The sequence below is a fragment of the Pongo pygmaeus genome, chromosome 16 (assembly GCF_028885625.2).
Source record: "Pongo pygmaeus isolate AG05252 chromosome 16, NHGRI_mPonPyg2-v2.0_pri, whole genome shotgun sequence".
NCBI classification, from domain to species: Eukaryota; Metazoa; Chordata; class Mammalia; order Primates; family Hominidae; genus Pongo; species Pongo pygmaeus.
Window position 1 is genome coordinate 1,313,918 of NC_072389.2, and position 72,089 is coordinate 1,386,006.

Sequence of the window (72,089 nt, forward strand, 5' to 3'; positions counted from 1 at the left end):
AGGCTAAGTCTTCCTCTTTCTTAAATTATTACCTCATTTGCTGCATCGCATAATCAAGTAACAGCATGAGGGTTACTTCTCCTAAGAGTACATAAACAGTACATAGGAAGTACATTTTCTGAATCCCAGTATTTTTCCATTTAGGTAATTTAAAGTTTGCATAACTGTTTCTGGGTCTAAGTTGACAATCATTTTATTTCAGAATTTTAAACAAAAATATGAATTGATGGGCAGAATAATGGGTGCATATTGCTGAAGGTGCAAATTAGTGAGCTGAAAGATTAGGCAAGGGATTATTCCAGAGAGTAATGCAAGAAGATGGCACATTAGGATATATGATGGGTATATGATGGATATAAGGAGACATGAAAGAAGGAAAAAACATATGGATAATAAGAGTATCACAAAGGTAGGCAATATACAATAATGGGGAGGAAAACCTCAAAAGAAAAAATAAAATAAAATATCCCAGAGCTGGAGGAGAGATTTGAGATTCTTATTGAAATTTCCTGCTGAGTGCTTAACAGGAAGAAGCAAAAACCTCATCAAATTAAATTATGGTAAAATTTCAGCTGATAAAGAAAAAAATCCTAAATACCTCAAGAAAAAAAGTAAAACCCAAATATTACCTATTAGAGATTGAAGAATTAATTTGGTATCAGAGTATTCATCAGTAATAAAAACTAAAAGAGAGAGAGATAATGTTTCAAAGTTATGAAGAACTGTAACTTGTGTCTAAGTATTATATGCCCAGGCAAGCCAACATTTGCTGTGAGGGAAGAATGAAGACATAAGACAAAAGGACGCAAGGAACTTACCAACTTCAGACTGTCTGAAAAAACTTCTTAAGAATACTGTCCAGAAAAACAAATAAATTCAAGTTAGAGGAAGATGTACAGTATGTACAACAAGCAAGAATACACAGTAAATCTTAAGGTTAAATCTAAATAATTGTTATATGTGAGGAAAAAAGAAAATTTAGTGTTAAGATTCTAGAAGACATAAATATTGGAGATGAGAGGGGAAGAAAGGAAGAAAGCTTATTAAAAACATTTTTCTGGGCCAGGCCTGGTGGCTCACTCCTGTAATCGCGGCACTTTCTGAGGAGAAGGTGGGCTGATCACGGGGTCGGGAAATTGAGACCATCCTGGCTAATACGGTGAAAATCCATCTCTACTAAAAATACAAAAATTAGCCGGGCGTGGTGGCAGGCACCTGTAGTCCCAGCTACTCGGGAGGCTGAGACAAGAGAATGGCGTGATCCTGGGAGTCACAGCTTGCAGTGAGCCAAAATCGTGCCATTGCACTCCAGCCTGGGCAAATGAGCAAGAGACTCTGTCTCAAAAAAAAAAAAAAAGAAAGAAAAAAATAAGGAAAAAATATTTCTGGCCAGACATGATGGCTTGTGCCTGTAATGTCAACATTTTTTCAGTCCAAGGTGGGAGGATTGTTTGAACACAGATGTTTCAGACCAGCCTAGGGAACACAGTGAGACTCTATAAGAAAATATTTAAAAATCAATTAGGCATGGTGGTGCACACCTGTAGTTCCAGTTACTTGGGTCACTGAGGTGAGAGGATTACTCATGCCCAGGAAGCTGAGGCTGCAGTAAGCAAAAGAGCAAGACCATGCATCAAAACAAACAAACAAAAACCAAAACAATGAACAGAAAACATTTTTTTTTAATTTGGAAAGATGATGTCAACACTGATGAACTCTAATAAACTTTTAATTGAGGAATTTTATCACTTATATTTATAAAACATCATATTATGTTGCTATAAACGTGTGTGCAGCTATCTTTTTCATATAATGACTTCTTTTCCTCTGGATAGATACCCAGTAGTGGGATTGTTGAATCAAATGGTAGTTCTACTTTTAGTTCGTTAAGGAATTACCACACTGTTTTCCATAGTGGTTGCAGTAGTTTACATTCCCAGCAGGAATGTAAAAGTGTTCCCTTTTCAGCACATCCCCACTAACATCTATTATTTTTTAAATTTTTTATTATGGCCATTCTTGCAACTGTAAGGTGGTATTGCATTGTGTTTCTCATTTGCATTTCCCTGATCATTCGTGATGTTGAGCATTTTTTCATATGTTTGTAGGCTATTTGTATATTTTCTTTGTAGAATTTTCTATTCATGTCCTTAGCCCATTTTTTGATGGGATTCTTCATATTTTTCTTGCTAATTTGTTTGAGTTCCTTGTAGATTCTGAATATTCATCCTTTTCAGAGGTATGGATTGTGAAGATTTTCTCCCCCTTTGTGGGTTGTCAGTTTAATCTGCTCAGTGTTTCTTTTGCTGTGCAGAAACTTTTTACTTAAATTAAGTCTCACCTATTTATCATTTTTTCTATTGAATTTGCTTTTAGGTTATTGGTCATCAAGTCTTTGCCTAAGCTAATGTTTTGAAGGGTTTTTCTGATGTTATCTTCTAGAATTTTTATGGTTTCAAGTTTTAAGTTTTTGTTCCATCTTGAGTTGATTTTTGTATAAGGTGAGAGATGAGGATCCATTCACATTCTTCTACATGTGGCTTGCCAATTACACCAGCAACATTTGTTTGAATAGGGGGTCTTTTTTTTTTTTTTGAGACGGAGTCTCGCTCTGTCACCCAGGCTGGAGTGCAGTGGTGGGATCTCGGCTCACTGCAGGCTCCACCTCCTTGGTTCAATCCATTCTCCTGCCTCAGCCTCCCGAGTAGCTGGGACTACAGTCCCACGCCACCACGCCAGTCTAATTTTTTGTATTTTTAGTAGAGACGGGGTTTCACCGTGTTAGCCAGGATGGTCTCCATCTCCTGACCTTGTGATCCACCCACCTCGGCCTTCCAAAGTGCTGAGATTACAGGCCTGAGCTACTGCACACGGCCTGAATAGGGGGTCTTTTCCTTACTTTATGTTTTTGTTTGTTTTGTCAAATATCAGTTGGCTGTAAGTATTTGAATTTTTTCTTGGTTCCGTATTCTGTTCCATTGGTCTTTGGTCTATTTTTATGCCAGTACCACGCTGTTCACGTGACTATAGCCTTATGGTATAGTTTGAAGTCAGGTAATGTGATGCCTCCAGATTTGTTCTTTTTGCTTAGTCTTGCTTTGGCTCTGTGGGCTTTTCTTTGGTTCCATACGAATTTTAGAATTGTCTTTTCTAGTTCTGGGAACAGTGATGGTGTTATTTTGATGGAACTTGCATTGAATTTGTAAACAGCTTTTGGCAGTATGGTCATTTTTACAACGTTGATTTACCCATTCATGAACATGGGATGTGTTTCCATTTGTCTGTGTCATCTATGATTTCTTTCAACAGTGTTTTATGGTTTTCCTTGTAGAGGCCTTTCACCTCCTCGGTTAGAAATATTCCTAAGTATTTTTTTTTTTTTGCAGCTATTGTAAACGGCATTGTGTTCTTGATTTCATTCTTAGCTTGGTTGCTGTTGGTGTACAGCAGAGGTATGATTTGTGTACATTAATTTTGTATCCTGAAACTTTGCTGAATTCATTTATGAGTTCTAGAAGCTTTTTGAAGGAGTCTTTAGGGTTTTCTAGGTATATGATCGTATCATCAGCAAACAGCAGCAGTTTGACTTTCTCTTTACTGATTCGATCGTTTCTTTCCCTCCTTTTATTTGACTGAGGTTGTTGTTTTTCATTTTCTTTCCTTTAGAGCAATGATTTTCAAGGGGTTACTGTTGGGTGTTCTGAATGGATGACTTCTTTGTTGAGAGAATTAATTTACAGATGCAATATGTTTAGCATTCCTTACCTCTGCATACTAAACTCATATCCCAGTCACTGGAGCTAGCAAAGATCACTCACACAATTCAAAGGAGTCTTAGGGAGGCTATTTCCTTCCTCTTTGATAGTCACTGTCCTACTTTTTCATTTTCTTTTTCTTTTTTTAGACATAAAATCTCATGCTCTCACCCAAGCTGGAGTACAGTGGCACCATCATAGCCCACTGCACCCTGAACCTTCCAGGCTCAAGCCATCTGCCCACCTCAGCTGCTTGATCAATTAGGATTACAGGCCAGAGCGACTGTTCCATAGTTGGGAAATAGGAGAAGCTCCTAGATCAATTACACAAGCACTTTCTCCTTTGTTCCTAACACACCCATTTAAGTGTGTATTTTCAGACTAAAGACAAGCTCTTAGATTAGGTAAAAGTAACATTTAAAAATAACTATAATAATAAAGAGTATATAAATAACAAGGTAAAAAATGCTAATTTTAGGACAAAGTGAAAAATAAATACTAGATGAAATCTAATTAAAAGAAAGCACGTACAGTCGGCAATGAAAAGTAAACTCAAGGTGAAAATAAAAAGTACTTAAAATGTTAATGAAATTTTTGGTCCATCAAGAACATATGACAATTATGAAACTTACACAGGGTCAGCATCACTAAATTTAAAAACCCAAAATATTCCACAATCTGAAACTTTTGAAATGTGAACATGACACCAAAAGAGGAAATTTCCACACCTGAAATATTTGCTTTCTTCCTCTTCTTTTCATTAATTGATTTTTCTTTGATCATACGATGAAGGCAATCTTTGCTTCTGATGGTTCAATGCACACATAGATTGTATACAAACCTTGTGAACAAAATTAATCAAATAATTCTATAAAATTAATTTCAGGGAAAGTGTATAAGGTGTATAGGAAACACAAATGAATTTTGCTTTAGACTTGGGTCTCATCCTCAAGATATCTCATTGTGCATATGCAAATATTGCAAAATCTGAAATAAATAAAAAATCTGAAACTCTTCTGGTCCCAAGTGTTGCAGATAAGGAACAGGCCACTTCCATACCTAATAACACGACTTTTGAAAACTAAAGCCGCTCGTATACCTAATAACACGACTTTTGAAAAATGAAGTAGGCTGAGTGCGGTGGCTCACGCCTATAATCCCAGCACTTTGGGAGGCAGAGGCGGGCAGACCACAAGGAGATGGAGACCATCCTGACTAACACGGTGAAACCCTGCCTCTACTAAAAATACAAAAAAATTAGCCAGGCATGGTGGCGGGCGCCTGTAGTCCCAGCTACTCGGGAGGCTGAGGCAGGAGAATGGCGTGAACCTGGGAGGTGGAGCTTGCAGTGAGTTCAGATGGCGCCACTGCACTCCAACCTGGGTAACAGAGCGAGACTCAGTCTCAAAAAATAAATTAAATAAATAAATAAAGCAAATTCTATAGAGAGGAAAATGACAAATTTACCATTATAGACTTTTTTTCTTTTTCTTTTTCTTTATTCCTTTTTTTTTTTTTTTTTTTGAGACAGAATCTCGCTCTGTCGCCGAGGCTGGAGTGCAGTGGCATGATCTCGGCTCACTGAAACCTCCGCCTCCTGGGTTCACGCGATTCTCTTGTCTCAGCCTCCCAAGTAGCTGAGGCTACATGTGCTTGCCACCATGTCTGGCTAATTTTTGTACTTTGAGTAGAGACGGGGTTTCACCGTCCTGGCCAGGGTAGTCTTGAACTCCTCACCGCATGGTCTACCCACTTCGGCCTCCCAAAGTACTGGGATTACAGGCTTGAGCCACCACGCCCAGCCTGGGTGACTTTTTGACATGAACTTCTCAATCATTGACAGATGCATAATGAAAAAATCTAAGTAAGCACAAATAAGCACGTACGAAATTTAAATAGAAACAATTAACAAGTCTGGTGAAAATATAAATGTATGCATATCCCTCTGATAGAGAACACACATTGTTTTCCAATAGACACAGATGTCACAAAAATTAACCTTGTATTAGGTCAAAAATAAAAATGTTCCTGAACTCGTTTTTTAAAATTCAAGTATGTCAAATTAAATCAAGTAATCCTTCAACTTAGAGCAATATATAAGAACATCAAACATGTAAACATCAAAAGACAGAGATAAGCCAAAAAATGGCACTGTCCCTTTATGTGCCCTAAGTTGCAATGTCAAGCTATAGTTGGATATTATTCAACCATTTCCTGCCCATTGCCTAGAGGTGGGGGTCTTCACTTCCCTGTCTATTCTAGGACTGGAACTGCCTCACGACCCCTACAGCTTAAGGATGAGTGGAAAACGGAATGCCATCCAGATATTTCAAGCAGAGCCTCTGCCAGCAGGACCAGGCGACCATTCCTAGGACAGAGATTGTTCTCACCCATTATCAAGGCTTTCCTCCAGGCTAAAACTGTGGGTCTCTAATGGAATTCTTATTCAATTTTCTTACCCCATTAGGGTACCCAAAATTTTCTTTAATAGAAATCTTAAATTTTTAAAATTTTATTACTATTATACTTTAAGTTGTAGGGTACATGTGCGCAACGTGCAGGTTTGTTACATATGTATACATGTGCCATGTTGGTGTGTTGCACGCATTTAGCATTAAGTATATCTCCTAATGCTATCCCTCCCCCTTCTCCCCACCCCACAATAGACCCCGCTGTGTTATGTTCTCCTTCCTGTGTCCATGTGTTCTCATTGTTCAATTCCCACCTATGAGTGAGAACATGTGGTGTTTGGTTTTTTGTCCTTGCTATAGTTTGCTGAGAATGATGGTTTACAGCTTCATCCGTGCCCCTAAAAAGGGACATGAACTCATCATTTATTATGGCTGCATAGTATTCCATGGTGCATATGTGCCACATTTTCTTAATCCAGTCTATCTTTATTGGACATTTGGGTTGGTTCCAAGTCTTTGCCATTGTGAATACTGCCGCAATGAACATACGTGTGCATGTGTCTTTATAGCAGCATGATTTATAATCCTTTGGGTATATACCCAGTAATGGAATAGCTGGGTCAAATGGTATTTCTACTTCTAGATCCCTGAGGAATCGCCACACTGACTTCCACAATGGTTGAACTAGTTTACAGTCCCACCAACAGTGTAAAAGTGTTCCTATTTCTCCATATCCTCTCCAGCACCTGTTGTTTCCTGACTTTTTAATGATCTTAAATCTTAAATGCAATAACATAAAGTAAAATAAAGCCTAAGTCCCAACAAGGGGAAATTTTCAGAAAGAATCTGAAAACTTCCCGCGTTTTCTTGTTATGTTGTAACGAGTGCTCCTGTAATTCTCCTATTAAGGATTCAGACAATGGTGGTTAATTCATTCTGCTTCTTCTGAGACTAGGAAACAAATTACAGGGTATGTTATATTGCAAGTGTAGATTATGCAGTCTTCATCAACAGAAACAAAACATGATGGGGGGCGGGGATGGAAATATTTAAGTGAATTTTAATTGAAAAGTTTCGTGGTTTTAACATTAAAAGACATGCCTATAAAATAAGAACCCATAAAAGTCTTCACTAAAATGGTAAAGTGCTCATTTCCAAGTGGTAAAATACTGAAACTTTTTCTTTTCATCGTTGATAGTGATTTATTTAACATTTCAATATTTTATCGTTATTACGATTGTCATTATTTTAGACGAATGCACGGAAGTCAAAGGACTTCCAAACGCACGGAAGTCAAAGGCTACCTTCACGCTGGTAGCCTTGCGAATGTCCACTGCTGCGCGTGGGGCTTTCTGGGGATTGTAGTCCATAGGCCTCCTTGCGCATGCGCCATGGTACCAGACGCTAGCTGCGGGCGACATTGTTCGGGATGCTGGGGTGAGTCCAGCGTGGACCGCGCCACTCTCGGAAGCGTAGCCAGGAGTAGGGCTGCAGGATGTGCAGCTGTGACCTGTCCCTGTGGACTGAAGTAGGAGGAGTGGAATAGGGGACTGGTGACCAATGATAAGGCCTCGTGGGTGGGGTAGGCTGGGGAAGTTCAGCGGCCCCTGCCTACCCGGGGTGGGATGGGAAGCGCGTGGGCTCGGTTTGGGGAGCAGCCCTGGGTTTGACAAAACGTGCATCTTCACGTTTCGTGACAGCGACTTGCGCTGTGACACCTTGGGTCGAGGCTTAGGGTCCAGTCTTGGAATGTGCATCTCTGGATGAGGGCAGAGGGGCGCTGGCTCAGAGTTTGGGAGTAATGGCTGGGGCTGTGCCTCCCTGAATGGGATGAGGGATTTGCTTAAGCAGCTTTTCTCTGGAGATAGAGGATGGCTTGGGCTATTCTCGCTCAGTTTGGCGCGGGCGATTCTGACTCAGCACCCCTAGGTTCTTGGATGGGGATTTGTCTTGGGTCTGAACTCTGGATTTTAGCAGCTCTGACTCCATTGGGGCATTTCTGACTTCAGGGCAGAAGTTCCGGCTTCTGGCAATAAAGAAACAACTCAGACTGTAATAACTCAGGAGTTTAATATCACCGCATACATTTTGAAAAGAACGGTCCCAGGCCTGGCGCGGTGCCTCCCTCCTGTAATCCCAGCACTTTGGGTGGATCACGAGGTCAGGAGATCGAGACCATCCTGGCTAATACGGTGAAACCCCGTATCTACTGAAAAAAAAAAAAATTACAAAAAATTTGCCAGGCATGGTGGCGGGCGCCTGCAGTCCCAGCTACTCCGGAGGCTGAGGTTGGAGAATGGTGTGAACCCGGGAGGCGGAGCTTGCTGTGAGCTGAGATCGCGCCACTGCACTCCAGCCTGGGCAACAGAGCGAGACTCTGTCTCAAAAAAAAAAAAAAGAAAAGAAAAGAAAAGAAAAGAACTTCCCCAAATTATTAACTCCATTCTCACCTCACATGCTGTGAGCCAGGGAGTACGGAATTTGAGTATTATAAAGCACATGAGCAAATGTAAGTGTTAAATTACACTCAACAAATTTGAAATTTGAATGCTCTCTGTATATTTGATAAAGTTAGAGATTTAGTGTTAATTATTTTAGGTGTAATGGCAGCTTTTATTACATTTCTGATCGTGTTTCTGAACAATTGCAGTTCCAGATTCAGCTGCACTTTTCCTCTAGGTCTTCATTCGCTGAAGAGGTTGATATGGGCATCTGGTCTCATTCGTGATGTATTCCTCAGATCAGAGTAGTTATCAGGTTGAGGGATGAGAAAGGCATTTGTGTGAGAGAGCTGTGTGGACTTTGGCAGTTAGGGAAAAAACAAGAGTCCTGAGGTGCCACGTGTCCCTTGTCTTTGCCTCCCCACATTTTCCACCCTGCTGTCTGCCTTGAAAGGCCGCCATTGCCTTCTGGCATTGCTTGTCTTTGGCCAATGGGAAGTCTCAACAGGAAGGTTTGGAGAGAGGAAGAAGTGTGAGTTGGAGGATCTTGTCCCCGAGTTCTCTCTCTGCAGGATTGTCACAGATTAGCTGCCCTTCTAAACAACAGGTAATGGTTTTGGTGGTCCTGGCCACACAGTCCTGTCAGTTCCAGGCTCCAGGGACTGCTCCCTTCCCTTACCTCTTAAAGCCCAGGTAGTATAATGGCACCTCCCTGTCACTTCCCAGGATAGAGAATTATCCACTCTGATTTCCTTACCCCCAGCCAACACCATTGTAAGCCGTCTGTTTATTAAACTCACCTCAAATTTGAATGTGCCATCTGGTTACTGCCATGGCCCATAGTTGAAACAGGCAGGGAGTGTCTGAAGCCAGAAATTCAGGAAACCAAACCCTCAACCATATATGTGTGACTGCATGTGTGGAGATGTGTGCTTGAAAATAAACCTGTCCCATTATTGGCTCTTAAGAGAGAACAGGTACTGGAAGTACAGGGTGAGTTTATGTCTTTGCACGTGCATCTAATGTATAATATCCAAGACAAGTCTATTTGTGCATTTGTTAATATTAAGAAACACTGATTGAGTGCTTGTTAAATGATAAGATCCTTAGCAAGTACAGTGGATAAAAGACTACGGCTTGGTTTTTTTTTTTTGTTTGTTTGTTTGTTTGTTTTAGGATTTGTAGTTTTTTTGACAGGGGAAAGGAGGAGTGTTTCCTTGGTAGGTTTTAACTATTTTAAAATGATGTAATTCATGCTGTATTAATGACTTGAACCTTCCTTATTTTGGCCTTTGTTGGAGCCCAAAATAAGAAGTGATTAATGATGTCTCTTAAAGGTAGTAAAAGAGAGAAAAAGAGTCCAAGGATTTACCCTAAAGACATTTCATATTCTATTAACCTGTTTCTATAACCCTGTGAGCTGCAATTCAAAGGGTAGCCAACAGACCAGTGCCAATAAATCATATTGGTCTGTGACCAGATAATTTGAGAACTTGAGTGAAGATGTTTAAAATTTTGTCTTATTGATTAACATAATAATAACAATTGGGCTTTAATTTGCATACCTTCTTAATTTCCTTTTTCCAGTAATTTCTTTTTACTGTATCTTACCAAAATATCAGTCTGTGACAGGCTGAAAGTAACAGTAATAATAATAAAAAAACTAGTCTTTTATCACAGATAGTGTGAGAAGCACTATCTTAGAAGGCAGAAACCTGGTTTTTGGCTTTTATTTTTTAATCTTTGGAGTTTCCACAGTGCTTAAAGTGGCAATTTTATTCAGTAAGTTTCTCCACAAAGGCGAGAGGCAATTGTGTTTACAGGGTTTATCTGATGGAATCCCAATAAAAAATAGACAGAACACTCAAATGGGGTAATTTGAGAAGAGCTTAATAAAGGGACAATCTATAAAGTTGTAGGCAGGCTGTGGTAATCAACAAAGGGTATGGCAATATTTAAGAGCTAGTGATAGCAGGGTAACTTACTGACTTTAGGACTGAAGGGCTAAGGGAGGAGGCAGTCGCTAAAACCTGAAGAAAGATTCATTGGATGACAGCTGCCTGATGGTGGCCATGAACTTTGGTCAATGGATATGGAACATAGCCATTCCACAGCAACCTTTAGGGAAAAACCTGGGGGAATAAATATTCTGACTTCACTCTTGTCCCTTCCCTGGATCTCTTGCTGACTTTCCCCATTGGCTGAACCCAACTGGAATCTAATCGGCAAGGGAATCCACTGATATAAGCAGTACAGGAAGGTGCTTTAGTTTATATGAAGTAGCAAGCTTAGAAGGTCTGTCTATCTACTTTGCTACTTGCTGTCTGAGAGCATGTATAGTTCAGTATACCATGAGCATTTCCAGAGCAGAGGATGTGTCTTATATGTCATAGGTGTGTCATCAATATTTGCAAAAGCAGTGGATAGAATGGCTGCTGGAGAGATAGTTTAGGAAGCCAAGAGTCAAGGTGTAGACGTTTAAAAATTTGCATTATTGATTAACATAATAATAAAAATTGGGATTTAATTTGTATATCTTGGCTAATTGCAAGTTCTTTAGACCACAGGCCTGGCCATAGAAGGTCAAGTCTTGCATGTAAAAGTGGAAATAGCAGAAGGCCCCTGTCATCCTGAGATTTCTCTCTTTTTTTTTCTTTTTTTTTTTTTGAGACAAAGCCTGTCTCTGTTGCACAGGCTGGAGTGCAGTGGTGCAAGCACAGCTCACTGCAGCCTCTGCCTCCCAGGTTCAAGTGATTATCCTGCCTCAGCCTCCAGAGTAGCTGGGACTACAGGTGCCCGCCACCAATCCCAGCTAATTTTGTATTTTTAGTAGAGACAGCATTTCACCATGTTGGCCAGGCTTGTCTCGAACTCCTGGCCTCAAGTGATCTACCTGTCTCAGGTTCCCAAATTGCTGGGGATTACAGGCGTGAGCCACAGTGCCCAGCCCTGAGATTGCTCCCTTATTCAGCAATTCTGGAGCCTTTTTTCCAGCATTATACAGATGTAGATTATGTCAGTTCATTCACAAATCTGAGAAAAGGAAAAGAATGTGCAGGTTTTGACCCAAAAGCTTGAGGAGAGAGATAGGAGTTACACAGTGGTCTCAGATTGAGGGACTGGGGACAAATCTAGGGAAGTCTTGAGGAGGTGGGAGTTCAGTCTGTTCAGAACGAGAAGAGACAATATCTAGGGAGAGAAGGAACTGAGAGAAATTTGTACAGATAAGGAAGGAACCAATGTTCATTTATAACTTGTTGAATCCATGATCTCATGGATTCTTTCTTCTTTGCAGTTCTGCTTTTCCAGAATCCTGCCCTTTCCAAAAGGAAGATGGTATGATTAAGTTCCAGGTAAGTTAAGGGGTTCTTTCTCTTTAAATATACTGTTCATTCTGAGGAACCAGACACTTCTGCTTTCTGAAAGGAGGTCAGCATTTTTTGAATGACTACTATGTATTAGGTACTTCATCTTGCTCATAATGACTTTGTGAGGCAGATGGTTTGACTCCCTTTATAGAAGTGAAGAAACAAACTCACAGATTTCAAGATGTCTACTTTGGTGCTACTCTAAGTGTGGTTCATGTAGCAGTACCAGTCCATGAACTACTTATCACTGCCCCATGAGGGAAAAAGAATCAAGAGTAAGTTCAGAAACTTTTATAGCAATTTGGTGTTGCCGCAGCATCCGAGTGCATGGGCAGCATATACATTGACTATACTCTAAATGTCACTGGTCTCGTTCGATAAGTAACAAGATTTGAATGGGTATCTATTGGTCAGAGTTCAACCAGCAAGGCAGAACCAGTAAGACATATATATTAAGAGATTTATCTTAAGGAATTGACTTATATGATTATGGAGGCTAACTAGGCAAGTCCAAAATCCACATGGCAGTCCCTCAGGAAGGATGGCCAGAACTCTTAGACACAGACTGAAGCCGCTGTCTATGGGTGGAATTTCTCCACCTCTCAGGGAAGCCTCAGCTCTGCTCATAAGACCTTTCAGTTTTTTGAGTCAGACATACTCAGATTAGTTAGAATAATCTCCCTTAAAGTAAACTGATTATGGACTTTAATCACATCTACAAATTATCTTCATAGCAATACCTAGATTAGTGTTTGATTCAATAACTGAGGACTGTAGCTTAGCCAAGTTGTCACATTAAAAACACCATGACAGTGTGGAGGAAGGATTTTCTTTTAATCATGAACAAAATTAATTATGAAAGTACACAAAAAAACAAATGGTATTATGAATCTCCACTTGCAGTACCCATCATGCAGTTTCAATGGTTAACTTTTTGCCAAAGAGATTTGCTTAATCTCTTTTTCATTTTTTTCTTTCCCAGAGTATTTTTAAGAGGCATGTTATTTTACACTGTATTGGTTTTTCTCTGAGCACATCACTTTTTATAGTACTATATTTTATATGCAACTAAAATGAATGAGCTCACACTTTTATCCTTCTGCCTGGAAACCATCTTGCCCAAGTCCAAGATTCATTAGGTAAATTTTCTATCTTCTAAATTACAGCAACAGTTTACCAAATGTTCACCACTACATCCAGGTCACCATTTTTCCAACCTCCTATAACAGTGTCCTCAATGGTTACGGCCTGGACCTAAAGCCGATGCCATGAATATTTGGTAGCACTCTGCTGGTTTTGGTTAGCTTGGGTGTGCCCTCATAGTGAAGACAGAGGAACAAGACAGCAAGTGAACGCGTGAGATCTGTCAAGGCCCAGGTTAGAACTGGCACATTCTCACTTCTGCTTCATTTTGATAGCCAGAGTAAGTTACATTGCCAAGTAAAAACTAAAGGGGTAAGAAAACACACTCTGGTCCTTTAGTGGGATTAGTGAGTATAGAAGAGGATATTTCTAAACAGCAATCTAATTTACCACATTCTCTATGTATTTCAGTATATATTTCCTAAAATATTGACTAATGAGATAATCAATAATTATTTGGTATTATCTAATACCCAGACAATAACCAAATTTCCCTGATTATCTCAAAAATTTTTTAACCCTTGGTTTGTTCAAATGGGATCTTACCAAGGTCTATACTATCATATAGTTGGCTGTTGTGTCTCATAATCTCTTTTAATCTAGAGAAATTTGCCCCTCTACTTTATTCTCTCCTGCTATTGACTTGTTGTAGAAACCAAGTTTGGTGTCCTGTGTTCTTTCCTATGTTTGGAATGCATTTGTTTGCTTCCTTTTCTTATCTTTCAATGTGTTATCTATCCACAGTATTTCTTGTAAGTGGAAGCACCAGATGCTTGAATAGATTCAGGTTCAAGGTTTTACAAGAATACTTCATAGATGGTTATACAAGAATACTTAAGACAGGAAAAGATTTATAGATTTTTGCAAGTGTTTATTCGTTGATAAATTTGGTTTCTTAATATTTTGGGGCTCTCCTTGTATCTGCATCCTATGACAATAGCTGCCTAGGCTTCCTACAAGGCATCCATCCAGCTACAAGGGTGGTGGAGAAATGAGTGTTTTGTTTTCCCAGGCTCTATAGTTGAGGCAGAGAAGGGAGAATGGGGCGTAGGCTGGGTGAACCTCTATCCCTAACCCCTTCTCCCTACATTTGAACACCCCAAGTAGACTTCAGGGTATCTGTGTTTCCTGAATGATTAACTCAAATTCGATTTTATTGCCTCCCACAGAAGAAGGTATACAGTAGTGTTACTGAGAGAGTGATGCTATTAGGACAGCCGTGCTGACTCCCCTAGATTTTGATTTTAATCATTGTCAGATTTGGGTAATTGGACAATTGTTAGGAAAATATTCTTTGTGACGTCCTTTGTAACCGCTTACAACTTTCGTTTGAAAGCTCTGCATTATTTATAGATGCGGAGTCTATTGAGAGAACATATCTGTAAATACTTAACTCTGAGCTGTGTGATATATGCAGCAATAGAAATATTTTACGTAAAAATTGGTTTCTTGATTAGGAGATGGTTATTAATATCAGATTATTCCCCACATCCTTTTATTTTGAGAAATTTCAATTTATCAGGAAAATGAAAGAATAGCATAATGTGTAATATTCACCTAGATTCACCAATTGTTGACAATCACCCACAAACATATGCATAATATACGTATATGCACACATATCTATATTGTATTTTGATGACCCAGTTAGGGATAAATTTCAGGCATTATTATAATTCATCCCTAAATATTTCAGCTTGTATCTCCTAAGAGTAAGAGCATTTTCCTACATTTCCACATTACTGCTAACATACTCAAGAAATTTCACATTGATACCACTATTTTTTAATACCGAGTTGATATCCAAGTGTTCTTAATTATCCTAAAAATCTCCCTTTTCTCTATTGTGTTTTTTGAATCTAGGAGCCAGGCTTTTATTTACCCTGTCTTCTTAGTTCCTTTTAACATGATAAAAATAGATTAATTTGCCATGAAAAAGTGAAAATACCAAATCTTGGTGTGTGATGAGAAATGAAATCATGGAACAGTACTAGACTTGTGTATCGGCACAACACCTTAGTATAGATTTATCTGTGCCTATTTCCTGGGCTGTATTTTATAATTTGATTAATATTGTCCTTTGGGAATCCCTGGTCCAATAGGATTAATGTCCTTGTGAGAGAGCCTCAACAGAGCTTGCTCTCATTCTCTCTCTGCCATGTAAGGACACAGTGAGAGGACAGCTGTCTACAAGCCAAGAGAAGAAACCTGAATGAAACCTATCTTGGTGGTACTTGATCTTAGACTTTCCAAACTCCAGAACAGTAAGAAGTTAGTTTATTTTGTTTAACCTAATCAGACTGTGGTATTTTATTAAGGCAGCCCAAACAGACTAAGACCAGTCATTTGCGTGGATGATTGACGTGGCATGTGGTTGATGTTTTAGGAAAGGGTGACATTCAAGGACATGGCTGTTGTCTTCACCAAGGAAGAGCTTGCTCTATTGGATAAAACCCAGATAAACCTGTACCAAGGTGCGATGCTGGAAAACTTCAGGAACCTCATCTCAGTGGGTGAGTAACTGAGCATCAGACCACTGGACCTGTGTCCTGAAATCGTCATTTCATACCAGATAGAAAACTCCAGTTAGATCACAAAGAGAAACTTTGACCACTGGAAAGAAAACTCCTAAGAGATGCATGTGCAGGTTAGAACCCTGCAGTTAATGAGTTTTTACAGATCAGTGTGAGGATCTGGCCCCTTGTGATGGATTTGTGAGGGAGCTCTCCCCAAATCTCATACCCCTGGCCTGTGGGCATTCAAAGCAGTGAGTAATCACTCCCTCCCCTAATCACACATGTAGGCTCTCATTCTTTCCTCGTATTTCTCAGAATGAGACTTATAAAATTCACACATCACCAAGAGCCTTGATCTATGGGTTGCTTCTGCAGAAAAATCAATGTTTATCCAATGTTTTGGATAAACCAGTGTTAAAGGAACCAAGAGAGAACTTTGGTTTGGTTGGCAGTTACAATAGCCAACACTTACTTGTACGTAGTAAGTGTAATCTAAGTGTTGGCTTATTTGATTACTTTTTGATAAATATCTAACCTCATTTTCATTTCTCAGAGGTTCATATACAGTTATGTGTTACCTAAGTTTAGTTTATGAGATAGAGATATGGTTTGTCTATATCCCTACCCAAGTCTCATCTTGAATTGTAGCTCCCATAATTCCCACATGTTGTAGGAGGGGCCTGGTAGGAGGTAACTGAATCATGGGGCAGGGGTCTTTCTCGTGCTGTTCTTATGAGAGTGACTACGTCTCATGAGATTTGATGGTTTTATAAATTGGTGTTCCACTGCACAGGCTTTCTCTTTGCCTGCCGCCATGTAGGATGTCCCTTTGCTCTTCCTTCACCTTCTGCCATGATTGTGAGGCCTCCACAGCCACATGGAACTATGAGTCAATTAAACCTCTTTCCTTTATAAATTACCCAGTCTTGGGTATGTCTTTATTAGCAACATGAGAATGGACTAATACAGATAGTTACTGTTATTATCCCCCTTTTATGGACGTATTACTCTGTTTTCACACTGCTGATAAAGACATACACGGGACTGGGCAATTTACAAAAGATAGAGATGTATTGGACTTACAGTTCCACATTCCTGGGGAGGCCTCATAGTCATGGTGCAAGGTGAAAGGCACGTCTCATATGGTGGTAGACAAGAGAAGAGAGTTTGTGCAGAGAAACTACCCACCCCCCCTTTTTTGTGTGTGTCTGGCTCTGTAGCCAGGCTGCAGTACAGTGGTGCTACCTTGGCTCACTGCAACCTCCAACTACCAAGTTCAGCAATTCTCCTGCCTTAGCCAACCCAGTATCTGGGAATACAGGCATTCGCCACCATGCCCAGCTAATTTTTGTATGTTTTAGTAGAGACGGGGTTTCACCATGTTGGCCAGGATTGTCTCAATCTCTTGACCTCCTGATCAACCCACTTTGGCCTCCCAAAGTGCTGGGATTACAGGTGTGAGCCACTGCGCCCATTCAGAATCTCCCTTTTAAAAACCATCAGATCTCATGAGACTCATTCATTATCATGAGAATAACACAGGAAAGACCCGCCCCCATAATTCAATCGCCTCCTACCGGGTTCCTCCCATGACACATGGGAATTGTGGGAGTTACAATTCAAGATGAGATTTGAGTGGGGACACAGCCAAACCATATTATCCCACCCCAGCCCCTCCCAAATCTTATGTCCTTACATTTCAAACCAATCGTGCCTCCCAACAGTCCCACAAAGTCTTAACTCATTTCAGCATTAACTCAAAAGTCCACAGTCCAGTGTCTCATCTGAGACAAGCCAAGTCTCTTCCATCTATAAGCCTGTAAAATAAAAAAACAATGTATTTACTTCCTAGATACAGTGCAGGTACAGGCATTGTGTAAATGCAGCTGTTCCAAATGGGAGAACTTGGCCAAAACAAAGGGGCTACAGGCCCCATGCAAGTATGAAATCCAACGGGGCAGTCAAATCTTAAAGCTCGATAGTGATCTCCTTTGACTCCATGTCTTGCATCCTGGTCACGCTGATATAAGAGATAGGTTTCCATGGTCTTGGGCAGCTCCATCCCTGTGGCTCTGCAGAGTATAGTCTCCCTTCCGGCTGCTTTTGTGGGCTGGTGTTGAGTGTTTGTGGCTTTTCCAGGCACACGGTGCAAGCTGTCGGATCTAGCATTCTGTTGTCTGAAGGACAGTGGCCCTCTTCTCGCAGCTCCACTAGGTAGTGCCCTGGTAGGGACTCTGTGTGGGGGCTGTGACATGTGGGAATTATGGGACATGACACGTGGGAATTATGGGAGTTACAATTCAAGAAGAGATTTGGGTGGGGACACAGCCAAACCATATCAACGGATGAAACAACTGAGTCACAGAATTAATAACTTTCCCATGATCACACAGCTTATAAGAATAACTAGGATTTGAGCCCTCCTAATCTTGCCCTAGGTCCTGTGTTTTTAATAAATAACCTCGTGAAACCAAAGTGTAATCTGTAAACACAGGACCTTCTACATAAATCTGCATATCCCTGCAGTTGTTTCTCAAACTGCAGGATAAAACCCTCTTGGTGAGTCCTGAAATCAAATTACTGTGTCATAACTAGCAATTTTTAAAAAGGAAAATAGATTAATAGAACAGAAAACAAAAGAATTTATCAAAGTTCATTGCACATCGTATGTAAGTATCAGCTGATAAAACTTCTGTTTTAGTGAGCAGTCTGTGTTGATGTTCGTGCCTATTCCTACTGAATCACAGTGCTGATTTTATTGTGGGTTACAATCAGAACAATTGGGAAACCACTGCTTAAAGCCCATTTGGGGCTGCTCATGGTCTCCCTTTCCCTGACACTATCTTATAAACTAAAGTCACTTTCAATAAAACAACCCAGAAAGGACCTTAAACCAGAAGCAGTATCCAGTGGGACTTGACCATGATATTCATGCCATTTTGAAACCCATCATAGGGTCCCCAAAATATGATCGTCCTCTTCTGCCTCAGCCCCCGGTTTGTTATATACCACAATCTTGCTTCCCTGGGTGCCAGGCCATTGACAATCCACACTATCTGTTCCCCATTCTCATAGTCATGGCTGTTTGAGATTCTACAATAACTTAAAAGGTCAGAACTTAAGGAAATGGATTATAGGATCTGAATGGTCTCTATCTTTTCATGAAGACAAAGAACCTCGGGTAACATAAAAAGGCTGTCTCTTAAAGCTTGTCTCAGTGGTTTACATATGCATCCCCGCACAATGCCAGGACCATGTTTCACAGTGTTTATCCCTATTTCAATCCCCATTGCCTTTTTATCCCCATCCCCTTAAGGCTCACCATGTACAGTTGTGCAGTTTGTACACAAACATACATGATACTCCTCCATATGACAGTGATGTGAAGGAAGGGAAGCCATCAAGAGATAGAACCTGTTTGTTTCTGAAACCTCTTGTGACCCTTTGTGTCCCTTACTCTGCCCAACATATGAAAAACACTCCATCAATATGTATTATTTCTATACACACATATACTACATAAAATGGGAGCCTTTCGCATACCTTTTGTAGCAAGATTGTTAAAGTCTTTTTATTGACTACTCTTATAGCGGGGAGGTGAATTTCTTCCTTCATAAATTTTTCCTAAGATTTCCTTTTATTCTTTTTTGCTGTGTGGGGGTTGAAAGGTCTTGCCGTTTCGCCCAGGCTGGAATACAGTGGCACAATCTTGGATCACTGCAGCCTCTGCATCACAGGATTAAGCAATCTTCCAACCTCAGATTTCCAAGTAGCTGGGATCATAGGCAAAACCGAGACAATTTTTAATTTTTTTGTAGAGATGCGATCTCACCGTACTGCCCAGCCTGGTCTTAATCTCCTGAACTTGAGTGACCCTCCCACCTCAGCCTCTGAAAGTGTTGCTATGACAAGCATAAGCCACTGCACCTGGCCAAGATTTCTCTTAATTTCCCTACAATACTTGATTTCTAATTGGCAGCTCACAGGTTAGAATTATTGTTGCTCTAACTGTTTCACATGTCAATGGAAGCCAGGGACAACTTCCCACCCCATCATATTTCATTTTCTCAAAACCTCTGGATAGGTGATTCACAAATTCTCTTTCTTCTCATGGGACACGGGATTAAAAAAACATTTTGAATCTTCAGGAAAAGGGGTTAAATTACCTTTCTCAAGAAGTGCTTCATTGCTGGCAGATTTGGAAACAAAGGATCCGGGATTTAAGTGTGAGTCAGGATTATATCATGAACCTTCAAGAACAGTGTTCCCCTCATTTAGAAGATGTTTACCTCTGTGAAGAGTGGGCAGGCATGTCTCTTCAGATTTCTGAAAACAAAAACTATGTAGTAAATGCCATTATCAAAAATCGAGATATCACAGCATGTCAAAGCCTCACACAGGTTCTTACCCCAGAATCTTGGAAGAAAGCCAACATAATGACCGAGCCCCAGAAATCTCAGGGAAGATATAAGGGAATTTACGTGGAAAAGAAATTGTACAGACGTGCTTGGCATGATGACAGCCTCAATTGGACCTCACGTGATCATCATGAGTCCCAAGAATGTAAAGGAGAGGACCCTGGTAGACACCCCAACTGTGGGAAAAACTTGATTATGAAATCAACAGTTGAACAACATGATGCGGCCCATGCTTTGCCACAGCCTTTCACATGTAATAACTGTGGGGTGGCCTTTGCAAATGATACAGATCCTCGTGTCCATCACAGCACTCACCTAGGAGAAAAATCTTATAAATGTGACCAGTATGGAAAGAACTTAAGTCAGAGCCAATATCTTATCATTCATTGTAAAACCCACTCAGAAGAGACTCCCTATGAATTCCACGAATGGCCTACAGGCTGCTAACAGAGCTCAGACTTTCCCAGATGTCAGAAAGTCCCCTCAGGAGACAATCCCTAGAAATGTAAAAAATGTGGCAAGGGCTTCAGGTGCAACTCCTCCCTTCACAACCATCATCGAGTCCACAAAGGGGAGATGCCCTACAAATGCGACTTATGTGGGAAAGCGTTTGGATTTACGTCACTTCTTTTTATTCATCAGGGAGTACACACAGGGAAAAAGCCCAACAAATGGTGAAGAGTGTGGGAAGGGCTTTGAACAGTACTCCAACCTTCTTATCCATCAGAGAGTCCACACTGGAGAGAAGCGCTACATATCCAGTGAGTGTGGCAAGTGTTTTAGTTCAAGCTCCCTTCTTCAAGTCCACTGGAGGTTTCACACAGGGGAGAAACCTTATAGGTGTGATGAGTGTGGAAAGGGCTTCAGCCAAAGTACACAGCTTCACATTCACCAGAGAGTCCACACAGGGGAGAAACCATACAAATGCAATGTTTGTGGAAAGGATTTTGCTTATAGCTCTGTTCTTCACACTCATCAGAGAGTTCACACTGGAGAAAAACCATATAAATGTGAAGTGTGTGGCAAGTGCTTTAGTTACAGTTCATATTTTCACTTCCATCAGAGTGATCACACCAGAGAGAAATTATATAAATGTGATGAGTGTGTAAAGGCTTCAGCCGGAATTCAGATCTTTATGTTCATCTCTGAGTCCACACAGGACAGAGACCCTATAAGTGTAAGGCATGTGGTAAGGGCTTCAGTCGTAATTCACACCTCCTTGCCCAACAGAGAGTGCATATATATGAGATACAGCACACACATTGTGAGCATGGCAAAGACCTTCTGACTCATCAAAGACTACATGAGCAGAGAGAAACATTATAAACGTAGTAAGTCAGGGTTAAATTAGGAAAACAGAAGCCACACTGTATTCCAGATAATAGAAGCTTACTCAGCCTGTGGGAGGGCTGGGGGAGCAAAAGACAGGGACACTGCCATCGACAATGTCAGCCCGCAGCACTGGGGTGTGCCAGGCAAGTATTGTGGATTTCAAGAACTTCTGTATGCTACAATGGCAAAGTAGGTTACTCTTGACAAATGGGTGGTTTGTGGTAGTGTTTGTAGTTAGAGGTAAAATTTCCATTAAAGGGTGTATCCAGGAAAAAAATTCTAATTGGGATGATTATGGTAAGGTCTTCAGTTTAGCCAAAGTCCCTAGATTTTTTTTAGTCCCCAACGGAAAAATACTCTCTGTATGAAGAATATTCAAAAGTGTGCTCGGAAATGAAACCAATGCTCTTACTATGAAAGAATATTAGTACTCAGGTTTTCTATGAGATTCTCTGCACAGGCAAGAAGCTCTGCAGAAGTGACATTTGAAGGATGCGGCAAAGGCAGTGCTGTATTAATCACACTGGTTCCATTTCCTTGCAAATAAGAAGATTCTATTCCTCAGTAACTCTTGCAGTTAAGAGTGTGCCCATGTTTGAGTTCTAGCCAATGGAGTGTGAGCAAAAGTGATACAAGCCACTTTCAGGTCTAGCCTTTATAAACATCCTCAGGCTTCTCTATCCCTGCCAAGGTGACCTTGGAAGCTGCTTATTCCAGACTGGGTCGATAGAAGGTCGCTATCTGATCTGTGTTGGCTTTCTTTTTAGAGTAAGAAATAAAAATTCATTGTGTCTCACCACTGAGATTTTTAGTGATTTATTTGTTACTGCAGCATTGCCTAGGCCATCCTGACTAGCATGGAGGGATTTTATAGCAATATGTTTCATTGTCATTGGAGTCCACATACAGAAGCAACATTGTAATTCAGAGTTCAAAGCTTTTAAGTCTTTAAGGCTTGATGTGGCAGTACAACCATCTAAAATGGTATGGATGGGACTTCTCCAGTGATAACCTTCATTCTTTGGTGTGTACACCAAAAAGAAATGTTCAAGATGATATAGCTGTGGTAAAACTTTACTGAAAAGTACAACCCACAGACGTAAGAAATCTCATACAATAGAGAAACTCTGTAGGGTGGGAGCTGAATAAATTTGTCAGCTCACACATTAAGTGCGATTAAAAATTAACTAGAATAGGTGTTCTGTGGTTAGTCTTAATAAAATTAATTGAATAAAGCTAACATTTACTAAAGTGAGCAATAACATGTAAAAAACCAACAGTGTTCATTTCAGACTGATGCAGTCTTCTTCTCAGCAGACTTGTATAATAATGGGTTTTTAAAGGGTGCTCTTTCTGTCAGTTTCCTCCCAAAATTGTCATTTAATTGGGGATAACAGATGAATTCGAGAGGCGATCTCTTTGCTCTTTTTTTTTTTTTTTTGGAAACAGGGTATTGCTCTGTCACCCAGGTGGCTGGAGTGCAGTGGCCTGATCATGGCTCACTGCTGAAGCCTTGAACTCCTGGGCTCAAGTGATCCTCCTGCCTCAGCCTCCTGAGTAGCTGGGAGTACAGGCATATACCACCATGTTCAGCTAATGTTTTCTTTAAAAAATTTACTTGTAGAGATGGGGTCTTGCTTTATTTCCCAGGTTAGTCTCATTCTTGTTTCAAGTGATCTTCCTACCTCAGCTTCCCAAAGTGCAGGGATTACAAGTGTGGGCTACTGCACTCAGCCCACAATGTCTTTTATTTTTTCTTCAAAAACAATATCCTTTTTTGTTTTAATTGACTTATAGGTTTCTTCATTTGGATCATGGTTTATTCCTAGTTTTTCCTTCATTACATTTTCCTGCCAGTTATAGTTTGTAAATAGAATAGCCAGTCAAGTGCAAATAAAACCAACCCTGAAGTGTCATTTTCTTACTGATCAGGTGGATAAGAGTGAAGTATTTTAAAAATTCTATGTCAGTAGAAATGAGGAAATGAGTGTTCTTACATAAGTTGGTGGGGAAAAAAACAGGTACAAAGTTGCTGGAGAGGATCTTGTCTATATATATCAGATGTACAATTTGCATTGTCTTTGAGCCAATGATCCTCCTCAGAATGTATTTTTAGGATGTAATTACATGAGTGGAAAAATATGGTTTCAGAAAGAAATATATTCTAAGAATTTTGCAATGAGAAGACCGTAAACAACCTGAAGCTTCATGTGTAAGAATTAAGTAAATTAAGGCATCCCATATAATGGAATAACATGGCTCCATCAACAATGATCTAGATCTATAAACATGTCCACATATTATTGTCCATGTCCACTACATACTCCAGTCTTCCTACGCAGACAGTAGGTTAGAGAAAAAATCTGGGACACACATTATCCCAGGAAGCTTTTGGGGTTTACAATGGGTGCTACATTCCCTCATGACAGACTCAGCCCTCAGCCTTGGTGGAGGTGTCCCAGGCAATCCTCCAGTTTGGTCAGGAGCAGCCCTTGCATATCACATTAAGGTTTTTAAATATATGATGCTAACAGGATTGTCTCCCTACTTCATAACATTGTTTGCTTTTCCTCTTGTAACAAAGTAGCATGGAAAAAGCAGAAATTAGTCTAGCACCCAATCAGTGGGAGCCAATCTCATTTACAAATGTAGATGCAGAGATCCTAAATAAATATGAGCATGTCAAATCCAATGATTTGATAAAAGCATAACAGACTCTGCTCATGTATAATTTATCCTAAATATGCTTATCAGCTTCCGCCTCATAACACACACAAGAACTGAGTAGCTCTAAATACAAATTTATTTAGCTCATGATGTGTGAGCTGGCAAGTTCAGTTGGCCTTAGCTGGGCAGTTCTGGTGTGGGACATGCTAGATTATCTTAACTGGGCTTTGTGCATGTGTCTGCATTCAGCTGATGGCTCATCTGGGCCTGGCTGTTTTATGATGGTCATAGATGAGACAATGAAGTTCTCTCTGTCATCATGGTCTCTCATCCTCCAGAAGACCAATCTAGGGTTGGTCCCATAGTGTCAGGGTTTCAAGAGCAAAAACTGTGATCTCTTAAGGCCTCATCAGAGAACAGGCTCAATGATACTTCCACCGCATTCTAAAGATTAAAGCAAGTCACAACACTGGCCTAGATTCATGCGGTGGGATTAAGACAAGATAAAAAATGTTGAGACATAATCATTGGAAGGAAAACGAAGGTACTATTTTTATGTTAGAGAATAATGTTATTTACTTACAAAATTCAAATTCGCCTGTAAACTGTGACCAGTTTAAGTCTGTTTTAAAATTATCAGGTCAAAACATTGGTTTCACACAAAATTGGCACATGAAAATTCATAGCATCACTATGTAAGTGTCTTTTATAAAATGTAGCCAAAATGTTTCCTTCACAATAACAATTGTGTGCAAAGACCAGAATTGTCCAAAGGTAATTCTGGGAGTTCCCTTTGGGATGCCTAGGTGAGGAACTATCTGGAGCCTCAGACTCCCACATTCTTCAGTGGGAAGGGCTTTACATGAGCTCAACTTCCCAGCGGCTTTCTCTTTCTGATGGGAGGTGTTAGGACCTGGCTTTCTCATGCAAGTTCTGTGAAGCTCTGACAACTAAAGCCAGATTGTCTGTTTTAGTCAATATGTCAGATCAGTTAGTCATTTGATCTGACAACTAAAGCCAGATTGTCTGCTTTAATTAAGTAGTCCAGATTACCTTCATAGTCAATTAGTTCCCCCACCAACATGGATGCCTTCACAATTGCTCTTTAAGAAGGATAAAAGCATAGGGGTAAGGTGTGGTCTATCTCCTGCTTCACCCAGGCCCTGGTGCTTCTTCAAGTGGTGAGAGAAATTGTGGTCCTGTGCGTTCTCTTCCAGACCCTTAGCTTGTGTGTTTTCCCTATAAAACTTCGTCCTAATCCCAGCACTTTGGGAGGCCGAGGTGGGTGAATCACGAGATCAGGAGGATGAGACCAGCCTGGCCAACATAGTGAAACTCCGTCTCTACTAAAAATACAAAAAATTAGCTGGGCATAGTGGCAGGCACCTGTAATCCCAGATACTCAGGAGGCTGAGGCTTGAACTCAGGAGGTGGAGGTTGCAATGAGCTGAGATCGCACCACTGCACTCCAGCCCAGGCGACAGTGAGAGACTCTGTCTCAAAAAAAAAAGAAGTCCCTTATGTGTGATGATAAAATTTGATGAAGAGCAACATTTGTGGACTTACACTACCAGAGATCAGCATTTATTATAAATTTTCTATAATTAATACAGTGTAGTTTTAGCTCAGGAGAGAAAAAATAGATCAATGGAAAAGAATAGGGAGTCCAAAAAGAGATCCACATGTATAGAGTGAGTCAGTTTATAAGCCTTGAAATATGTTGGAGAAATAATAGTCATTTTAATAACTGATGCTGGGTTCACTGGCTATTTAACACTAGTTCTTCATAAAATTGCAGGTAATAAATAAAAATAACATGCAGCTGGAAGACTGGGATCAGTGGCTGTGCCTCCACTAGACTGCCCATAGAAGCACATAGTAACAGCTACCAAAGGTGTCTGATCTGTCTTGTCATTTTTTTAACTCATTTTGTTCAGGTGTAATTTACATAAAGTGCAGATTTTAACGACATTTGTTTTAAAAATGTACATATCCTTGTGAATAATGCCCATTCAACAGTTTAAACATTTTCTTTACCCCAAAAATTTCCCTTGTGCCCTTTTCCCTTCGTTTCTTTCCAAAAAAGGATATAATCACTGTTTTGGTTTCTATCACCATATGTTGGTTTTGCCTATTCTTGAACTCTATATAAATTAAGTCATACTGTAATATACTTTTGTATTTGGCTTTTTTTCATTCAACATGGTTTTCTAAATTAGTAATTTATAATAAAGCATATTGCATATTTTATTATTGTTTATGAATTGTGTTCTAAAAACATTCTATGTTAGTAAAATTTATAGTAAACTTGTATAATGTACATACTTTTCTTTCTGGAGAGCCATTTATTAAACATTTATTAGCATACCACTAACAGAGGAGATGTAACCCCAGAATTGGCCTTTTTCTTCTGAAGTCAACTGGCTTTGAATTAGAATGTAGCATTAGTTATTATTCCTCATTCTCCACTCATTCTCTGTATCTACTTCCCTTATTTTTTTCTTTTATTTTTCTGCAGACACTATGGTTACTTAAGTGTCTACTTCTCTTTTTCTGCATGTCTTTGAGTGGAGACACTGGTCACCTTTGTTCCCCACTGTCTTTTCAAAGATGCATTTTAGGGAACAAAAATATAGCGTCTCCCTCTAGAGCAGTAGATTTGTTTATTGCCCACTCTAGTGAAGACAGTGTCTCCCTCTAGGGTGAAGGGCAGTGGTTTTGTTCCCATGGGCTATCATAAAAGATTCAGGTTTCCTAAGCTTAGGGTTCTATTCCTACAACGCAGCCCGCTAGGCCTGCAGCACCTGGCCTTCCATGTCACTCTATGGGATTAGAATGCCAAAAATCATTGCAAAGAATGACACTCTGGCTACTGCTGTGGTTGTGACTAATAAAGTCCTTTGTCTCAGAGCCAGGAGTCTCTTGTCTTGTGCCAGCATCTGTGAGACTGTCAGGCTAACTTTTGAGCTCATAAATTGGTTACTTTCAGATCCTTGGTTTTTGATGGAAATAAATGTCTCTTAATCTTAGATGCAAACTAGAGCTACCTGGAATGCTTTCAGCTTTTTACAATTTTTTACTGGTGAAATATACATAACATGAAATTTACCATCTTCACCATTTTTAAGTGTGTAGCTTAGTAGTGTTGAGTACATTTACATTGTTGTAAGACCAGTCTCCAAAACTCATTTTATCTTGCAAAACTAAAACTCTATCCCATTCAAGAGCAACCCTCAATTTTCCCCTGCTCCCAGCCACTGGCAACCACTATACTTTGTGTCTCTATGCATTTGACTTCTCTGAGTCACATAAATGGAATCATACAGTATTTGACTTTTTTTTTTTTTGAAATGGAGTCTCGCTCTGTCGCCCAGGCTAGAGTGCAGTGGTTCCATCTTGGCTCACTACAAGCTCCGCCTCCAGGGTTCACGCACGCCATCTTCCTGCTTCAGCCTCCTGAGTATCTGGGACTACAGGCACATTCCACCACGCCCGGCTAATTTTTTGTATTTCTAGTAGAGATGGGGTTTCCCCATGTTAGTCAGGATGGTCTCGATCTCCTGACCTTGTGATCCACCCACCTCGGCCCCCAAAAGTGCTGGGATTTTACAGGCGTGAGACACCACACCCGGCCCAGTATTTGCCTTTTTGTTACTGGCTTATTTAACTTACCATAATGTCCTTAAGGTTAATTTGTGTTGTAGAATATGTCAGAATTTTCTTCCTTTGTACACTTGGGTTTCTTCCACTTTTTGGGTACTGTGAATAATGCTGTTATGAACATAGGAGTACAAATATCTCTTCAGGACCTTGCTTTCAATTCTTTTGAACACATACCTCAAAGTGGAATTACTGGATCATATGATAATTGTATTTTCAATTTTTTCAGGATCTGCCATTCTGTTTTCGATAGAAGCTGCCACCATTTAACATAAGGATTTTAACTTCATTTATATTATTATGCTTGTCATCTTCTTTTTATGTTCAGAGTAATCAGGAAATTACCAGTTTGCCCATTCTCACGTTGGTGAACATCTGTTTCCAGGTTTTGGAAATTTTGAATTAAGCTACTAAGAATATACTTGTATTCGCGTTTTTGCAGACATATGCTTTGATTTCTCTTGGATAAATACCTAAGAGTTGAATTGCTGTCACAGGCTAAGTGTAGGTTATTTTTATGAAGAATTGCCTGTCCTTGTCAATTAACATAAAGAATGAGGTACTTTACTGTTCACTTAAATTCTTTATGTGGTTGGGCTGTGTGGGGCGGCACATACCTGTAACATACCTGTAGTCCCAACTACTGGGGAGGCAGAAGGATGACTTGAGGGCAGGAGTTTGAGGCTATTGGGTGCTACAATCATGCCTGTGAATAGCCACTGCACTCTAGCCTGGGCAACTTAGTTAAAAAATTATGTGGTTAAAATTTCAATATGTTTGTAAAATTTTTGTATAATGATTTTGTAAAAGAAAACTTTCCCATACTCCCAGACACTAATTATTTTCAAAACATGAAGAATATGTTTTAAACGGTGTCAGGCACAAGTCTAATTTTAATTTTTTCCATTTGGATAGTCAAGGCTTTCAACATTTATTGACGAGTCCCTTTTTTATTTACTGATCTTAAAGGTCACATTTATACTACACTAGGTATATCCATTCCCAGAGTCTCCTATCTTCCATGTTTATTACTGAAATCTCTGACCTTTTTTTTCTTTTTTTTGAGATAGAGTCTTGCTCTGTCACCAGGCTGGAATGCAGTGGCACGATCTTGGCTCACTGCAACTTCCGCTTCCTGGGTTCAAGTGATTCTCCTTCCTCAGCTTCCTGAGTAGCTGGCATTACAGGCGCCCACCATCATGCCCAGCTAATTTTTGTATTTTTAGTAGAGAGGAGGTTTCATCATGTTGGCCAAGATGTTCTCCTGACCTCATGATCCACCCACCTCGGCATTCCAAAGTGTTGGTATTACAGGCATGAGCCACCATAACCAGCCCATTTTTGTTTATTCTCAAACCACTATCTCACATCTTTAAGAATTATACTTTTGGTACAAGGCAAGTAAGAGTGAATATGCTAAGTGTCTGTTTAACTTTACCATTTCTAAAAATGACTATACCACTTTATACTTCCATTAGCAATCAATGCAAGATCACTTGTTCTATATGCTAACCAACACTTGGGATTTTTAGCCATTGGGATTATTTGTAGTGTTATCTCACTGTTGTATAATTAGCATTTCTCTGATAAGTAATGATGTGGTTATCAGTCATTTTATCATGTGCTGATTGGTCATTTTATATCTTCTTTGGAAAAGAACTTTTGAAAGTTTTGCTGCTTTTTGTTGGTTTGTTTCCTTATTGTTGGGTTGTAAGATTTCTTAATATAGCCTAGATACCAATTCTTTCTCAGATATATACATTATGAATATTTTTCCTAGTCTTGGGTTGCCTCTTCATTTTGTTAATGATGTCTTTAAGAGAGGAAGTCAATTTGATGAAGTTCTGGTTTATCTTTTTAAATTAGATTTTGTGCTTTATTTTGCCTACCTATGAAATCTTTTTTTGCCTATCGCAAGGTTTTGAAAATTTTCTCTTATATTTTCTTGTATAATATTTGTAGTTTTAGCTTTTCATTTAGGTCTGTTACCTATTTTGAGTTCTTTTTGTGTATGATGTGAGGTAAGTGTTGAGGTTCATAATTTTCGAATAGATATCCAGGTGTTCTGTGCTATTGTTTGAAACAACTGTCCTCCATCGTATTATTTTTGTGGCTGCACCGAAAATAAACTGATCATATGTACTTGGCTCTATTTTCTGGAATCACTTCTGTTCCACTGATTTATGTAAATATTATTAAGCTATTGCTATGTTTTGACTACTGGAGCTTTAGAATAAGTTTTGAAATCTGATACTGTTATTCCTCTAATGATGTTCTTCCTTTTCAAAACAATTTTGACTATTCTAGTTTTTTTAGTTGGCTGTTTTTGGCATTTCTATGTAAATCTTAATATTAGTTTCTGCAAAAACCTGCTGTAAATTTGATTGATATTGTGTTGACTTTATAGATCAGTTTTGAATTCTGGTTCTGGGTAAGATGGAGTAAGCCAGTGGCTGGGAAATTCTGGCCTAATGGCTAAATATGGTGTACTGACTGTTTTTATATACCCCCATGAAGTAATAATGGCTTTTGCATTTTTTATTGAGACAGAGTCTCACTCCATCACCCAGGCTGGAGTGTAGTGGCATGATCTTGGCTCACTGCAGCATCAACCTCCTGGGATCAAAAAATCCTCTTATCTTAACTTCCTGAGTAGCTGGGACTATAAGCATGCACCACCATGTCCAGCTAATTTTTTGCATTTTTGTAGCGATGGGGTTTTACCATGTTGCTTAGGCTGGTCTCAAACTCCTGAGCTCAAGCATTCTGCCCTCCTCAGCCTGCCAAAGTGCTGGGATTCCAGGTGTGAGCTACCACACCCAGCCTACATTTTTAAATAGTCAAAAAAATCAAAAGAAGAATATTTTATGACATATGATAAGTATATAAAATTCAAATTTCAGCATTCATAAATTTTGGTTGAAACAGTCATGCTTATTTGTTTGCATATTGTCTGTGGCTATTTTCATGTTATATTGGTACAGTTGTGTACTTATGATATAGACAATATATAATGCTCTCATCACTTCATACTGCTACTCAGTGTAGCATAAATCACAGTAACACAGTTATTACAAATTATCAGATTTTTGAGTGCCATATGTATCACTCTACTATGATATTTTATTTATTTTGCATATCCATCATGTCAAAACAAGAAGAGAAAATCAAATTTTGAATGTTATGCTTTTAAGGTATAGTAAAGTGTAGATTATTTTGTTATAGAATCAGATGGCTGACTTTTGTGTTTGTTATGCAATGACAGCTGCACAAGAAGAAAAATTTTATAACATTAATACTGCCAGATTAAAACCTTATCCCAATATTTCCAAATCACAGATAATTATGACCATAAATAAAAAATTTAAAATGGAATATCTTATGAAAGCAGAATTACTTTTATAAAATAACAAATGAAAATGAGGCTATAACCAAAGTAAATTTTAGAGTGGCTAATCTGTTAAGCAAGAAAAGTTATTTACTGATGATGAGTTAGTTGAATCATATTTTGCAGCAGCTGAATAAATGTATCATATAAATTTGTCTAAGACTATAAGCCTTTTGACAAGGATAATTTCTGAAAAAGTTGAGAACATTGGGAGCAGCACTGATAGTCACTTTAAAAAGAAGATCATAAAAAATTCCCAATTATTGTTGCCAGTGGTGAAAATTTATCAGCCATAAGTGAACACAAAACAAAACAAAAATGAAAGACAAAATTAGAAGAAAATTAAAATGAGAAAAACAGAGGATCAACACATTTCTATTGCCACTTTGTATTTACCTCTGGGAGCCAAGAGAATGCAACTGGGCTTAAGACCATCACTGAGGTGTACTTTTCTGGTGACAAACATCACCTGGATTTGTTACATCAATCTATTTGGCATCTCTGTGGGACCCCCAAAACTGTTAACAAAATAATTTTCAAAAAATAAAATCATAACTCTTACACAGGTATGAAAAGACCACCTAGGGAGTGATAGACTATTTGCAAATCATATATGTGTAAAAGTCTTGTATAGAGAACATATAAAGAACTCTCAAAACTCAATAAGAAAACAATTCAATTTTTTAAGCTAAAAGATTTAAACAAACACTTCACTGAAAAAGATATACGTATGACAAAGGGGCACATGCAAAGATCATCAACATCATTAGTCATTAGGGAAATATAAATCAAGACCACAATGAAATATCACTACACATCTATTAGAACAGCTAAAATTAAAAATAGCAACAATGTCAAACTCTGGCAAGGATGTAAAGAGACTGGAAGTCTCATAAGTTTCTGTTGGGAATGCAAAGTAGTAGAGTCACTCCAGAAAACAGTTTAGAGTTCCTTAAAAAATTAAACATATCCTTACCATACCACCCCATAACTTCAATCCTGGACATGTACTCCAGAGAAATGAAAGTTTACATACACAAACAAATGTACACAAACCTGTACATGAATGTTCATAGTAGCTTTATTCATAATGGCAAAAAACTGGAAACAACCAAAATGTTCCCTAATAGGTAAATGTTAAACAAATCGTGGTACATCCGTACCGTGGAATACTACTCAGCAATAAAAATGAATGGACTACTGATACACACGCAACTTAGAGGGATCTTAAGATAATTATGCTAAGTGAAAAATGTGAATCTATTTTATGGTTCTAGTTGTATAACACTCTTGAAATGACCAAATTATAGAGATAGAAAGCAGATTAGTTGTTTCTAGATATCAGGAATGGTGGAAGGGTGGAGACTGGGTGTGACTATCAAGATGTAGCAAGAAGGAGGGCTTTGCAGTGATGAAATAGTTATTTATCTTGATTGTGGTAGTAGCTATATCAGTCTACAAGTGATAACATACAACTACACATATTCATGGTATCAATATAATTCCCTGGTTTTGATGTTGTATTTTAATTAAGGACAGTATAATCATTGGGTGAAACTGGGTGAAGGGTACGTGGGACCTCTTTCTACTATCTTTTCAATTTCATATGAATCTGTGATTATTTAAAAAAAAAGTTAAAAAAATAATTGGATGGTTAGGATCTCTATAGAGGATTTTATTTATTTATGCCAGATTTACAAGCAATACAGGGTCAGGGATTGAGTTGACTTGGATTTGGATTTGAATACCTGCCAGGTTGGACCTACTTCCCATTCAACTTTACTCCTAGGATGCAGCCCTTTGGTGTTCCATACACAAAACCCAAGTGTTTTTTTTTTTTTTTTGAGACGGAGTCTCCCTCTGTAGCCCAGTCTGGAGTGCAGTAGTACGATCTCAGCTCACTGCAACCTCTGCTTCCCGGGTTCAAGTGATTCTCCTGCCTCAGTCTCCTGAGTTACTGGGAATACAGGTGTGTGCAAAGACAAACGGCTAATTTTTGTATTTTTAGTAGAGACAGGGTTTCACCGTGTTAGCCAGCATGGTCTCAATCTTCTGACCTCGTGATCTGCCCAACTTGGCCTCCCAAAGTTCTGGGATTACAGGCTTGAGCCACCGTGCCCCAAGTGATTTTTTTAAACCATGGTTATGCAACCCATCTTTGGCAGGTCCTAGAATGCAACTATCAGCTTCTCAGGTTTCTACCTTAAGGAATTGGCAAATTCCACCTCAAACTTTTTTTGAGATAAAAGTGGTCTCAAATACCTAGCTTACCTTAATGGATTTTTTGCAGAGACAAGGTCTCACAGTATTGCCCAGGCTGGTCTCAAACTCCTTGGCTCAAGCAATCCTCCCACCTCAGCCTCCCAAATTGCTGGAGATTACAGGTATGAGCCATTGTACTCAGTCTAGAATCTGATTTCTTATGATGGTTTCCATATTTTAATCTGTCTCTTTTTGCATATTTGCTGTTATTTATTTTTGTCTTTCTCTTCAGAGGGAAACTTGCTGAGGATTTGTGTTGACTTTAGTTGAAGAGAATATGGTTTCTGTTTCCAATATTTCCAGTCCATTCTATGAAGTATTGCAAAAACCAATAACTTGTATTTAATCTAGCCTTTACATCAAATTTCTACTTTACAGAACATTTAAAAGAGCAAAGGAGAAAATATGGGGATACCTTTAGACAAATCCAGAATTTATACACCTAATTTGACATTTTTATTTCACCAACAGTTCAAGGAAATAAAAAATGGTGGTGGTGGTGCTGTGTGTCGGAGGGTCGGGGTGGGGGCATAGTTTCAGAGTAAATGACTTCCTGGTGAGATAAAAATCAAATAAAATGGATCAAAATATTTGGATAATGACTGGAATAAATCAGCTGTAAAAGTATTTTTTCCCCCAAAAAACAGGATTTAAATGGGGATGCATTTTAGATAATATTAAGAATTGCTAATTTTATTTCATAAGGTAACGATTTTGTGGTTATGTTAAAACATCATTATTTTTAAGTGATACAGATAGTATTGGGAAGGGACAAGGCCAGGGACCTGCTTTAAAATATTTCAGTAACAATATTCAATAGTCATAGATATTGCCTGTATGGAAAAATGTTGGGAAATGTTGAATTTAGGGTAGGCGCATTTGGTGTTTCATGTTATCATTTTCTTTTTTTTCTTTTTCTTTTTTGTTTTTGTGATGGCGTCTCCTCTGTCGCCCAGGCTGAAGTGCAGTGGCGCGATCTCAGCTCACTGCAAGCTCTGCCTTTTTGTGTTATATCGAAAGTTTCATTAAAAAAATTTTTTTCCTGCCCAGAAGGAAAGTGGTAAGTACATACTTCCTGTAGGTTGAGTTGTTATAGTTATCTGCAGTCCATCTCCCATCTCGACCTACCCACCTCTTCCTGAATAACAATAAATTCACACGGCTTAAACAGATTTGTAGAAAAGATATGTTCATGTTAAATATATGAGGTCAACAGGCAACAGAGGAATAGCCAATTCCAAGCTTGATTTTAACGCAAAAAATTTCAAGACAGGAGCCATTTTCCATATCATATTTTCTAAATTTCCTGCCAGTACAGCTTCCTTCATTTTTCAGATACAACTTGCTCTTTCTGTGCTTGATTTCAAGACTGATTTGTCCTCGGAATTCATTGTGGATTCTTGGCATCTTGAAATAAATTATCCATGCCAGATAGCATAAGCAGAAGTCTAGATGACTACAGGCACATATAAAGAGGTAACAGAGTTAAACCACGTCTGAGATTCCATATTCCTTAAGGTTATGTCTAGCAGACAGCCCAACTCCCTTTTAGAATCTTGTTTTTTCTCATACTTATCACTTTTCCACTAAAGTGTGTTTCTTTTCATACTAAAACCTTCGCTTTTATCCCCAAATAGTTATATTTTCTTTATATTTTCACATACTCTTTTTTTCTTGAGGAAAAAAATACAAAAATAAGAAGCCCAAGCGCTAATCGCGATACAGAAGTGACCTTCAGTTTGAACGCACTTAACCAACAGAATGAGCTGTAGGAAGTCAGAAGCACTAGCGTGCGGGGTATTCTGAGAACTGTAGTCGGAAGTATTTTTGCCCAGGCTGGTGGAGTCCTTGTCGTCGTTCCGCTTAAACATTCTGGGAAGTGTGGGTCAGACGTTTCATATAGTCGACAACACTTCCCCTTCGGGAGTACAGGGTGTGGACCTCTCATGTGACTCCGGACTCTGGGAAGTGAGTTGCAGGAACTTCCGCCACAGGAAAAGTTGCGGCCATCATGCTGCATGCGAGACTTGAGCCCCAGCGAGGCTTCTGCGCCTCCTCAGCCTGGGTGAGGGACCAAAGATGGTGAAGGCACTCTGTCTTGAGGAGGAAAAGTGGCAGCCGGTGGGGGATTAGGATTGCAAGTGTTTGCGTTTCCCTTGACTCAGCAGAGCTTTCTAGTGTTAGGGGAGGTTCCTGAGTCCCGGGTTGGGGAATGAGGCAGGGTCTTGCATCATTGGGTTTGATGGTTTCTTGGGTCCTGTACTCCCGTAGCCCTTGTGTTGGACCCACCAATCAGGATTGCCGCTTCCTAGGGAAGCTTTTGAGGCGTTGGAAATATTCTGTAACTTGATTGTGTTGGTAGTTACCTGTCTGTACATATTTGTTAAAACTCATTGAACTATATACTTAACAATAGTAGACTTTATAATGTATGTACACTGCACTTCAATAAATGTGACTTTTTAAAAGTGTCTGGAACTTTATTTACTTTTTTTTAAGTGTCAGGACCTCATTACAAGTAATTACAGAACTAAGTTAAGACTTACTATAATCCTACTAGCACCACCCTCATGTAAACATTTTCATTTTGCTTTATTTTATACTTATGTAGATATTTGCTTTTTAATAAATAATGTGTAAATTTTAAATTAGTATTTCAGTTAGTAATATATCAAAGTTAATTTTGCTGTTTCCCACATTCTTCATAAAGTTCATCTTTAATGACTGTGTTGTATTCTATTGAGTGAATGTGCACTTGTTAAACCTGGGCATCTGGGATGTGTTTAAAAATTATTCTCATAGTTTTATGTATATATGAAATGTTTTACAATTTAAGAGATATATGCTGACTTCCATGCCTCTGGTCATCTTTTTTGTCTATCCTACTTGGAGTACTCATTTCCATGGTCATACTATAGGTCTTAAATTAGCAATAGCTGCAATCCCTCCATAGTCTCCATTTAAGGCACTACATTCTGCTCTACATGTTCTCTTGCCAGATCTTCCTATGGTTTACTGTGATATTGACTTTATCAATTTCTACAATTCATTGATCCTATTGCATTTTCAATGTCCCTTATTCATCTCATATCCTCAATACCAACCAAATCTTTTCTCTTCTTTCTAGTATAAACAGAAGACTTACACTTACATCTAATTTTTCAAAATATTATCCCATGACAACTGTAGACTTAAGGAACATTAAGAAAGTATTTTGATTTTCCCCCATGATTTTATAGAAGAGACATGCAGGGTCAAAGGGATTATGAATGGATGCTCTGTTTGCCAGTCAATAGCATATGTCCCAAAGGCTACAGATTAAATATATTACCTGGCCCAGCAGCTTTAAAATCATCTTTTGGTCTCCTACTCTAGACAGCAAACTTCAGTTCAGGCACTGGTGATGCTATTATGTGAGGAATATTGACTTGCCTCTGTTTTTGTTTTTAAATAACATCAGATTTGGTATCACTTATTACTTAAAAGTTATTTGTGAGACACTTTCTCAGTGTATGTGACCTTGGCTGGGAAGCATTGCTTTATAGGTACAGAGATCGGATAACTTTGATAAGTCGGTATGTGCAATGGTAGAAGTATTTTTAACATGCCATGCAAGGGAATATTTCAATTCATAGCATCTATTTTTGGGGAAGAGGTTCCCAAATGCTATTGGCTCAGTCAATCAGATCACTTGTTTGGGGATAAGGTTGGTAATATGACTCTATGCACTATGCATACTCTTAGATTCAAGGGTCCCCATTCATGGAATTTATATTATGGTAACACTCATTTAAAGATCAAGAACAAATGGACATGAGTGTTCACTAAAGCATACTTTTGTGAACTCTAAAGTATGTGAGACAGGTCTCAATCAATTTAGAACATTTAGTTTGCCAAGTTTAAGTACGCACCTGTGACACAGCCTTAGGAGGTCCTGACGACATGTGCCAAAAGTGGTCAGGGCACAGCTTGATTTTATATATTTTAGGAGAAATCAGGCATCAAACAGTATGTGCAAGTTGTACATTGCTTAAGTCTAGAAAGGCAGGACAATCTGGAATGGGAGTGGGAGCTTCTACATCATAGGTACATAAGAGACAAACAGTGGCATTATTTTGAGGCTCTGATTAGCCTTTTACTGAATACAAAACTCACACGTGAGAGGAGGGTAGACGAATAGTGACTTAGGTCTTAATTTTGCTTAGTGAATATGCATTATTACAGAAACAATAGGGAAGAAGAAGCAATCAGATATGCATTTGTTTCAGGTGAACAGAGGAATGACTTTGAGTTCTGTCTGTCCTTTGTCCCACACCTGTGAATATAAGCTATCAATTTACATTACCAGGGTGAAAGTCAACAGAAATACTTTTGGATAAAGATGTTCAGGCCCACAAGGAATTTCCTTGTTGACAATTGGTGAAGGAGATATGTAGCTTTTTCTTCTTTATAGCTTTCTTATTAAGTAATAAAATGGGAGGTTTGCCTCACACAGTTCCCAGCTTGACTTTTCCCTCTGGCTTAGTGAGTTGGGGGTTCTGAGATTTATTTTTGTTTCACACTTTGCAAGACTATGGATGCTTGATAGGATGAGATTAGCAATTGGAAGATAAAAAATTTTGATTCTTAAAATCTTCACCTTTTCCCTCAAAGTCTTTGAACCTTGTTCTTCTTGTAACGGACATTTGTGTGCATGATTGAGGTGTAGTATCTTAGGTGCTGTAGGAAACAGTAATATTGAAGAATGTGCTGTGTTCTGCACTAAGGAGAAGGTGATGCTACTGAACAAGGCCAGAATAAACCTACCTATGGGGAAGTGTTCTTGCCGAAAACGATGAACCTTAATCTCATCTGCTCTCTAAATCTAAATTGTAGTTTACCAGAGCCACAGGAGATATTCAAGAAAATGTTAACTGGCAGCATAATGAAACATTTTAAAAAATCCAGAATGTGGGACATCTTACTTGACAACTGACCTGATGTCTTCTACAGGCCAAAAGCATGGATTTAAAGAGGATCAAAGGGGAGATACTCTTCCAGGTTGAAAGAGACTCAAGAGAGAAAACAATCACATGAAAAGAATGGGTATTTTTGAGATGAATGGAAATTTTGAAGTTTTGTTTTGTACGGTATAAAATAATATTAAGGAATTATAAACTTTCTTCAGTGTGATAGTTGTATTTTTGTTATATTACAAAATGTAATTCTTTGAAGTATGCATGGGAGTGTTTAGGGGGAAAATAATACAATGTCATGATTTTGTTTTAAAATTACAATAGCAAAAAGGGGAGAAAGACAATATTGATAGATAAAGGAAGTATGGCAGATGTTGAAAACTGCTGAATCTGGGTGACGAGGTGATGGAATACTTCACTCTTTACTTCTATCAATGTTTGAAATTTTTCATAACATAAAGGTATGAAAATGTTTAGTTCTGGTCCAGAAGAAAAGTGGTAAGCAGAACCTTCGGGTATTTTTATTTGTTGGATTTTCTGGATTTGCGTCCAACTCTCAATCGACTCACTTGAATGAAATACAGTTATTATTGTATTTATGATAATAAGAATAGGGTGGAAGTGGGTGATGTGATATTTGAACTTGAACAAAAAGAAATTTTAAATTTTTATATATTTATCTCTTTTCATATTATAATAATTCCTCCACATGAACACACCTCCTTTCATTCGCCTCATGAGCCACTTTTTACAATGAACAATTAAACTCAGGGAACACCCAAAAGCTTTTGCTGCTTCTGCTTTATACTTTAATAAACTTTGCATGACCTTCTTGTGGGTTATTGTATCATGGAATGAATAGCTGATATCAGATAACACCGCCAAGAGTTCTAGATGCATCCAACACACATGGATTAAAGTAGAAAATCCAGTCAAAGTAGGTTTGAGATCTTGTGTTCCTTACATTCTTGCCCAGTTTCTAACTTCTGCATTTCTAGCTCACACATATCTTCCCTTTTATAATTTATGCCTCCTTTTCATTTCAAACTACATTCTCTACTAAAAGGAAATGGGTGGGGGACAGGGTGGGAGGGGCGTTCAAATACATTTGTTTTGTCACATGTGAAAGAATAAAAATGAGAATAAGGGAAAGGAATGCTGAGCTTGACCAGTGACATAGAATGATTCGGACTGAACCCGGTTATCCAAAATAAAAAGGGAAACGCTGGTGAGAAGCGCTACCTGAAAAGGATTCTGGAAACTGGTCCAAAGGATTCACGGCGTCAAAAACACTTTTGTCCAGGAAAGGTAGCTTTAATGATTGGGCTTCTGGGGGAAATATTAAGTAAAAATTAGAATCCTGTTTTTGGAGACATTTTGGTTCAAAGAGGACAGTGCTGACTTTGCATTCTGCTCTAGAACTGTATGACATACATTCCAAATTCAAAGGGTAGTAACCAGCCTTCCGCCAGAGAAAGGCAACGACATTGCCAATTCTTTGCAAGGATTCTGGGAGCAGTAACCTTCGAGCTCTGTGTAGGCGGCCGGGCTTCCTCTACTGGAGGGCGTGGCTGTGACGGTTATCTCATTGGGAATTCTGAGGTTATAATCAAGGAATTGTGGGTAACTACAGTCACTTCTGCTTCATGAAAGTGTTGTCATCATTTCTTTCAGGAAGTTGAGTGAGGTCTGAGACAGCAATGTTTTGTTTAGCCTGGAGGTGGCCCTCCTTGTCTTCAAGAAGAGCATCTGCAGCTAGCAGTGGAAGATGGGGTTGGGCCCCAGGTGAGTGAGCCTTTTTCGAGTTTGCAGCATTTGGTCTTGGTGGGTTGAGGATCTCTTGCATTTTGTGCGCTCTCTTCCTACTCCAGGACTGACCAGGAAGTTCTGCCATCTTCTAGGGGTGTGAAATTGGGAAGTAATTCAAACTGTATGTGCCTAGCATTCCTTTTATGTAACATGAGGGGAATAGAAGTATCAAACTGATGCAGTTCAGTGGAGAATTAAATGAGGTAGTCACAAGTAAAAGGTGGTAAGTGTGGTTCATTTTATTAATTTTTTTTAATTTCCCAAGAAGCCCCAGTTACCTGAAAGCTTCTGTGAGCCTGGGAAGGGATCAGAGTTCCACCTGCAGTGCTATTTTGTCCCTTTTTTCTGATCCGTATAGGAAGCAGGATGATTCCTGGATTCCCTTTTAAAAAAGTGGTGGTGGGGATGGGGGTGCGGGGGTGGGGCAGGAATCACTCCAGGCTATTTTATTGGGATGTCCTCTGTGATTCATGCAGGAGGGAGACACAGTTCTGATTTCTTGCAGATGGTCACATGAATGAGGAAAGAATGACTCTTCAGCTCCTAGAAGCAGAACCTTAACTGAGTATGACTTAGCATCCTTCTTCTTGCCGTGTCATCTCTCTTCTCAGGGCAGAAGATATTTACTAATTAGCACATTCTGCTACCACATCTGTGGGAAAAGGTAGGAAGGAAGGAGGGAGGGTGGGAAGGAGGAAAGAAGATCCACTCCTTATACTGGAAAAAAGGAGCAATATACTTTTCCTCAAAATGAGAAGTCAAGCCCAAAAGAATTCTGTACAGACAACCTTAAAATAACTTCTTTCAAGCCTTTCCACATGATTTAGTTGCTTCTTTAAAAAAAATTAATTTATTTTTATTTTGTAGAGATGCAGTCTTACTGTGTTGCCCAGGATGGTCTCAAACTCCTGGCTACAGGCTATCCTCCTGCCTCTGTCTCCCAAAGTGCTGGGATTACAAGTGTGAGTCACCAGGCCCGGCCTAATTGCTTCTTAACCACTTACTATTCTTTGTTCACTACAGTGTATACATAACTGACTGTTTCTTTGGAGCTTCATTTTGTAATGAAGGCTCTGGTCACATGTAAAACTTGTATTAAATAATTTTGCCTCCTGTTCTCCTGTTAATCTGTGTTATGTTAATTTAGTTCTTGAGCCCAGCTAGGTACTGGGTCCTGGAGAGGATAGAGTGAAGTTTTGTGGCAGCTACATAAGTCAATGAAATTGGAAACAGAAAAAAAACCTTTAAAAATCAACACAATCATAACCTTATTCTTTGAGAAGTTCAATATAGGTTATAAACCTTTCAACTGACTCACCCACAGGGAAAAAAAAGAAAACAAAAATCAGGAGGGAGGGAACATTATTACAGATTTCGCAGATATTAAAAGGATTATAAGGGAACATTACAAACAACTCTTTGTCCATAAATTCATCAATTTACAAGACATGGAATATTACTCGAAAGGCACAAATTACCAAAGTTCACTCAGAAAGAACGGATAACCTAGATAGTTGCATGTATGTATGTGTGTGTGTACATACAATTTTTACACACACACATATATATATACGCGCAGTTAATTTTTTCTCTTTTGTAGAGATGGGTTTTTACCATGTTGCCTGGGCTGGTCTTGAACTCCTGGGCTCAAGTGCTCTGCCCACCTTGGCCTCCTAAAGTGCTGGGATTACAGGCTAGAGACACTGCACCTGTCTGGCCTGATATATATTTCAAAACTGATTTAATAGATAAAGCCTTCCAACAACAGCAATAAAAAAACCAATATTGAGATTACTTCATTGGTGAATTCCAACATTTAAACAGTAAAGATGTGAATTTTATATAAACCCAGAAGCAAAAAGAGAAGGGAACACCCACCCACCCCCAGCTTGTCTCATGAGGCCAGCATTAATCTGATAATACCAAACAAGACAAAGAAATTATTAGGAAAGAAAACTACCGATTAATATCCTTCATGAACTAGGTGAAAAAATCCTGAATACAGTAGTCCCTAGGTATTGGCGGGGAATTGATTCAGGGACCCTCATGGAAATCAAAATCTGTGGAAGCTCAAGTCTGTTATGTAAAATGGCCTTAATATTCTCATGTAACCTTTTCATATAGTTGTCATAATGTATTGCATTTTTATTTGTGTTATTTTTATTGTTGTGTTGCTAATTTGTATTTTTTTCTGAATATTTTTGATCCCTGTTTCATTGAATCTGTGGATGCTTCTGTAGTATCCACTGGCATGAAGATCTAGATGACAGAGATTGAGGTGACCACAGGACCTGGAAAGAGAGGGAAGAAATCCTAGGAAAAGGATGTCAAGCAAAGAATTGCCCCTTATTCTACATTAAACTCTGCCCAAATTTCAGACTGACTGACACCCAGAATATATAAAGACTTGTACAATACAATATTAAAGAGCCCAGCATCTCAATTATAATGGGCAAAATTTGAACAGTTACTTTACAAAGGAAGACATACAAATTGTTAATATAGCCCGTGAAGAAGTGTCACATTATTGCTCATCAGGAAAAAGCAAATGAAAACTGCAGAGAGACACAACTACACAACCACCAGAATGGCAGATATTAAGAATACTGATAATAGGCCAGGCGCGGTGGCTGACAATTATAATCCCAGTATTTTGGGAGGCCGAGGTGGGCGGATTATCCAAGATCAGGAGTTTGAGACCAGCCTGGCCAACATGGAGAAACCCTATCTCTACTAAAAATACAAAAATTAGCCAGGCATGGTGTCAGGTGCCTGTAATCCCAGCTACTCAGGAGGCTGAGGCAGGAGGATCGTTTGAACCCAGGAGGCAGAGGTTGCAGTGAGTCAAGATCACGCCACTGCCCTCCAGCCTGCATGACAAGAGTGAAACTCCGTCTCATAAAAGAAATACTAACAACAGCAAATGCTTATTAGGATTCAAAACAATCAGAAATTGCATATATTTTGGAAGACAGTGTAAAATTAATCTTTTGGGAGATTATCTGGTGTTTTCTTAAGCAGTTAAACACATGAAGCAATTCTAATCATAGATATTTATTCCAGAGAAAAGAAAGCATATGCCCACAAAAAGACTTTTATAAGTATGCTGCAGGATCTTTATTCATAAAAATATTTAGACAATTAAAATGTAAGCAATTTTCCAAAGACATATATTCATGCAATAGAACATCGCTCAGTAATAAAAAGGATCAAATGACTGATATGTGCATCAACATGGATGGATCAGAAAAACACTCTATTCAAAGAATTGTAATGCAGAAGAGTTCTTACCATATGGTTCCATATATTTCATATTCTAAAATTAGTAAAATTTATGGTGAAAAAGTGGAACAGTGGTTGCCACTGGGGGAAGGGGTTAGAGACTGACTGGTAAGTGTCATGAGGGAATCTGTCTGGTAATTCTAATGTTCTGATGGATAAGTAATAAGTAAGATAGCTAGATGGATGACTAAGACATAAATGTTGCTAATTTTAGCATCTAAGCTGAGAGTATATGGTTGACTACTGTATAATTCTTCCAACTCTTCTTTATGTCATAAAATTTCAGAGCTAAGTACAGTGGCTCCTGCCTATAATGCCAGCAAATTTGGAGGCCAAGGTGGGAGGATCACTTGAGGCCAGGAGTTTGAGACTAGCGTGGGTAACATAGTGGGACCCTATCTTAGCAAAAAAAAAAAAAAAAAAAAAAAAAATAGCCAGGTGTGGTTGGGCACACCTATATTCCCAGCTACTTTGGAGGCTGAGGTGGGAAGATGGCTTGAGCCCAGGTGGTCAAGGCTGCAGTGAACTGTGGTCATGCCATTGCACTCTAGCCTAGGTGACAAGGTAACACCCTGTTTCAAAAAAATATTTTTTCGTAAAATATTGAGAAAAACATTGTTTTGAGTGACAAATTTTAGCAGTTTTATAACACAAGACATATATATGCATCCAAAATTCCACACATTTTGCTAAAAAGACATACCAACAACAGGCACACATAAAACAGATCGACCTGGCTACTGATTCTACAGGAGAGAAAATGAGAGTGGGTAGTGGGGGATATAATGGAACAAATAAATAATAAATTTGTTTTTTTCTTTTTAATATGTATGCCCTCAAATATTCCCCTATTCAAATAAATATTTTTATGTTCACATTTTATTCAGTATTTCTATGTAAATAAACTAGGGAGATGGTCTGTGGAAGCTTTATCTGTGTTGTTGCCAAAGGCCTGTAATATGTCTTGAAGAATATTTTCTAGAAAGAATTTAGAAGTGATTTGCAACTGAATCTTGTATGCCAGTAATAGTAGACATGAACAAAACTTTCTCTGACCATAGAAGGATCAATCTTTTCATCTCAAAATCCTATAGATTATTTTTATATTTTATTACTGCTTTTAATGTTGCAGACAATAATTAAAATGAAAAGCTTATTTTTTCATTCCTTTGAAATTGACTCAATTCTTCAGTCTTCGGCCTTACCATTAAAAAAATTTCTCAGTGTCTACAAGTGCATCTCTAGGAGTCTCTTCCTCCTTTTTCTCTTACTCTTCCTCCTCCTACTTCTCCTCCTACACACCCTGGCCTTCCACCCACGTCTCCTCCATCTTCTTCTCCTCCTTCCAATATGCGATTTTGCCCATTTGGATAAATTGTTTATTCTCTCTTAATGATTTATTTATTACAATCTGCTTCTTTCGCTAATCCTTATTTTTTCTCATTAGCTTATAAGATACACCTGATCAATATGTTCATATTCATTTTAGAGTTCCTTATTATTTTTAGCCCTTCCCTCTAAGTTCTGAATAAAGTTCTATGCCATATATTCAGTTTCCTTTGAAATATATCATTGATTTTTTAAAATAGACTTTATTTTAAGAGCTGTTTTAGGGTTACAGAAAAAATTGCAAAGAAAGTATTAATATTTCCTGTATACTCTCCTTTCCCCTGCCCAGTTTCTCCTATTGTTTGCATCTTGCATGTTTGTGGCATATTTATTACAACTAATGAACCAATATCGATACATTATTATTAAGTAAAGTCTGTGGTTGACATTAGGGCTTACTCTTTGTGTTGTACATTCCATGGGTTATGACAAAGCATAACGTCCTTTATCCACCATACCATATCATACAGAATAGTGTCACTGCTTAAAAATACCCTGTGCTCTACCAATTAATCTCCCTGAACCTCTAACAACCACTGATCACTTTACTGACCTTTAGTTTTGCCTTTTCCAGATTATCATATAGTTGAATTACAGTATGTAGCTTTGACAGACTGGCTTCTTTCCATTAACAATATGAATTTAAGGTTATTCTATGTGTTTTCATAACTTCATATCTCATTTCTTTTTATGGCTGAATAATACTCTATTGTATTGATGTACCACAGTTTGTTGGTCATATATCATTGATTTTTACGGATTGAAATATCACTTACATTCAGAAAAGTGTCCAAATCATAAATACACATGTGAAAGTATGAACATAAAATGAACAGCTGTATAATCACCACCCACAACCAAAAATGGAGCATGGTAGAATTGCAAACACCCCACTCTCACAGCATCATGATGCTTTCTTCCCCATGAAAAGAAACCACTACCCTAAGATTTAAGGTTTCCCTGCTTTTCTTTATATTTTTACTATTTAAGTGTCCAAAATCATCCTACTGATGAAATTTGCATGTCTAATGAACTTCGTACAAGTGGAATCACTCTGCATCTACTGGGTTTGTCTAGTTATTTTGCTCAACATATTTATTTGAGTCATCATGGTATTGCATGTACAGCTAAAGTTTGTTCAATGTCCTTGCTCTTACCTTGTGTAAGTAACAAAAAATATTTATCCATACTATCATCGATAGACATCTGGAGTATTCTCAGCATGTCATTGTGATGAATGATCCTGCTATGAACATTCTTATATGTGTATTTTGGTACACATTTATTATGGGTTTATACACTGAGTAGATTTAAGTGTCATAAGAAATGCTTTTCAAATTAGGTTCTACAATCCACCAGCCTTAGATTGTTGCATATAGTGGGAGATATAGGTCAATTTCAGTTTTATTTCACAATACTCAATTTAACAGCAACATATATTGAATATTTGCCCTGTTCCCATGGGGCTGCAGTGCCACATTTGTTGCAGATCTGAAGTCAACATGAGCATGCATATAAAATTCAAAAGATCTACACATATAATATTAAAATTAATTAGATTAGTTTGCAAGATTGCAGGATAAAGGAGCAAATGTGGTATTTAGTAGAAATGGTTGGAGTGGACATCATTATTTTGTTCCCCATCGTAGAGGAAATTTTTTCAATATTTCACTATTCCTTTTGATATTTGTTGCCATTTTTGTAGATCTTTACTATTGCTTAGTTGCCTAAATTTTCTTATGACAAATGGGTGATTAAGTAAACTTTCTTTTTCTGTTTCTGATACCTAGGTCATGATGGGTTACCCTTTTATATATCGTTGGCAACATTTTGTTTAGGATTTTTGAAAGTATATTTATGACGAGATGGACCTGTCATTTTCTTTTTCTTTCTATTTTCTTTTCTTTTTTTTTTCTTGAGAAGGAGTCTCACTCTGTCACCCAGGCTGGAGTGCAGTGGCACGATCTCAGCTCACTGCAATCTCCAACTCCCAGGTTCAACTGCCTCAGCCTCCCAAGTAGCTGGGAATACAGGCGCGTGCCTCCACATCTGGCTTTTTTTTTTTTTTTTGTATTTTTAGTAGAAACGGGGTTTCACTGTGTTAGCCAGAATGGTCTGAATCTCCTGATCTCATGATCTGCTCGCCTTAGCCCCCCAAAGTGCTGGGATTACAGGCATGAGCCACTGTTCCCAGCCAGACATGTCATTTTCTATTCTAATGAAGCCTCTCACAAGTTTTGTCAGTGTTATTATAGTGGCCTCATAAAGTTATTTGGAAAGTGCTTCCTATTTTGTTATTCTCAGGAATAATTTTGAGACTAACATGGTTTCTTCTTTAAATATTTGGTAGAATTCACTGATGACACCAGATTTCAATGCCATACTTTTTATCTATGGATTACTTAAAAGTAGTTTGATTAATTTCCAAACAAGTTTATAATTTAGGGTCCACTGAGAAAATAGAAACCTTACCAATTATTTGAAAAGAAAAATTAGCATATTGTAGAGTTGGTAGCCAGATTTCTGAAAGAGCAGAAAAAGAACTCTAGGCCAGATGCAGTGTCTCATGCCTGTAATCCCAGCACTTTGGGAGGCTGAGGTGGGTGGATCACGAGGTCAGGAGTTCAAGACCAGCCTGGCCAACATGGCGAAATCTCATCTCTACTGATAATACAAAAAATAGTTGGGCGTGGTGGTGCATGTCTGTAATCCCAGCTACTCGGGAGGCTGAGGCAGGAGAATTGCTTGGAGCCGAGATGCAGGGGTTTACAGTGAGCTGAGATGGCACCACTGCACTTCAGCCCGGGGAACTGAGCGACACCCTGTCAAAAAAAAAAAAAAAAAACTCTAATATATGATGGAAGTAACAACTGCAGGAAGTAGCAACTGCAGCAAGCAGCTACCAACTGAGGTCTGAGGAAACAAAGTAAAGAGACAGGAATTACTAAAACTTAGAAGGTTGGAGGAAGGTCATGCTCACCTGAAACTCAGACCTCTGAGGAGAGGCCAGTGTTCAGCTAGTTCTGCTGTCTCTGAGCTCAAAAACAGGGACCTGCAGTTTTAGGACTTAGACATCTAAGGATCAGTCTTTGGGAAGTTGTTGAATAATGTTTATAAAGGGCCATGATGAAATAGGTATTTAAGTGTTAGAAAAACTGAAAATTAGGCAGTTGCTACAAGAAAAAGTACTGCTGGCTGGCAGGCACAGGATATAGTATATCTCCCTGCCCCCACCACCCCTATACTATTCAGCTAATAGTTGCCAAACACAGAACCAGATTGGGGGTGTGGAGGTCGGGAAAGATTGCCTGCAGATTCCCCCATTCCAGCCCCATGAAGCAGAGTGAAGAATGGTGGGTTTGGAGATGAGACAATATTTATTAAATGCACACATGAATCATTTAGTTGTATTTTTATTGATTTCTAGCCAAATTTCATTGTATTCGAAAACATAGTATTTCAGTATTTTGAAATCCCACATCATTTTACTCATTTGTACAAATCTTATATGCGCTTGAAAAGATGTGCATTTTAGTTTTTGCTAGAATCTTTTGTTCCCCCAGCTTCATATAGGTGTCAAAAGCGCTGCAGATCTTCTAGGCTTTTCAGATCCTAGACTAGACCAGAATCCCCAGGAGAAAAGTAGCCCCAAATGCATGACTCTGCCAACCGTTTCTGAATTTTGGCCCACCATTTCTCCATTATCTTGTCGTTTGATGCCTTTTGACATTTAAAAAGTTTGCTCACCTTTCCTCTGCTAGATGTTTGTTCCAAATCACTCATTTTATTATTACTGGAAGTGGAAGTATACAAAGTATTATTCTGTCACTTTTATTTTCAAATTTTCCTTCCATTTTATCAAAAAAATCACCTATTATCAGATTGATCCTCTTTAATATGTAAACCGTATGGATTTTCAAAAACATTTCCTTGGAAAGGAGTTAAATAAAGAATCAAATAGTCTCATCTCTTAATAGTGTCTTAAGCCACTGAGCATTTTCACAGATTGGTCGTTATGTCTTTTTATTTTCCTCTTCCTTTTCTGGATTGAGTCAACCCATTCACCGTCCTCCCTGAATCATCCTCCATAAGACAACGTACAATATTTGCTATATCAAGAGCAGGGTGAAAATAGGTGATAGATTTTTCTCAAAGAAGAAAAAAATTTCAAGGTTTTACAAGGGACTTATCCCTTCCCATAATAATAACATTTTGTCTGTATCAGTACATCCCTACTATTTGCCTTATCAAAGCACAGAAATCGTGGGAACCACTTGCTGTTTCTGCTTATGGCCTCATCAATGGTTGCATCTGTTTTTTTGTGGATTCTTGGCATCCACGTTCTTGTGGGTCTTGCAACAAACACATTATGGTAGGTAGCAGCAGCACTATCAGTTTCAGACGCGTCCACACCAAAATGGAATAAAAAAGCAATCCAGTCAAAGAAAGGTTGAGATCCTGTATTCCTCAAATTCGGTGTCCAGTACAAATCAGCCCAATTTCCTTTAAGTGCCTGCGTTTTTAGCACACACATCGCTTCCATTCTGTAATTCTTTTTTTTTTCTTCCTGTATTGCAAGCTTCTCCGTTCTCTCCTTTATGGGATATTTTCTTGGTAGGTAGGAAGGTAGGTAAAGTCCGCTTTGGTTGAGTTTATTTGGGTTTGTGTAGCGTTTGAAGAAAAATAAATTCAAACTCTAAGGAGAAGGCAGTAGAGCTGGACTAGCAGTATAAAATTAGAGGGCTAACCAAAAGAGAATAGTGACTATACAAATACTGACTATCCAAACGAGAAAGAGACGACTTAAGGGGAAGTGCTGCCCTGCAAGAAATTCTGGGAACTGTCCAGAAGATCCAGAGGGTCAGAGACACACGCGCCAGGAAAGGCGCCTTTCATGCACGGTCCTCTGGGGAAAACAGAGAAGTATATATAGGAGCTCTCTGTCTTTGGAAGCATTTCGTTTCCAGGAAGGGGGAGTTAAGGAATTCCTTTGGGACCAGCACATGTGAAATATCATCCAGACTCTCAGCTTGGAACCAGGAACTTGCGTCCTAGGCAGGCAGAGAAGTGGAGAGTTTTCCTAGGAATTCTGGGAAGTGTAGTTTGGGAGCCCCGTGTAGTCGGGTAACTTCTGCTCTAGGAGGCTGAGGCCGTCTCCCTGATCCCGTCGGGAATTCTGGGAAGCGTAGTCCAGGAGGTATCCGTAGGCAGAGCCACTTCCGCCCAAGATACGCTAGGCCATGGCCTTCTTTCCTCCCAGAAAGACGACCCTCCCCGCTCTGCGTCCTGCTCCTTCCGTCCATACTGATATTCATTTTACTGGGGGCCAGTAGCAACTGGGAAGTAGCTCTAGGGGAGGAGAATCCACTTGCGGCGAAAGGTGGGATTTGTTTTCTTTGAATTAGCCTTCTCCAGCGTGGGGCAGCTAGCGCATACCCACTTAGAGCCAGGGGTCCAGGATCCTACATCGCAGGGACTGGGGATCTCCTGGGTTCTGTACTCCCCCAACCCTTTCCCCTGACCATCAGCCAGCTCTGCGATTTCCTAGCAGTATAATAAAAGGCGAATATCTTAATCTCTCTGCCTATGTTTCTTTTTCTTTAAAATGGTGCTAGTATCTATCTAATGGAGTTCTTTTGAGAGTTAAATAAAAAGACTTGGAACAGAGCCTGACAGGTGGTAGAAGATGGACCTCTAGTTTTTAGCACTTTTTAATTTTCTGAGAAGGACTGAGTTCCCTGAAAGCTTCTGTGAACCCAGGATGGAGTCAGAGCTCCAGCTGGAGAGTATCCCTGGCCCTTTTCTGATCACTGAGTGATTTTTCTTTAGGAGAGGATCACTCCTGGCTGTCTGGGCAGTCCACTGTAATTTATGCAGGAGTTCTGATTTCTTCCATCTTCCTTTCCTTCTTTAGCCTTGACTTCTTGAAAAAGGCTGCAGGGAGAAGGAGGGAATGACCCTTTGGCACTTGGCAGCGGAGTGTCACCTGAGTAGTACTTATCATCCTTTCTTCCCAGGGAGACGATATTTCCTTCATTCATTAGCAAATTCTGCTCGAAGATGCCCTGATATTTGTTCAATAAATGCAGAAATGGATGAGGGAGTACTTGGGCATGAGTAATAAAGATAGTATTTAAACATTGAGTGCTGTTCATTCTAAGCGTTTGATATGAATTAACATATTTAATCCTCACAAGAGCCCTTTGAGGCTGGGTTGGGTGCCACCATTCTCATCTTAAAGATAAGCAAAGAGTCACACAGCATAGGTGGTTTATCTTTAGGTCACCCAGGTGGTAAGAGCCTGAGCTGGGATTTGAATTCAGATAATTTCCATCCATTGCCTTAGTTCTTGATGTGTTTAGTGTCAGCTTCAGAAGACATGTTTGGATTTTTCTAGAGGACCGTAAAAGCCAGGTTAATGAGCTTTGAATTTTTGATTTTTTTTTTAGTTATCTGTAATTTAATTTTATTTGAAATATTTACAGTTCATATTCTGATTATATAAATGATTGCATATTGTAATAGATTAAGAAAGTATAGAAAGAGTAAAAGAAAAAATTTAATTATGGTAACCACAAGATATAACAATAACAATATTAATTCAATGTTTTCCTCTTCCAGTAGACTTCTTTTTGGATTTTTACCCATGTTTAACCAAATAGGCTTCATAGCTTTTATTTTACCCTTAAGTCTTTACTATGGAAATTTATAAGCATAGCCAAATGTAATATGACTAAAATAATTCTGTGGAAGCATCACCCAGCTTCAAGCTTTGTTAACATTTGCCAGTCTCTGATCAACTCCCTGCCCCCTTTTTTTTTTTGTTTCAGTATTTTAAACCAAATCTCTAACATTGACTTAGAATAATATTGTTTGATTGATTGTCATAATTGTCAAACATTGATGACCATAAATTGCTTATATCCAAAACCGTGAAAGGGAAATGCCAGCAGCTACTCTAAGGTTTTCATTCGTTGCAGCTTACAGAATGGTCCTTACTTGAGGACGCTAGGGGACGCAAGAGAGTTGTACCTTGGAGAAGGATGGTGATGAATTTTTTGTTCCAGTGTGGAGTTTGCCTTGCCTAAGTTTTATAGCTCCTCGTTTCTTATTTCTCTTTATCTAAATCCATACACTGAAAGTTCTTCTATTTCTGGGACCATGTCATATTTTTCTCTATGTGTCCAGCACATCGTACAAAGTTGTTAAGTGTTTATGGTTAGAGTAGTTACTCAACAGACAGCTGGCATCAAGGATTTGCAGTGTAGAATTGGAACTAGGTATCAAAATAGAATATAAATAACCCCTGGATATATTCCTTAGTCTCACTTAATATTGGTAGGTTATATAATCCACCAACTATTTCAGAGTATTGAAGAGTTGAAGAGCAATGATTGGTTATGTTTTGATAATCTAAACAAAATTCCTAAGAAACAAATTGTTAGAAATGATAGCAACATTGATAGACCATGCCTTATAACTGAGATTGTGTTTCCAGGTTTTTAAAACAGGTTTTTAAAAATTGTTTCTACAGTAAAATTGTCTGTTTTGTTATTTTTGGGGTACAATTCTATTACAACACAGGCATAGTTTGTGTAATGACTATCGTAGTCAGAAAAATAACATTTCCATCACCCCAAAAAGTCCGCTCATGTCTTCCCTCATAATTACCCCTCAGCATACCTGTAACTACTGGCAACTACCATAAGCACTAAAACTCTATAGCGTTGTCTTTTTGAGAATGTCATATCAATGGACTGACGCTATATGTAAGATTTGAGACCGGATTCTTTTACACAGCAAATTGCTCTTGACATTCATCCAAGTTGTTATACGTATCAATACTTCATTTCTGTTTACTTCTGGTTAACAGAAGTATCCAGTTTATGGATATATCATAGTTCATCTATTCACTGGTTGATAGACATTTTCCCCCACTTTTTGGCATTTCTGAATAGAGCTGATATAAACATTCATGTAAGTTTTTTGTGCTTATTTCTGTAGGATACGAAGCCAGGAGTAGGGTTACTGGGTCATATGGGAAATGCATGTTTAACTTTATAAGAAACTGCCAAACTGTAGTTACTGTACCATTTTGCATTCTCACCAATGATGTAGAAAGTTCCAGTTTATTTACATCTTCATCAGCACTTAGTATATTCCTTATTTTTTTTTATTTTAGCCATTCTAAGCATTGTGAGTTTAATTTACATTTCCCTAATGGCTAATGGTGGTCAGCAGATATTACTTTTTTGTTGTTGTTTCTTTGCCATCCTTATATCTTCTTTGCGGAAGTGTCTGTATGCATGCTTTGCCCAGTTTTACATTGGGTTATATTTTTCCTATTGTTGATTTTTGAGAGCTATTTATATATTCTGGCTATAAGTCCTTTGTTGGATGTGTGATTTGCAAATATTTCTTCTCAGCCTGCAGCTTGTCTTTTCATTCTCTTAATAGTGTCTTTTGCAGAACAAAATTTCTAATTTTAATGACATCTGATTTATCAATGTTATCTTTTTTGGATTGTGCTTTTGATGTCATATCTAAGAAGTCTGCCTAGCCCCAGGTCATGAAGATTTTCTCTTGTTCTAGCAGTTTTATGGTTTTACACTTAAATCTGTGATCCATTGTGAGTTAACATTTTAACAATATGCGATGGTTAAGTTGGGGTTTATTTCTTTACATATGAATGACCAACCATCCCAACACTACTTACTTGGGTTTATTTTTGTACCATGTTCTGCTAAATTGATCTATGTGTGTCTCTCTTCACCAGTACCAAGATATCATATTTACTGTAGCTTGATAGTAAATCTTAAGACAGGATAGTTTGATTCCTCCAAATTTATTGTTTTTTTCCAAAATTGTTTTTAGCTATTCTGATTCCTTTGCCTTTCCATATGAATTTTAGAATCGGCTTATTTATATCTACCAAAAATTCAGCTGGTATTTTCTTTCTTTTTTTTTTCTTTTTATTTTTTCTTTTATTATTATTATTATTATTATTATTATTATACTTTAGGTTTTATGGTACATGTGCGCAATGTGCAGGTAAGTTACATATGTATACATGTGCCATGCTGGTGCGCTGCACCCACCAACTCGTCATCTAGCATTAGGTATATCTCCCAATGCTATCCCTCCCCCCTCCCCTCACCCCACAACAGTCCCCAGAGTGTGATGTTCCCCTTCCTGTGTCCATGTGTTCTCATTGTTCAATTCCCACCTATGAGTGAGAATATGCGGTGTTTGGTTTTTTGTTCTTGCGATAGTTTACTGAGAATGATGATTTCCAGTTTCATCCATGTCCCTACAAAGGACATGAACTCATCATTTTTTATGGCTGCATAGTATTCCATGGTGCATATGTGCCACATTTTCTTAATCCAGTCTATCATTGTTGGACATTTGGATTGGTTCCAAGTCTTTGCTATTGTGAATAATGCCGCAATAAACATACGTGTGCATGTGTCTTTATAGCAGCATGATTTATAGTCCTTTGGGTATATACCCAGTAATGGGATGGCTGGGTCGAATGGAATTTCTAGTTCTAGATCCCTGAGGAATCGCCACACTGACTTCCACAATGGTTGAACTAGTTTACAGTCCCACCAACAGTGTAAAAGTGTTCCTATTTCTCCACATCCTCTCCAGCACCTGTTGTTTCCTGACTTTTTAATGATTGCCATTCTAACTGGTGTGAGATGGTATCTCATTGTGGTTTTGATTTGCATTTCTCTGATGGCCAGTCAGCTGGTATTTTCATTGACATTATGTTAAATCAGTATATCTGTCTTTATCACATTGAGTTTTCCAGTTCATTAATATAACAAGTCCCTTCATTTAAGTGTTCTTTATTTTCTTGCATTAGTGTTTCACGATTTTCTGCATACAGATCTATACATGTTTTGTTTAGACATATGCCCAAGTATAATCATCCAACTGATCTTCGACAAAGTAAACAAAAACATAAAGTGGGGAAAGGACACCATTTTCAACACATGATGTCGGGATAATTGGCGAGCCACATGTTGGGGAATAAAACTGGATTCTCATCTCTCACCTTATACAAAAATCTACTCAAGATAGATTAAGAACTTAAACCCAATTCCTGAACTATAAAAATTCTAGAAGATAACACAGGATAAACCCTTCTAGACATTGGCATAGGCAAGGATTTCAAGACCAAGAACCCAAATGCAAATGTAATAAAAAGAAAGATAAATAGATGGGACTTAATAAAACTAAAGAGCTCTTGCAAGGCAAAGGGAACTGTCAGCAGATTAAACAGCCAACCTACAGATTGGGACCCCTGACCCTGACCCCTGACCCTGACCCCTAACCATGACCCCTAATCCCTGACCCTAAACCTAACCCCTAACCATAATCCTTAAGCCTAACCCCTAACCACAACCCTTACTCTCACCCTAACACAACCCTAACTCCTAATCCCTAATCCCTAACCTCTCTTAACCCCTAACTCTAAACGTTGACTCCTAACCCCTAACTCTGACCCCAACCCCTATCTCCAACCCTTAACCCTAAACTTAACCCCTAACCCCTAACCCTAACACCAACCTTAACCCTAGGTTCGTTACTACGTTTGTATTGACTATGTCAACGTTGATTGTTATGATCGCTGTCTTAGGACTGCACGTCAGCGAGGGGATTGCGGATCTTATATTAATATTTTTGTATTGAGGCAGTGCATTAGCATTACAGGTGCTTGTTACATGAGCAATGGGGGTGTCATATTTTGGGTGTCATGTCTGCATTAGGAATGCTGCATTTGTCTTCCGAGGCCGCGGTGTGGATCTCGCACTGCGGCCGCCTCACCTTGGCTGGGGAGAAACTCGGTGGGCAGGATTCAGAGGGGCTTTTGGTTTCCCGTTTTCCATACTGAACCCTTCTAACTGGTCTCTGACCCTGATTATTCAGGGCTACAAACAGGAAGGATTTTATTCACCGTCGATGCGGCCCCGAGTTGTCCCAAAGCGAGGCAGTGCCCCCAAAGTCTGTGCTGAGCAGAACTCAGCTCCGCCCTCACGATGCTCTTCAGGTCTGTGCTGAGGAGAACGCAGCTCAGCCCTCGCAAAGGCCCAGCGCTGGTGCAGGCGCAGGGAGGGGCCCAGCAGCGGGGCAGGTGGCACCACCAGGGGGGTCCTCAGGCCTGGAGCGTACTCATTCCAGAGGCCACCCAGACCATTCCCCGCCACCTGGGCGCCCAAGCTGCAGTCGCTCTCTGTGTGCAGGCAGCAGCTGCCTGACAACCCCCGAGCCCCCTCGCGCTCCCAGCATTGCAGAACCAGGGCCAGGTGTCCCAGTGGCTGTGGCCAAACCAGGCATTCTGCCCGGCGGCAGCAACTGCACAGGAGCGAGAACTGAGAACCCGCCGCTCAACTCCGCATGGGGTGACTGCGCGGTGCCCGTGCCAGCGGCCCCGATCTCCCTCAGGTGGAGGAGTGGGCGGGAGGCACGGCGTGGGGGCCCTCAGGCTGGGCGCGCTTTCGATCAAAATTAGATTTTGATTAAATCTAATTTACGTGTATTTTATTTTGTTATCTGTGCTTTTCTGTCATATTTCAAAATACACTTAAAACTCAAAGGTCATAAAGGTTTACCTTGTGGTTTCTTCTAAGAGTTACATATTTTTAGTCCTTACATTTAAGTCTTTTATTAATTTAAAATTAATTTTTGTGTATACTGCAAGGTAGGGGTCTAACTTCTCTCTTGTGCACTGACATCCAGCTGTTGAAGAGACTGTTCTTTCCTCCCTTGACTAGACTTGGCCACCTTGTTGAACAGTCATTGACCGTATATGTGAACACTAATTTGTAGGATCTCAAATCTGTTCTATTCTATTGGTCTAAAAGTCTATTGGTCTTATGCCAGTACCACACTCTCTTAACTACTGTAGATTTGTAGTAGGCTGTGAAACTGAAAAATGTGAGTTTTCCAATATTCTTTTTCAAGACTGTTTTGTCTGTCAGATCCTTTGAGTTTTTGCATGATTTTAGAATAAGTTTCTATGTTTCTGCAAAAATGCCTTTGGAATTTTTGTGGTATTGCATTGAATCTGTAGATTACTTTAGATGGTATTGTCATCTTAACAATATTGTCTTACAACCCGTGAACGCAGAATGTCTTTCCAGTTATTTCCACTCTCTTTAGTTTTTTTCAGCAAAGTTTTGTGTATACCATCATGGTTAGATTTCTGCCTGAATAACTTATTCTTTGATGCTATTATAAATGGAATTTTTAAAATGTTTTCATAGTTCTTTACAACTATATAGAAATATAGCTCATTTGCGTATGTTTGTTTTGGATCCTGCCTCTTTTATTAGTTACAAATGGTTTGGTGTTTTGTTTGGAGCTTTATACACATATGATCATGTGTAGATATAATTTTACTCCTATTTTTTATTTCTAATTTAGATGCTTTTTATTTCTTTGTCTTGCCTAATTGCTCTGGCTAGAACTGCCAGTGTTACGTTGAATACAAGTGGCAAATACACCATCCTTGTCTTGTTCTAGATGTTAGGAAAACAGCTTTCAGTGTTTCATCATTGATCATGATATTAAGTGTTGGTTTTTTATACATCCCATTGTCATGTTGCAGAAGTTCCCTTCTATGCCTAGTTTATTTAGTATTTTCATTATAGAAAGGTGTTATATTTCATCAACATTTTCTCTACATCAATTGAAATAATCACGCGCTTATTCATTTTACTGTGACAGTGTATTACACTGATTGATTTTTTATATGTTGAGCCACCCTTGCATTTTGGGGATAAATCTCACAGGGTGATAGTTTACAATCCTTTCATTATACAATATTGGTGCTAGTATTTTGCTAGTATTGCTAGTATTTTGCTGAGATTTTTGCTTATATATTCATAAGGGATATAGTGCTGTAGTTCTCTCTTTTGTGCTCTCTTTGGCTTTGGTATAAGGATAATGCTTTTATCAAAAAATGAATTAGCAAGTATTCCTTCTTCATATATTTTGTCAGAGGAGTTTGAGAAGAAATGGTATTAATTCTTCTTTAAATGTTAGGTTGACTCAGTAGTTAATGCGGCTATTTGGTGATAAATGTTTCTTTGTTAATCGCTTCCAAGTACGAATTCAATCTCCTAGGTTATAGGTCTATTAAGATTTTCCCTTTCTTCTTGAGCCACTTTGGTAGTTTGTGTCTTTCTAGCAATTCTTCCATTTCATCCAGGGCACCTAATTTGTTGTTAGACAGTTGTTCACAGTATACTCCTGTAATCCTTTTGTATTTCTGTAAAGTTGGTAGTAATGGCTCAGCTTTCATTTATTATTTTAATAATTAGTCTTCCATATTTTGCTCAGTCAATATAGTGAAAGGCTTGATCTTTCAAAGAATCTTTTTTGGGACAAATGAATGTATACCTTCTGTGTATTCATTTATGTATTCCCCTATAATTTCTCCCTCTATAAAATGGAAAATCAACTGTAATTCCACTGCTTTGCATGCAGTTTCTCAGGACTCCTTAAACCTGCGATTCCCTGGGCCACAGTCATTCATATAAGCTCAAAATGATCCTCTTTAAAATCCCTCAAAGAGTTTGGTTTCTCTTCTAAAATTTTGTAATGTAAATTATATGTAAATCATGGTGGTTGGCATTTTTCCACGCATCAGTAAGTTGTCTCACAGTGACCAAATGCAACTTGCAGAAAATAATTTCATATTATCTTCAAAATAATAGCAATCTCACTTCAGATGTTCTTTATCCAACATAGATTTAATACCTAAGAGATAACCTATAACATAAAGATTCATTAATTATGTCATCTTCTCCACCATTATCCATGATGATCACATACTTTGGAAATTATTCTATGGAGAATAGCCTAAAGTGAAGTCATAATAATGATCACACTGATATGCATTATCTGTTCTCTCCTTTTTTTTTTTTTTTTTTTGAGACGGAGTCTTGCTCTTGTTGCCCAGGCTGGAGTGCAATGGTGTGATCTCAGCTCACTGTAACCTCTGCCTCTGGTGTTAAAGTGATTCTCCTGCCTCAGCCTATCAAGCACCTGGGATTGCAGGTGCACACCACCATACCTGGCTAATTTTTATATTTTTAGTAGAGACGTGGTTTTGCATGTTGGCCAGGCTGGTCTCGAATGCATTTTGTGTCTTCTGAGAGTGGTCAGGGGATTCACTTTAGCTTAATTGTCACTTCTTACAGTGACTGCTGAGGTTTGTATTCAGATTTTACATTTCGAATGTATTTATTAAGAGCTGATTACACTCTTTTACACTCTGACCAAATTATATGAATTCTATAAATTTTAATTCTATATGACTTCTCCAGGTACATATCTTATTTTCCAAAACCCATGATTATTTTCATGGTGGAGCTACAAGATTCAGCAAATAATCATATAGAATATACTTAAGTTCAAGATTGTGAAAAAAGTAATAATTTTGTATTATGATATCTGCATACTTGCATGCAATATGTGTGTGCAATACTTTAAATGTAAATACACTAAATTTTATCTATTATTTATCTGAAGTTCAAATTTAACTGTATCTTTTGTTATCTCTCAACTCCAGTCCATGGGAACCATGGTGTTCTTCTGTCCAAGATTAGCTCCAAATACCTCCAGGGATCCATTGGAGAAAGACACCAGTTTTTGAGCCAACTACTACAATTCTTATAATGTGGATACCATTGTGTCTTAAAGTCAATTTTTTTCTTACTATTCTTGTATCCAAAATGATAGTAAAACACAAACAATATGACTGTGCTGATACATGTTGGTGGCACCTATTAATTATTTTGTTCTGGCACTGAAGATAAATATGTGTATTTATGAGATTAATCTTTTAGCTCGAGAATAACAACCACTTAATAAAATATACAATTTTCCTTTTCTAAACTCAAATTTAGATTAAATTTTTTTTTCAAGGTGATGGATTAGAGACTTTAAGCATGCTTCAGCCACATGGACATAGCACAATAGTGCCTAAATGTCAACTCTCTGAGCTTTAATTTAAGGAGAAGAATAGGAATCCACCAGAATCATGAAGGAGACACCAGATCGCGGGAAGGAGAATGGAGGCAAACTGCCCCCATGATGGCATCCAACTAATAAAAGTGAGTGAAGTACCAGTAAGTAAAATATATTTTAATATATTCTAAATATATATGCAATATATATATATTCTAAATAGAAATGCAGCCAACATTGGAGCACACAGATTGGAACACACCCCAATGACAGTGTTAGACTGATCATTGATGCACAAAACAAATAAAGAAATTCTGCATTTAAATTCAATGCTTGACCATTTGGAATTACAATACACTTCACTCATCAACCACAGAACATATACTGGAGTATCATCTGCGTGTAGATGAGTATACTGCTCAAAGCGATTTACAGATTCAATGCTTTTCCTATCCAACTACTAATGTCATTTTTCACAAAATAGAAAACATCTAAAATTTATATAGAACCTAAAAGGAGTCTGAATAGCCAAGCCAAAGCGATACTAAGGCTAGAGACATCATATTACATGACTTCAAATTATCCTAGAAGACTATAGTAATCAAAACAACATGGTACTGGTAGAAAAACAGACACATAGACCAATGGAACAGACTAGAGTACTAGAAACTAAGTCCACATGCCTGCCACCATCACATGTTTAACAAAGTTGATAAAAGCAAGCAACGGGAAAAAGACGTTTTATTTAATAAATAATGCGGGGATAACTGGCTAGCCATATGCAGAAGAATAAAACTAGACCCCCATATTTCACCAAATACAAAAATTAACTTAAGATGGATTAAAGAGTTAAATGTAAAATCTCAAGCTATAAGACTCCTAGGAAATACTTTTCTTGATAATGGCCTTGGCAAATAATTTATGGCTAAGTCCTCAAAGGCAATTGCAACTAAAACAAAAATTACAAGTGGGATTTAATTAAACTGAAAAACTTTTCCACAACAAGAGAAACTATCAAGGTAGTAAAGAGATAACCCACAGAATGAAAGAAAATATTCACAAACTACGCATCTAACAGAGGTCTATTATTCAAAACCTATAAGGAACTTAACAAATCAACAAGCAAGCAGCAAGTAACTACATTAAAAAGTAGGCAACAGGACATGAACAGACACTTCTCAAAAGAAGACGTACACACAAGCACCCAACAAACATATGTAAAAGTGCTTATCATCATTATTTATTAAATAAATGCAAATCAAAACCGAAATGAAATACCATTTCACACAAGTCAGAATGGCTTTTTTTGAAAAGTCAAAAGAAAAAGACATATCGGTGAAGATTTAGAGAATAGAGAACACTTATACACTTTCTGAAGGACTGTAAATTAGTTCAGCCACTGTGGAAAGCAAGTTTGGAATTTCTTAAAGAACTGAGAGTTGAACTACCATTCAACCCAGTAACCCCATTACTGGGTATATATCCGAAAGAAAATAAATATCTACCAAAAAGACACATGTAGCCGTATTTTTATCACAGCAGTATTCACAATCACAAAGACATAGACTTAACCCAGGCGTCCAGCTGTGGTGATCTGGATAAAGACTCATGGAATACTATACAGCCATAAAAAAAATTATGCCATTTGAAGCAACATGGATGCATTGTTTCCAGCAAGCTAATGCAAAAGCAAAAACAAAATACCGCATGTTCTCTCTCATAAGTGGGAGCTAAATGCTGGGTACAGATGGTCATAATACAGATTGGCAGGAGGGGCCGGGACTGGTGGCTCACGCCTGTAATCCCAACACTTTGGGAGGCCAAGGTGAGTGGATCACCCGAGGTCAGGAGTTTGAGACCAGCTTGACCAATGTGGTGAAACCCCGCCTCTGATGAAAACACAAAAATTAACTGGGCATGGTGGCTGGCGCCTGTAATCCCAGCTACTCGGGGGTCTGAGGCGGAGAGTCGCTTGAACCCGGGGGACGGAGGTTGTAGTGAACCAAGATCGCGCCACATCACTCCAGCCTGGGAGACGGAGCAAAACTCTGTCTCAAAAACCAACAAAGAAACCAACAAAGAAACAAAAAACAAAGAGGGAGGAGGGAGGGAATATAGACTGATTAAAACTGTCGATTGGTTAGTGTCCTCTCTACCTTGGTAATGAATTCATTCATTTAATTCACAATTCATCCATTCAATTCAAAATTCAGTTCCCCCTGAGAAAAAAAATATTCACTTGTCATTAAAATCTCTCTGTATCTTACTGATTTCAGATAAAGTTAAATTTCACGTTAATAATAGAAACAAAAGAACTAGTTAAACTGACAAAAACTAATAAACGTTTGCTCAAATTTACTGACAGAGTCAAGGGTTCTTCATATAATAGTAACATTCTACCAGTTTTAAGTAAAATAAATAAGGAAACAATCTTATTTCCATCGCCTACCGGGAGGGACGTGCCCTCGCTCCCAGGTGAGTGGGACCCTGCGCTCTGGGCGGGTTGCGCCGCAGCCTCTGGCACCTCTTGTTGGCAGCGTCGCCGTTGCAGGCACAGGGCAGGCATTGGGGGGCGGGCAGCGGGCCAGGACCAGGCGATTCCTTTGCCAGGGGCTGGGCAGGTGCGGAGAGGGGCGGAGGTGTGCTGCCCTGGGTGAGGGAGCCTCCCGCTCTGGACGGTTCACCGCCTCTGCCTCAGGAGGGCGCTGCAGGAGCTGGGTGGGGAAGGGGAGGGATGAGGGGACGCAGGCCAGGCCAGGTGGCCCCTTAGACCTGGGTGATGCAGGAGGGGCTGTGGAAGAGCAGAGAGGACCCAGAGCAAAAACCGGGAACTGATACCTCTGGCTGAATATTTGTCCTCTTGCTGAAGTTTGAAAGTCAGTTATTTCATTAAAGTTTAATTTTATTATAAAAATAACAACTATTAAAAATTCCCTGTAGTCACTGGAATGATGAATTTTGGTGCAGTTTCAGCATAACAATCTTTGGAGTTTTTAGATATTCTAATTATTCAAATTGCGGCCATGCTTCAAAATATATGCCGTATATTTTTATGGCAACCACCCCTGTGTCCCTGTGTCCCGCATCTGCCTCTGTGTCCCTGCTGGCTGAGGAAACGAGCTTCTTCCTCCTTCCGCAGACTCGGATCAAGCTGTCCTCCCTCTGACGCCTGAGGCGGTCATGGGGACAGCCTGCCCTCGAATAGCCCAAGAACGCCCGGCCTGTGCCCTGTGCTCGGCGTGCTGTCCTGGCTCGTGCCCCTCAGAGCCCCTCACAAAGCAGTGTGACAGGTGTGGAAGGACCCAGCACCAGGCAGCGGTGAGCGGATGGATGCTCCAGGGATGTGGGGCTGCTGCCAGCCAAGAACCCAATGCCAAATTCCATGGCATAATTTTGGATATTTTTCCCTTAAATTTTTGTGTAAGGCTTTCAGACTTATACATTTTGAGTTTTTAAAAAAATATAGTATAAAGTACAATTCTGACTTCTATATTTCACATGTTGTTAGCAGGTCTTCATACCGTTTTTTGTTAAAGGGGGCTATTCCCTCTCCATAGGTTGGCCTTTGCACCCTTGTTGAAGATCATTTTGACTATACATACAAGGCTTATATGGAGACGGGTGTCTCTATTATTTACTATGTCCACATGTCTTGATTTAATACATTTCCTTTTACATTTTCTCCTTTTTACTTTTTGAGACAGGTTCTCTGTCATCCAGGCTGGGGTGCACTGGTGCGACCATAGCTCACTGCAGCATTGCTCTCCCAGTCTTAAACAATCCTCTCACCTCACCCTCTGGAATAGCTGAGACTACAGTTTCATGTCACATTGCCAGGTTAATTTTAATTTTCATTTTTTTTGTAGCGATGTGTGTTCTCACTATGATACCCAGTGTGGTTTGAACTCCTGGGTTCAAGGAATCCTCCTACCTCAACCTCACAAAGTGCTGAGGTTACATGTATAAGCCATAGAACCTGGCCTCAAAATGCCACATTTGAAAAGAGTTCAACAGCACTACAATTAGTTTTTGATTTAAAAATTGTGAGGGCTCCCCACTTGACATTCTTTTACAAGTTTAATTGGCTATTTTCAGTCTTGAAATTTCACAGGTTTTAGAATTTTGTATTTCTGCAAGTAAATATTGTTATGATTTATATAGTTATTGCATTTAATCTGTTGATTTCATTAGTATAGACTAAAGAAAATTGGTTTCTAATTTATGAATATGGGATATCTTTTCAATTGTCTAATCTATAAATATAGAATATCTTCCCCATTGTTTGTGACTTTTCTTCAGCAACATCTTGCAACTTCTAGTATACTTAAGACTTAGTATACTTAAGTCTTACATCTCTTTGCTTGTTTATTCCAAAGTATATTCTTCTTAATGCTGTTTTCAATGGAATTTTAAAAACTTGGATTGTACATTGTAATGAAGAGAAACACACTTAATTTTGTATTCTGCAATTTTGCTAAATGCAACTATTAGTTCTAACAGGTACTGTTTTCAGCATATAGGATTTTTTGTATCTAACATCATATCATAAGTAAAAGGTAATTTTACTTCTTCCTTTATAATGTGGATCTTTTCTTTCTTTCGTTGCCTAGTTGTTTTGCCAGAACCTTCACTGCTAGTTTTGAATAGATGTGGCAACAGTGAATATCTTGCCTTATTATTAATCTTAGAGGATAAAATTTCCACACTTCAGAATTCAGTATAATATTAGTGATGATTGTTTTTGGTTTTTTTGTTGTTGTTGTTGTTTTTGTTTTTTTGAGATAGGATCTTGCTCTCTCATCCAGGCTGGAGTGCAGTGGCATGATCTGGGCTCACTGCAACCTCCACCTCCCAAGTTCAAGCTGTTCTCATGCCTCAGCCTCCCTGATAGCTGGGACTGCAGGCATACACCACAACGTCCAGCTAATGTTAACATTTTTTGTAGAGACAGGGATTCACCATGTTGGTCAGGCTGGTCTGGAACTCCTGACCTAAAATCATCCACCCACCTCAGCCACCCAAACTGTTGGGACTATAGGCATGAGCTGTTGAACTCAGTTGGTGATGAGTTATTTACATATCTTTTGTTATGTTAGTTTCCTTTTATTTCTAGTTTATTGGGTGTTTTTTTATCTTGAAAAGATGATTAATATTGTCAATTGACTTTTATGCATTATTTGAGATGATTGTGTGGTTTATATCTTTGACTCTGTTAATATGATATATTAAATTGATTGATTTAAACTCTCATTCCAATATGGCCAAATAAGAAGAGGTCTGGTCTGCAGCTCCCAGTGTGATCAATGGAAGATGGGTGATTTCTGCATTTCCAACTGAGGTACCTGATTCATCTCATTGGGACTGGTTGGACAGTGAGTTCATCCCATGGAGGGTGAGCTGAAGCAGGGGAGGGCATCAACTCACCCAGGAAGTGCAAGGGGTTTGGGGGATTTTCCTTTCCTAGCCAAGGGAAGGCATGACAGACAGTACCTGGAAAAACAGGACACTCTCACCCAAATACAGCATTTTTCACACAGTGTTAGCACCTGGCAGACCAGCAGATTCTCTCCTGTGCCTGGTTCATTGGGTCCCACACCCATAGAGCCTTGCTCACTGCTAGTGCAGCAGTCTGAGATTAACCTTCATGCTGCAGCTGAGCATGTGGAGATGAATCCACAATTTTTGAGGTTTCAGTAGGTAAACAAAGTGGCCAGGAAGCTTGAACAGGGTAGAGCCACTCACAGCTCAGCAAAGCCTACTGCTTTTATAAACTCCACCTCTGTGGGCGGGGCATAGCTGAATAAAAGGCAGCAGAAACTTCTGCAGACTTAAACATCCCATCTGACAGCACTGAAGAGAGCAGTGGTTCTCCTGGCATGGTGTTTGAGCTCTGAGAATGGACAAACTGCCTACTCAAGTGGGTCCCTGAACCCCATGTAGCCTAATTTGGAGACACCTTCTAGTAAGGGCCAACAGACACCTCATACAGGTGGGAGACCCTCTTCAACGAAACTTCCAGGGAAGGATCAAGCAGCAATATTTGCTGTTCTGCAGCCTCCTCTGTTGACACCCAGGCAAACAGTGTCTGGAGTGGACCTCCAGCAAACACCAACAGATCTGCAGCTGAGGGACCTGACTGTTAGGAGGAAAACTAACAAACAGAAAGGAATAGCATCAGCATAAACAAAAAGGACTTCCACATCACAACCCCATCTGTAGGTTACCAACATCAAAGACCAAAGGTAGATAAAACCACAAAGATGGGAAGAAACCAGAGCAGAAAAGCGGAAAATCCTAAAAACCAGAGCACTTCTTTTCCTCCAAAGGATTGCAGCTCCTCACCAGCAATGGAACAAAGCTGGAGGGAGAATGACTTTGACGAGTTGACAGAAGGAGGCTTCAGAAGGCTGGTAATAACAAACTTCTCCGAGCTAAAGGAGCATGTTCGAACACATCGTAAGGAAGCTAAACACCTTGAAAAAAGGTCAGAGAATGGCTGACTAGAATAAGCAGTGTAGAGAATACCTTAAATGACTTTATGGAGCTGATAACCATGGCACAAGATCTGTGTGACACATGCACAATCTTCAATAGCTGATTCAATCCAGTGGAAGAAAGGATATCAGTGATTGAAGATCAAATTAATAAAATAAAGTGAGAGGAAAAGTTTAGAGTAAAAAGAGTGAAAAGAAATGAACAAAGCCTCCAGGAAAAATGGGACTATGTGAAAACACCAAATATAAGTTTGCTTGGTGTACCTAAATGTGACAGAGAGAATGGAACCAAGTTGCAAAGCATTCCTTAGGATATTATTCAGGAGAATTTTCCGAACGTAGCAAGGCAGGCCAACCTTCAAATTCAGGAAATACAGAGAACACCACAAAGATACTTCTGGATAAGAGCAACCCCAAGATATTAATTGATAGATTCACCAGGGTTGAAATGAAGGAAAAAATGTTAAGGGCAGCCAGAGAGAAAGGTCGGGTTACCCACAAGTGGAAACCCATCAGACTAACAGCAGATCTCTCAGCAGAAACCCTAGAAGCCAGAAGAGAGTGGGGACCAATATTCAACATTCTTAAAGAAAAGAATTTTCAGCCCAGAATTTCATATCCAGCTAAACTAAGCTTCATAATTGAAGGAGAAATAAAATCCTTTACAGACAAGCAAGTTCTGAGAAATTTTGACATCACCTGGCCTGCCTTAAGAGCGCTCCTGAAGGAAGCACTAAGCATGGAAAGGAACTACTGGTACCAGCCACTGCAAAAAATATGCCAAATTGTAAAGACCATCGATACTATGAAGAAGCTGCATCAATTAACGGGAAAAACAGTGAGTTAACATAACAATGACAGGATCAAATTCACACATAACATTATTGACCTTAAATGTAAATGGTCTAAATGCCTCAATAAAAAGACATAGACTGTCAAATTGGATAAAGAGTCAAGACCCATCAGAGTGCTGTATTCAGGAGACCAATCTCACATGCAGAGACACACATAGGCTCAAAATAAAGGGATGAAGGAAGATCGACCAAGCAAATGGAAAGCAAAACAAATTAAAAACTTTAAAAAAGCAGGGATTGCAATCCTAGTCTCTGATAAAACAGAATTTAAACCAATAAAGATCAAAAGACGCAAAGAAGGCCATCACATAATGGTAAAAGGATCAATTCAGCAAGAAGAGCTAACTACCCTAAATATATATGCACCCAGTATAGGAGCACCCAGATTCATAAAGTAAATCCTCAGATACCTACAAACAGACTTAGACTCCCACACAATAATAATGGGAGATTTAACACTCCACTGTCAATATTAGATAGATCAATAAGACAGAAGGATAACAAGGATATCCAGGACTTGAACTCAGCTCTGCAACAAGCCGACCTAATAGAAATCTACAGAACTCTCCACCCCATATCAACAGAATAAACATTCTTTTCAGCACCACATCGCACTTATTCTAAAATTGTTCACATAATTGGAAGTAAGCACTCCTCATCAAATGTAAAATAATAGATGTCACAACAAACTGTCTCTCAGATCACAGTGCAATGAAATTAGAACTTAGGATTAAGAAACTCACTCAAAACAGCACAAACACATGGAAACAGAACAACCTGCTCCTGAATGGCTACTGGGGAAATAAGGAAATGAAGGCAAAAATAAAGATGTTCTTTGAAACCAGTGAGAACAAAGAGAAAAACACCAGAATCTCTGGGACACATCTAAAGCAGTGTGTAGAGGGAAATTTATAGCACTAAATGCCCACAAGAGAAAGGAGGAAAGATCTAAAATCGACAGCCCCACATCACAATTAAAAGAACTAGAGAAACAAGAGCAAACACACTCAAAAGTAAGCAAAAGGCAAGAAAGATCAGAGCAGAACTAAAGGAGACAGAGACACAAAAAACCCTTAAAAAAATCAATGAATTTAGGAGATGATTTTTTGAAACTATCAACAAAATTGATAGACCACTAGCAAGACTAATAAAGAGGAAAAAAGACAAGAATCAAATAGACACAATAAAAAAAGATAAATGGTATATCATCACTGATCCCACAGAAATACAAACTACCATCAGAGAATACTATAAACTCCTCTACACAAACTAGAAAATCTAGAAGAAATGGATAAATTCCTGGACACATACACCCTCCCAAGATTAAACCAGGAAGAAGTTGAATCTCTGAATAGACCAATAACAGGCTCTGAAATTGAGGCAATAATTAATAGCATACCAACAAAAAAATATCCAGGACCAGATGGATTCACAGCTGAATCCTACCAGAGGTACAAAAAGGAGCTGGTACCATACCATTCCTTCTGAAACTATTCCAATCATTAGAAAAAGAGGAAATCCTCCCTAATTCATTTTATGGGACCAGTATCATCCTGATACCAAACCCTGGCAGAGACAAAACAAAAAAAAAAGAGAATTTTAGACCAATATCCTTGATGAACATCAATGTAAAAATCCTCAAAAAAATACTGGCAAATGGAATCCAGCACCACATCTAAAAGCTTATCCACCATGATCAAGTAGTCTTCATCCCTGGAATGCAAAGCTGGTGCAACATACACAAATTAATAAATTTAATCCATCACACAGACAGAATCAATGACAAAAACCACATGACTATCTCTATAGATATAGAAAAGGCCTTTGACAAAATTCAACCATCTTTCCTGCTGAAAACTCTCAAGAAACTACATATTGATGAAACGTATCTCAAAATAATAAGAGCTATTTATGACAAACCCACAGCCAATATCATACTAAATCAGTAACACTGGAACCATTCTCTTTCAAAAATGACACAAGAAAAGAATGATTTCTTTCATCTCTCCTATTCAAAATAGTGTTGCAAATTCTGGCCAGGGCAATCAGGCAAGAGAAAGAAACAGAGGTATTCAATTAGGAAGTCAAATTATCTCGTTTGCAGATGACATGATTGTATATTTAGAAAACCTCATCGTCTCAGCCCAAAATCTCCTTAAGCTGATAAGCAACTTTAGCAAAGTCTCAAGATAAGAAATCAATATGCAAAAATCACAAGCGTTTCTATACACCAATAACAGACAAACAGAGAGGCAAATCATGAGTCAACTCCCATTCACGATTGCTACAAAGAGAATAAAATACCTTGGAATATATCTTACAAGGGATGTGAAGGACCTCTTCAAGGAAAGCTACAAATCACTGCTCAACGAAATAAAAGAGGACACAAACAAACGGAAGAACATTCCATGCTCATGGATAGAAAGAATCAATATTGTGAAAATGGTCATACTGCCCTAGGTAATTTACAGATTCAATGCCATCCCCATCAAGCTACCAATGACTTTCTTCACAGAATTGGAAAATACTACTTTAAAGTTCATATGGAACCAAAAAAGAGCCCATATCGCCAAGACAATCTAAGCAAAAAGAACAAAGCTGGAGGCATCATACTACCTGACTTCAATCTACACTTCAAGGCTACAGTAACCAAATAGCATGGTACTGATATCAAAACAGATCTATAGACCAATGGAACAGAACAGAGGCCTCAGAAATAACACCACACATCTACAACCATCTGATCTTTGACAAACCTGACAAAAACAAACAATGGAGAAAGGATTCCCTATTTAATAAATGGTGCTGGGAAAACTGGCTAGCCATATGTAGAAAGCTGAAACTGGATTCCTTCCTTACACCTTATACACAAATTAATTCAACAGGGATTAAAGACTTAAATGTTAGGCCTAAAACCATAAAAACCCTAGAAGAAATTCTAAGCTACACCATTCAGGATATAGGCATGGGCAAAGGTTTCATGACTAAAACACCAAAAGCAAAGGCAACAAAGGCAGAATAGACAAATCAGATCTAATTAAACTAAAGTGCTTCTGCACAGCAAGAGAAACTACCAACAGCGTGAACAGACAACCTACAGAATGGGAGAAAATTGTTGGCAATCTATCCATCTGACAAAAGGCTAATATCCAGAATCTTCAAAAAACTTAAACAAATTTACAAGAAAAAACACCATCAAAAAGTGGGCAAAGGATATGGACAGACAATTCTCAAAAGAAGACATCTATGCAGCCAACAGACACATGAGAAAATGCTCATCATCATTGGTCATCAGAGAAATGCAAATCAAAACCACAATGAGATACAATCTCATGCCAGTTAGAATGGCGATTATTTGAAAGTCAGGAAACAACAGATGCTGGAGAGGATGTGGAAAAATATTAAGGCTTTTACACTGTTGGTGGGATTTTAAATTCGTTCCACCATTGTGGAAGACAGTGTGGCCATTCCTCCAGGATCTAGAACTAGAAATACCATCTGACCCAGCGATCTCATCACTGGGTATATACCCAAAGGATTATAAATCATGCCACTATAAAGACATGCACACGTATGTTTATTGCAGCACTATTCACAATAGCAAAGACTTGGAACCAACCCAAATGTCCATCAATGATAGAACTGATTAAGAAAATTCAGCAAGTATCTACCATGGAATAGTACACAGCCATAAAAACGGATGAGTTTTTGTCCTTTGCGGGGACTTGGATGAAGCCGGAAACCATCATTTTCAGCAAACTATCACAAGGACAGATAACCAAACACCACATGTTCTCACTCATAGGTGGGAATTTACCAATGAGAACACTTGGACACAAGGCAGGTAACATCACACAACGGGGCCTGTCAGGGGCTGGAAGGGCTAGAGGAGAGATAGCAGTAGGAGAAATATCTAATATAAATGATGAGTGGATGGGTGCAGCAAAACAACATGGCACATGTAAACCTATGTAACAAACGCGCACGTTGTCCACGTGTACCCTAGAACTTAAAGTATAATAAAAAAATAAAAAACAATTAGATTGATTTACATGTGTTGAACAATACTTACATTGGAGAGATAACTCCTTCTTCGTTACGGTGTATAATCCTTACAATATGTTATTGAATTTGGTGTTCTAATGTTCTGAGGAGAATTTTTACATCAATAGTCAAAAGGAAAATTGATTTGTAGTTGTATTTTTTTTTCCTTAGTGTCTTTGTGGGTTTCGGTGTTGTGTTAATGTTGGGCTCATAAAATAAGTTGGAAATTGTTTTCTCTTTTTCATTTTTCTGAAGTAGTTTAAGAAGGGTTGGTGTTAACCCTGCTTTAACATTTTGAAAAAAATAATTTAATGAAGTGATCCGTGCCTGGGCTTTTTGAGGGGAGGTTGTTGTTACTACTTATATGCCTATTCAGATCTTTTTATGGTTTATTTTTAGTATAATCTATATTTCTAGACATTTGTCTATATCTCTTAGCTTATCACATTTTTTTGGCGTATACTTGGAATTAAACTCTTATAATCTCTTCTTTTCCTACTTTTGTGGCATCAGTAGTAATAGCTCCTCTTTTATTTCTGAATTTAATTGTTTGAGATATCTTCTTTTTTCTTTTAATCTAACTGTTTGTCAGTTTTCTTAATCTTTTCAATAAAACCAAACTTTAATTGATTTTTCTATGGCTTTTAATTGTTATTTATTTATAACTGCTGAAATTTTTATTCTTTACTTATGTTTGGTTACATTTACTGGTTGATTTAGATAGATTTTTTTAATGTGCACATTTACTACTACAATTGAATACAAGCTTTAGATGCATTCAATAATTGTGTTATGCTTTGTCTCCAGTTACGTTGAAATTTTCACTGTGATTTCTTCTTTAACCCATAATGTTGTTTAGGAGCATGTTACTTGATTTTTATGTATTTGCAAATTTTTAAATTTTTCTTCTGGTATT

At 38.7% G+C, this 72,089-nt stretch overlaps 1 long non-coding RNA gene and 1 pseudogene across 1 annotated transcript; both read left to right on the plus strand.

Annotated features, from left to right (window-relative positions):
• Positions 1 to 7,537: 7,537 nt before the first annotated feature.
• Positions 7,538 to 32,939, plus strand: LOC129026129 (zinc finger protein 285-like; annotated as a pseudogene).
• A 6,636-nt stretch (positions 32,940 to 39,575) lies between these two features.
• On the plus strand, positions 39,576 to 41,249 carry LOC129025912 (uncharacterized). The gene is made up of 2 exons (XR_010123860.1): positions 39,576 to 40,789; positions 40,993 to 41,249. It is a non-coding gene; the product is annotated as an uncharacterized LOC129025912 (long non-coding RNA).
• Positions 41,250 to 72,089: the final 30,840 nt, after the last annotated feature.